The 72089-nt window shown below is 43.4% G+C and overlaps 1 protein-coding gene across 4 annotated transcripts; it reads right to left on the bottom strand.

Moving 5' to 3' along the window:
• Window positions 1-26830: 26830 nt before the first annotated feature.
• LOC127395176 (ubiquilin-1-like) lies at window positions 26831-71105 on the bottom strand. Of its 4 annotated transcripts, none has more exons than XM_051641720.1 (11): window positions 70810-71105; window positions 56696-56847; window positions 53062-53177; window positions 42163-42425; window positions 41183-41341; window positions 40291-40531; window positions 39642-39784; window positions 38490-38573; window positions 35767-35882; window positions 35249-35417; window positions 26831-28520 (listed from the first exon to the last, which is right to left on the bottom strand). In XM_051641720.1, the coding sequence occupies exons 1-11, from the start codon at window positions 70966-70968 to the stop codon at window positions 28449-28451; spliced, it is 1674 nt and encodes a 557-aa protein (XP_051497680.1). In that variant the 5' UTR covers window positions 70969-71105; the 3' UTR covers window positions 26831-28448. The 4 variants fall into 4 exon arrangements, with proteins under 4 accessions (XP_051497680.1, XP_051497677.1, XP_051497678.1 ...); XM_051641717.1 differs by lacking the exon at window positions 26831-28520 and adding an exon at window positions 29097-30504; XM_051641718.1 differs by lacking the exon at window positions 26831-28520 and adding an exon at window positions 29097-30501.
• Between the last annotated feature and the right edge of the window lie 984 nt (window positions 71106-72089).

Genomic DNA, 72089 nt, shown 5'->3' with positions numbered 1-72089 from the left:
TGTTTAAAATTCCAGCTCTGATGGGAGGAATCCCTCAGAGAGCTATGGGCAAAACTTCTGCTGAATATGTTGATAGGTTGAAAACTGAACAGACACTTTCTGCAATGTTTCTGCTGGACCTTTTTCCCAACATGCACTCATACATGTGGTATGCAGCCGGGATAATACTGCTCTGTGAAGCTGCTCTTGTTATTGTTTTATGGTTTATCAACAGGACTATAGCCAAAGCCATAATCTATCATGTGATAAGCTATGTAGTGATAACAGGTTTTGATACTGATCTATAGGGTGGCACTGTATATTAAGGAATTTTATGTGAACAGAAAGGTCTATGTTGGCAATGACAGGGTCAGTTTTGCCTCTCTGTTTTCTCTTGGGCTGTATCTCCCAGCTTTTGATCTAAATGACACTGTTTCAGTAGGGATGCTTCTGCTGAATGTTTATAATGTATTGTGGATGTGTAGAGTAACCACAATCTGCTTCCCCACAGGCAAGGTTGCTGCCACCATCGCTGCTGCTGCTAAGACAAAGGCCACTCCCACTCGATCCAAACAAACAAAAGTTAAAGTTAATCTTGTGACTAGGAGAAAAGCAAAGAAACAGCCATCCAAAACCACAAGAACATGTTTCACAGTAGAGGACTGTCCTGGTTTAAATATTAAAGCTGAATCCCAAAAACCAGAGAACAGAATTGCTCTCTATTACCCCCCCCCCCCATCCTCCCAAGGGAAGATAGAAGGGGAATAAGGAAGAGAGATTTAAACTTTGGAAATTGAAACTAGAGACAAATTTACTGTAGCACAAGGTATAAGGGTAAAACACGGGAAGAACAGATCAGAATTGATATACAAAACTGATCTCGATGATCGCAGGGATATGGGAAAAAGCTGGGCCACTCCAGGGGAGAGGTCCATGGCTTCCTCATTTCAGGGATTTCCATACATAGATAAGAGCCCCCCTGAACCTCATCTTCTCTAGGCTGAACAGTCCCATCTCTCTCAGCCTGTCCTCATGCCAAAACATCTTAGTGGCCCTTTGCTGGACTCCCTCCAGTATGTCCATGTCTCTCTTGTAATGGGTAGCCCAGAACTGGACACAAGACTCCAGGTGTGGCCTCACCAGTGCTCAGTGGAGTGAAAGGATCATCTCCCTTAACCTGCTGGCAATGCTTTGCTTAATGCAACCCAAGATACAATTAGCCTTCTTTGCTGCAAGGGCACATTGCTGGCTCATGCTCAACTTGGTGTCCACGTGGAACCCTAGGTCCTTTTCTGTCAGGCTGCTTTCCAGCTGGTTGGCCCCCAGTATATATTGGTGCCCAGGGTTGTTCCTCCTTGGGGGCAGGACCTGGCACTTCCCCTTGTTGAATTGTGTGAGGTTCCTGTTAGCCCATTTCTTCAGCCTGTCAAGGTCTCTCTGGATGGCAGCACAACCCTCAGGTGTATCAGCCACTCCCATTCATATTGCATAACAGCAAGCTGTCGCGGGCTGGTATCAGGAATGTTGTTGTCGGGCCTGAGTCAAATGGTAACACATATCATTGTATATTATGTTTGGGAATTGTTCCCTTGTTTGTTGTTATGGATTATTACATTTTATCTGTATTTTTATATTTACATTTGTTTTTACACCCAAGGAGGGGAAGGATCTAATGTGAGGAAAGGGTTTGGACAAGAGCCTGGTTCACACATATATACTAATGGACAGCAAGGACACCACATTATTGCTGCCTTAAAAGCCACGGGGTGAGATGTGGGGAACGGTCCATCTTCTCTCTCCCCACATAAGACTAAACAAAATGCCTTTCAAGCATTAGTTTGTGTTGACCCTTAATAAATCGATTAATTCGTAAACTAAATATTGGTCTCAGTAACAATTTGTGAGCATGGTGAGAGGGTATTCTAATCTACCCTCTAAGATACTGTCCCCCAGTGGCCGTTCCTCTGTGAGAGGCAAGCACCATGTGTGACCCTCAGTCTCATTCACAAACCTCTCCACACTGGGGAGGAAGTCACGGAAGCATCCTGACAGCCGGTAGCCCCCTGATAACGGCCCGCAACATTTTGGTGTCAGAAGTGGGATATTGAAGGTCTTTTGGAGCCCCCGTACCACGCTCTCAATTGCTAATTAACAGATAAGCTAAAAAAAAATATCTAGAAAAATAAAATAAAAAGTTACTACAATTGGTATCAAAATGAGCACTGAGAGTACCAATGCTGAGACTGCTTGTGCAGAAAATCCCACTCATGCAGAAAATCCCACTCCTGACACCAAAATGTATCTTAGAGGGTAGATTAGAATACCCTCTCACCAGGCTCACAAATTGTTACTGAAACCAATGTTTAGTTTACAAATTAATCGATTTATTAAGGATCAACACAAACTAAGGGATCAAGATTCAGGAGAGGTTGTCTAGGTGCATATCAGAAAAGGGATTCAAAGGTACCATGGTGTTATTAAATGCACACTCCGAGGGAGAGGTGTAGAATCAATGGAGTGAAAGGGTAGGAGTTGAGCCCGGTAGGAAAGTTAGTGTGTGTGTATGTGTGTGTGTGTGTGTGTGTGTTTACCCTCCTTCCGTAGCACGTGGTTCCCAGGACGCGGCTGACAGGCTTGGCAGGAGATCAGTGGGGGGGCTGGCTTCCCGGTAACCGGGGCGTCCACTCCCAGCAGCAGCAGATGCGGCAAATACGGCTCTAGTCCTGAGGCAGGTGGCAAGCACAGGCTGGGTAAGCTCCTACTTTTGGTCCGGTTTGGTTTAGGCTGGGCAGGCAGCAATCCCTCGGAAGCGGGCAGGACTCAGCGAGCAGGCTTGAATCCCCACGGAGCAGGCATGGTCCCCGGGGAGCAGGGATGATCCCCACTGAGCAGGCACAGGCGGCCCCCCCCCTTTCCACTTCTTCGGGCAGCGGTTGCGGGGCAGCCCCCCCTTCCCTCTCGGCTCCTACGGACAGCGAGGCTGGCGTTCCAGGCAGGTTCTGGTACTGCAGCAGGGTCTTGTCCTGGTTAGGCAGAGAGCACCGGCCTGCAGATCTTGCCCTCTTTTATAGATCAGAAATCACTGTTTGAGAAAGTACCATTGTTCAAATTAGCCAATTAGCACTGGCCAGGTACGTACTCTGTCAGAGGCAGTCTTTAACCTATTGTCCATTCTTCTGCCAGTTATCATAACCCTTACGCTGTTTTCTCGCTGTGGACTTATCTGGTAGAGCAAGAGGCCTGTTCCATTCTGTCCTTGGCTAAATCAGCAAAAAGGCGCCACTCTTGTTTTGCTAGCTTGAAAGGCATTTTGTTTAGTCTTATGTGGGGGGAGAGAAGATGAACCGTTCCCCACACAAGCCCATTCTTCTTTCCACTTCCATCTGCAAAAAGAGAAAGCACTTAATGGAAATAGGGAACATATGAAACTACTTGATCTTTATCCATCTCCTAGAAGAGGTGATATAGCATTACCTGCCTTTGTTCATCCCACCAAAAAAAAAAAATAATTAAAAAATCTTATTTTTCATTTTTCTTAGAAGTAAAATTATAAACTACCCAGAAAAAGCTTGAAAATGTGATTCATGCACATCAGAAGACTTAAAATCATCACATACACAAAAGGAGACAAAGTTTCTTAAGTTAATATTATATTTAGATAAATTCATTACTTTGGGGTATCCAACTCAAACTGCAAAAGCTTGTTATTGTCATGATGGCTTTTCAGATCTGCAGCTTCATTTGAAAACAAATATACAGTTATTTGGGGATGTTAGAAATTCCAAAAGTTCACTGTCTTTTCCTTCTTAAGCCAGTATATTGATGTCAATTGATCATTTCCTTAACAAAAAAACAAACACTTCATTAAATATCTGGCATTCCTAAAGAAACAATTGGTAGATTTCTTAAAACATCACAAGTGGTCAGAAATAAATTCACAAATTCCTCATGATGATGAAATAATATATATACGATATACCTTCTTCAAAAAGACTCTTAGCACTATATGTCAATAAAGAGTTATTTTTCTGTTCTCAAGGATTCCAACAAGAATACTGCTATAAACCTATTATCTTTGTCCAGTCTGTACACAGTCACTAGTATAGTTTACAGCTGTGATATAACAGTGCTGTGTCTTATAGTTACTAGATCAGAGTATAAGAAGGCCTGCAGTCTCAGTCTTGCAATAATATTTACATCATTAAAAAGTCCAACCCCAAAGAATGCAGAGTTGATCACAGCAGGCACGTGATATCTTAATGTTAGCTTGTAGTCAAGGATTACAGACATGCTGTGTGTCACACTGACTCCATGAAGCATCTCTTTATCAAAGGCATCAAAGAATGGTGTGGGAAACGGTTCTTCTTCTTTCCCACACAAGTATAATCAAAATGGTTTTTAAGTTAGCAAAGGCCTTCTGCTGATTATACCCATCTAATGGACCAAAACCAGGCCTGCTGCTCAAGGACAAATGAAAGTAAAACAACAGATGTGGTACAAGGCAGGAAGGATGGGCAACAAGTTGTGCATTGCCCCTACTAGTTACCACCCTAACCTGGGGCTCATGGATGCCAATTGGCTCTGAACATTAATATGTTCATGCATTGCAGAGGTGACACTGACTGGACAGGGGGTCACTGGGGTATAAAAGGTGACGGGTTTAGCAGGTAAAAGAGTGGCCTGCTCAGACGCTTCTTACGTGAGACACCCCCCTGCTGCTCATCAGACTTGCCCTGCTGCGGAGCCTGGCACCGGGACTCTGCCGGGCCAGCTAGCCTGCCTGCCTGCCTGCCCCGGGGATCGAGCCTGAGCCGTAACGGTGGGCTCGCTGGGGTTCTGACCCCTGGTCCACTGAGTTCTTCCCGCAGCCGTTGGGGCCAAGGCTGGAGCCGTCCCCCGTTTTGCTGTCGGTTGCTGGGGAAACCAAGCCGCTGCCGCTGAGAGGGAACAGTCGCTGCCGCTGCCGAGTAGCAAGGGGGCTTCCCCCCCCGAAACCACGGACTTCGGGACCCTGCCGCAGCTGCCTGCCACCGAGAGAAGCCGCCGCTGCCTGCTGAGAGGGGAGGCCACCCGCTGCCACCGCCGCCTCTGCTGCTAGGAAAGAAGCCGCCGGGGACTGCACAGGGGGCTACACACACCCCCCATCCCCAAACCAGCCATCAGAGGGGAACTGTCTCGCCACAGGAGGGTAATGACACCATACAACCCCTTCTCCCTATACTTGCACACACACCACGACTTCTTTTAAGGAGGAATCTCGTAGGGCTTGCCCTCCTCCCTCCCTCTCCTTTGATCCACAACCCTCTCTCAGAGAGAACGTCTTAAGGGCACAGTACTTTTGCATATATCCCTGGTAGCCATTTGCCATTTCCACATTTTTCCTAAACCTCATCCCTTAGTGTCGCCATTCTTTAATAAAATGGTTAATTCATAAACATTGACCTCGGTAACAATTTGTGGGCGTGGTGAGGGTGGTATTCTAATCTCTGCTCTAAAATACGGTCCCGCAGTGGCCGTTCCTCTGTGAGAGGTGAGCGCCACGTGTGCCCTTGGGTTCATTTAAAAACCCCTACAAATTGGGGAGGGGAAGTCGCAGAAGCATACTGACAGCCGGTAGCCTCTGTGACAGCATCAGCTCGTGACAAATGGTATTTCTCATCGACTCATTCTCTTCCTCTCTGAAATATTCAGCCTAACGATCAGAGATCACCAAATGAAAATATTCCAGAGAAAACAAAAGCTTGTCAGTTTTTCAGAATAATTTATGGATTACATAATCATAGAATCATAGAATAGTTTACGTTTGAAGAGACCTTTAAAGATCATTAGGTTTCACCCCCCTGCCATGAGCAGTGGACCAAAATTCCAAACCCCCTTGCTTTCTAACACTCCTCACCGCAGTGGGAGGCTAGGTGCGGCTGGGTAAGGATTCTGAGATGAAGACTCAATAACAACAAACAAGCTGTTATTGAGCAGGCATTCTTTATTGCAGCGCTGGGCAGCACTGAGGATACTCCACCATGAGTGCTCCAACGAGTCAGTGAAACACCCCGACTAATATACACCAAAAACATGCATATTCAGTTCCATGTCAATGAGTTCCCAGAATTCTTTTACATAGTAATTTTATTTCCTGGAATTGGCTATCTTTGTAATTATGCATGCTCCAGGGTTTCCTGTGGGGGTCTTTGTTGATTCTAGTCCTTTGTCGTCTTTGTCCTGGTCTCTCCTCCTGGTCCTGTCTCCAGTCTCCTGCTGGTAGATTGCCCAGGTGGGTCAGAGTTCACATGAGTGTTGTCTGTAGGCGCCACAGGGTCTTAGAAGACTTGATGTTATCACAACCTACAGGATGCTTGGCATAGTTGACTGATAGTTTCACAAAGCACCTTGTTTTAAAAGCAACCCTCTTAGTATAGCAAATTCATTATTTTAGTAAACTTTTATTAGGCTATATTTCTATTGAATTTACTAACGAATATCCTATGATGTATCAGCAGGAACATCTTCCACTAGATAAGGTTGCTCAAAGCCCCTATCCAGTCTCACTGAGAACACTTCCAATGATGAGCCATCCACAAATTCTCAGGTCAGCCTGTTCCAGTGTCTCACCACCCTTATTGTAAAGATTATCTTCCTTATGTCCAACCTAATTTTACCGTTTTTCAGTTTAAAACCATTGCCCCTTGTCCTGTCACTCCAGGCCCTTGTAAAATGTTTCTCTCCAGCTTTCTTATAAGCCCCTTTAACCCCACAACACACAACCTACAATCTCAGCCACTAGAGCATGCCCTGAAGTTCCTCATCTACATGTTTCTTGAATACATCCAAGGATGGTGACTCCACCACCTCCCTGGGCAGGCTGTTCCAGTGCCTGACCACTCTTTCAGTAAAGAAACTCTTCCTAATATCCAATCTAAACCTCCTCTGCCACAACTTCAGGCCATTTCCTCTGGTCCTATCATTATTTACTTGGGAGAAAAGGCCAACACTCACCTCACGACAACCTCCTTTCAGGTAGTTCACAGAAACACAGAATCACAGAATGTTAGGGGTTGGAAGGGACCTCCAAAGATCATCAAGTCCAACCCCCCTGCCAGAGCAGGACCAGTTGTAGAGGGCAATGAGTTCTCCCCTCAGCCTCCTTTTCTCCAGACTAAACAACCCCATCTCCCTCAGCCGCTCCTCAAAAGACTCGTTCTCTAGACCCCTCACCAGCTTGATTGCTCTCCTCTGGACATGCTCCAGCACCTCAATGTCCTTCTTATAGTGAGAGGCCCAGAACTGAACACAGTTCTCCAGATGCGGTCTCACCAGTGCTGAGTACAGGGGGACAAACACTTCCCTACTTCTGCTGGCCACACTATTTCTGATGCAGGCCAGGATGCCGTTGGCCTTTTCAGCCACCTGGGCACACTGCTGGCTCATGTTAAGCTGGCTGTCAACCAGCACCCCTAGGTCCTTTTCTGCTGGGCAGCTTTCCAGCCACTCTTCCCCAAGCCTGTAGCATTGCATGGGGTTGTTGTGACCTAAATGTAGGACCCTGCACTTGGCCTTATTGAACCTCATACAATTGGCCTTGGTCCATCAATCCAGGCTGTCCAGGTCCCTCTGTAGAGCCTTCCTACCCTCAAGCAGATCAACACTCCCACCCAGTTTGGTGTTGTCTTACTGAGGGTGCACTCAATCCCCTCATCCAGATCATTGATAAAGATGTTGAACAGAATTGGCCCCAAAACCGAGCCCTGAGGGACACCACTGGTGACCAGCCACAAACTAGATTTGACTCCTTTTACCAGAACTCTCTGGGCCCAGCCATCCAGCCAGTTTTTTACCCAGTGAAGAGTACACTTGTCTATGCCATGATTTGCCAGATTCTCTAGGAGAATGCTGTGGGAGATTGTGTCAAAGGCCTTACCAAAGTCCAGGCAGACAACGTCCACAGACTTCCCCTCATCCAACAGGTGGGTCACATGGAAAGAGATCAAGCTGGTCAAGCAAGACCTCCCTTTCATAAACCCTTGCTGGCTGGCCCTGATCCCCTAGCTGCCCTACACTTGCCATGTGAGCTCACTCAAGATAAGGCTCTCCATGATCTTTCCTTGTACCAAGGTGTCCTGGTTTGAGTCAGGATGAAGGTAATTTTCCTTTCACTGATTTTTTTTTCCTTCAGCAAGCTTTCTTTTAACTATTCACAGTGGTTCTAACTAAGGCTGATAAGACAGGAATGTTTTTGTAACTGTTGGGTCTTCAAGGTTGCATCTTTACTCTGCCGGCTCAGACACTACGGGGAGATCTCTGACCCCCCGTAGGAGGCTGAGTTAGACAGACAGCAAAATTAACCAGAGATATTCCATTCCATATATCTACGTAAGCTCAGAGGAAGGTCAGAGATCACAGAAGACAACTTCCTTCCTGCTTCTCCTTCCCTTCTCTTCTGTCCATGGCCGGCATCCGGGGAGGACTCTGTCCATCCATCACCATTGACCCCTAGGCTCGAGCTCTCCTGACCCTCATAACTCTCCACTTTCTCCAGCAGCAGTCCATGATTTTTCAGGACTGTTCACAACTAAGGAGAATGCTGTGGGAGTTGCTGGGGGTGGGGGGAGGTAAGAGGCTCTTGCACATATCCGAACACATTTGTATATAATTGTATATATTTTCTTTTATCATTAGTGTTTAATTAAAGCTGTGTAGCTTAGTTTTCAATCCAGCCAAGTCTCTTTCTTTTTCTCTCTCTCCTTCCCTACCTGGGTGGGAGGGGGAGGAGATCGAGAGCGTTGTCGAACCTGAGTCAAATGGTGACACAAGGTCAGGCTGACAGGCCTGTAGTTCTCTGGATCCTCCTTCTGGCCCTTCTTGTAGATGGGTGGCACATTAGCCAGCCACCAGTCATCTGGGACCTCCCCTGGAGAGAGGCTTAGTGAGCTACCCCAGTACTCTAGGGTGGATCCCATCAGGCCCCATAGACTTATGCATGTCTAGGTGCAGAAGCAGATCATTAACTACTACCTCCTGGATTATGGGGGGGTTGTTCTGCTCTCCATTCTTATCTTCCAGCTCAGGGGGCTGAACACCCTGGAGGTAGCTGGTCTGACTATTAAAGACCGAGGCAAAGAAGGCATTAAGTATCTCAGCCTTTTCCTCATCCTTGGTTGCAAGGTCCCCCCCTGCATCCAGTAAGGGATGGAGATTCTCCCAGGCTCTTTTTTTATTGTCGATGCATTTGTAAAAACTTTTTTTGTTTTCCGTTATGTTAGTGGCCAAGTTGAGCTCCAGCTGGGCTTTTGCCTTCCTAATTTTCTTTCTGTATGACCTAATGAGATCTCTGTACTCTTCTTGAGTTGCCTGTCCTTTCTTCTAAAGCCTTTTTTTCCCCAAGTCTCAGCAAAAGCTCCCTGTTCAGCCAGGTTGGTCATCTTCCCCGCCCTTTAATCTTGTGACACATGGGGACAGCCTGCTCCTGGGCCTTTAAGATGTTTTCTTAAAGAGTGTCCAGCCTTCCTGGACCCCTTTGCCCTTCAGGACTGTCTCCCAAGGGAGTCTCTCAACCAGTGTCCTGAACAGGCCAAAGTCAGCCCTCTGGAAGTCCAAGGTGGAGGTTTTTCTAACCCCCCTCCTTACATCATTAAGAATCGAAAACTTAACCATTTTGTGATCATTAAGCCCAAGACGGCCTCCAACCACCACATCTCCCGTTAGTGCTTCTCTTTGTGAACAGCAGGTCTAGTGAGGCACCTCCCCTGGTAGGCTCACTTACCAGTTGTTTCAGGAAGTTATCTTCCATACACTGGAGGAACTTCCTAGACTGTTTCTTCTCTGATGTATTTCCAGCAGATGTCTGGTAGGTTGAAGTCCACCACCAGAACAAGGGTGGCAATTGCAAGACTTCAGCTGGTCACTTATAGAATACTTCATCTGCCTCCTCTTCCTGGTTGGGTGTCTATAACAGACTCCCAGCACAATATCTGCCTTACTTGCCTTCCCCTTCATCCTTACCCATAAACACTCAACTTTTTGATCACTATAATCAAGCTCAATATTCCCTAACGTATAGAGCCACACCACCGGCTCTCCTTCCTTGCCTATCCCTTCTGAAGAGCTTATACAGTACAGGAGTAGTTTTCTCTGACTACATCCTCTAGACTGGGCACATAGCCATCCAGAGTATGCAAAAGGAAAAAGTTAAATCTGGTTTAATAATTTATATGGGTTTAGCAACTTTCCCTGAGGCTTGTGCATAGTATGAGACATGGTAGATCCACTCAATACCATGCTCTTTAGCCCAGTCAGTCACAAGACTGTTTTTGAAATGAGTCCCATTGTCTGACTCAATTCTCTCTGGAGTGCCATGTCTCCACAAAATCTGCTTCTCAAGGCCCAGGATAGTATTCCTGGCTGTGGCATGAGGCACAGGATATGTTTCCAAACATCCTGTACTTGTTTCCACCATTGTAAGCACATAGCGCTTACCCTGGCAGCTCTGAGGCAGTGTGATATAGTCAATTTGCCAGGCTTCCCCAAACCTGTACTGTGAGCACCTCCCCTCATACCACAAAGGTTTCAACCGTTTCACCTGCTTAATTGCAGCGCATGTCTCACAGTCATGGATCATCTGTGCAATAGTGTCCATGGTTAAGTCCACCCCTCGGTCACAAGCCCATCTGTATGTTGCATCTCTGCCCTGATGACCTGAAGTGTCATGGGCCCATTGAGCCAGAAAGAGCTCACCCTTATGTTCCCTGTCTAAGTCTATTTGGAACACTTGGGCAGCCTCATCTGCTCGTTGGTTGTGTTGATGTTCCTCAGTGGCTCGACTCAGAGGCACGTGTGCATCTACATTACGCACTTTCCCCAAAAGTTTCTCTATCCAAGCTGCAATGTCCTTCCACAGGTCAGCAACCCAAATAGGTTTATCCTTTCGCTGCCAGTTGTTCTGCTGCCACTGCTTTAGCCAACCCCACAAGGCATTTGCTGCCATCCACGAGTCAGTGTAGAGACAGAGTCTCGGCCACCCCTCTCGCTCAGCAATGTCCAAAGCCAGCTGGATGGCTTTGACCTCTGCAAACTGACTTGATTCAACTTCTCCTTCAGCTACTTGAGCAACCAGTCGTGTAGGACTCCACACGGCAGCTTTCCACTTCCAGTGGTTCCCTACAAGACGACAGGAGCCATCGGTGAAAAGAGCAAATTGTTTCTCAGTCTCTGGTAGATGATCATATGGTGGAGCTTCTTGAGCTCGTCTCACCACTTCTTGTGGTGGCATTCCAAAGTGTGTGCCTTCTGGCCAGTTTGTAATTGCTTCCACAATACCTGGACGATTAGGGTTCCCTATTCGAGCTTGCTGGGTGATTAAAGCAGTCCATTTACTCCAAGTCACATCAGTGGCATGATGGACAGGAGAGAGGTCACTCTACAGTCCAGTAAACTCAGTTGTCCATCTCCTCCTCCTGGCTGGAGGCAGAGCATCTCTAAGGTTGAGCATTAAAGCTCGATGCACCATCCTGGTTGTTGACTGGTGCAACCTTCTTCTTGGAAGAACCATCTCCTGCCTTTGTTCTGTTTAGTAGCTCTTGCACACGCAACTGGAGAATATCAGTGGGTTTCTTGTCCCAGACACTCATGTCCTCTTTAAAACAATTTTGCAAGAGAGGCCACAGGTGGCGTCTAAGTGTGTCCTGTCTCTCTTGCTGCTGTCTCATAGCAGGACGTCTCTTCTTAATGTCTGCAACATGTGACCAGTTGTCTCTAGGGAGATTCTGGAGTTTACTTCCCCATCTGTTTGGCATCTTATTCTTTCTGTCAGTCATTTTTTCAATGGCTGAGGTGTGGAACTGAAGGGAATCAGAGATTATGTCTCCATACTGTCATGCTTTAAAAGCCACCTCACGTACAGTTGGTCTTGCGTCATCATCAATGCATCCCATGAAGGAGAATATATGGGCATGTGCTGCTGGTACAGCCTGAGCAAACCTCCGGAACATTTGTGTGTCACAAAGAACATCATCAGGATCTGTGATTCCTTCTTCATTATAGATCACTTCTCACACAGCTATCTCTCTCAAGTAGGTGATGGCTTTCTCAAGAGTGGGTGTTCTGCTTCGGCGCCATTCGATGTCACCCTTGTGGGGGTATCTGTCTCTTACAGCTGAAAGAAGTCGGTCCCATAGGGTGGTAGTTCCCACCTTACTACTAAGTGCTCTGTCAATACCAGCATCTCTGGCCAGGGATCCCAACTGCTTGGCTTCTCTCTCATCCACGTTGTAGGTTTCAGCACCACTATCAAAGCATCGGAGCAACCATGGAAGAATTCCCTCACCATCAGTGCAGGTGAAGTCCTTTCTCATGAGGCGCAGTTCTTTCATAGAGAAAGGCTGGACAAGGTCATCGTCGTCATCTGATTGAGGAGGGCCTGCCGTGCCTTTATCTGTTTGAGAGTGGTCTGATTTTATATCTGTTTGAGAGGTACCTACTCCATCAACTCATTTAGAGTCCTCTCCTTCCTCAGTTTCAGCCTGTGTTGCTTTAAGGAACTCTGGATATCTCAGATGGGAGCAGTTAAAAAGGAGTGAGTGTTTTGACTTTGCCTTGCTTCTGGTCACAGGGTGAACTAGCCTGATTCGAAAGGGAGTGGACTTTATCTTTGTAGAAGCAGTTGTTTTTGTAGCAGCACTTGTAGAGGCAGCTGGTTTTGTAGCAGTATGAGTGGTGGTATCAGGAGCAGTGGAGTTGGCAGCAGCAGTGGCAGCAGCATTGCCTGTGGGGGAGTGGCAGTGAGTGGAACATCATCTCACCCTATGCATCCACAGTACATTATAAACATTCAGCAGAAGCATCCCCACTGCAACAATGCTATTCACATCAAGAGTTGGGAGATTCAGCTTGAAAGAGAATGGAGAGGTAAAGTTGAACCAGCTACTGCTGTTATCAACATGAACCGTTCCATTCACTTTAGGAGTTGCACCACTAGGACTTGTACTGTAACTGTACACATACAGTGCCCCCATAAAGAACAGTATCATAATCCCTAGGATCACTAGGCCGGTAATCATACGGTTGATTATGGCTACAGTTCTATCAATAAACCATAAAACAATCACAAGAGCAGCTACAAAGAGCAGAATGCTCTCAGCTGCACACTACATGTACCATTGCAGGTTTGGAAAAAGATCCAGTAGATTAATTGCAGAAGGTGTCTGTTCAGTTTTCAATCTGTCAGGAAATTCAGCAGAATTGTTACCCATTGCTATCTGAGTGATTCCTCCCATCAGAGATGGAATTTTGAACACTCCCAATTAATCAAAATGTGTAATCTGGGCTTAAAATCAAGCCCCACGTTCAGCGCCAATAAATTGTTGTCACCGTTTGACTCAGGTCTGACAACAATGCTCTCGATCCCCTCCCCCTCCCACCCAGGTAGGGAAGGAGAGAGAAAAAGAGAGAGACTTGGCTGGATTGAAAACTAAACTACACAGCTGTAATTAAACACTAGTGATATAAGAAAATATATACAATTATATACAGATACGTTCAGGTATGTGTAGGAGCCTCTTGCCTCCCCCCACCCCCAGCAACTCCCACCACACTCCCCTTGAGCTGGAACAGTTCCGAGAAAATCCCGGAGCTGCTGCTGGAAAAAGCAGAGAGTGATGAGGGTCAGGAGAGCTCCAGTCTAAGGGTCGACAGTGATGGATGGACGGAGTCCTCCCCGGACGCCGGCCATGGAAGGAAGAGACGGGAAGAAGAAGCAGGAAGGAAGTTGTCTTCTGTGATCTCTGACCTTCCTCTGAGCTTACGTAGATATATGGAATGGAATATCTCTGGACAATTTTGCTGTCTGTCTAACTCAGCCTCCTACGGGGGAGTCATAGATCTCCCCGTAGTGTCTGAGCCGGCAGAGTGAAGGTGCGACCTTGAAGCCCCAGCAGTTAGAAAAACATTCCAATGTCTTATCAGTCTAGCTAGAACAGAATGTTGCTCGTTAAAAGAAAGCTTACTGAAGGAAAAAAAATTAGTAAAAAGGAAAATCGCCTTCATCCTGTCTCAAACCAGGACACATATGTTTGTCCCACTTGAAATATCCCAAACTGGTTCCATTAAAGTACAAACTTGTTTTCCATAATTAAACAATCTTGGGGCAAGTCCATTTTATGTGAAGCAGAAAACCCCACAAAGGAATTTCTGCAGCAAATTTCAGAGGTGTTAGACTCTATATCACTGAGACAAAGGGGTATAAAACATTCAGATTATTCATTTCTAATTGGACTAAGAGCAGGACAATTTCTTGTTGTGTTACCGCAGTTTCCTGTCCTGGTTTGAGCCAGGATGAAGCCAATTCCAATAAATTGTTGTCACCGTTTGACTCAGGTTCGACAACAGTGCTCTCGATCCCCTCCCACCCAGGTAGGGAAGGAGAGAGAGAAAAAGAGAGAGACTTGGTTGGATTGAAAACTAAACTACACAGCTTTAATTAAACACTAATGATAAAAGAAAATATATACAATTCTATACAGATATGTTTAGATATGTGCAAAAGCCTCTCGCCTCCCCCCACTCCCAGCAACTCCCACAGCACTCCCCTGAGCTGGAACAGTCCCGAAGAATTCTGGACTGCTGCTATAGAAAACGGAGAGTGATGAGGGTTGGGAGAGCTTGAGCCTAAGGGTCGACAGTGATGGATGGATGGAGTCCTCCCCGGATGCCGGCCATGGACGGAAGAGAAGGGAAGAAGAAGCAGGAAGGAAGTTGTCTCCTGTGATCTCTGACCTTCCTCTGAGCTTACCTAGATATACGGAATGGAATATCTCTCGTTAATTTTGCTGTCTGACTCAGCCTCCTACGGGGGGTCAGAGATCTCCCCGTAGTGTCTGAGCCAGCCGAGTGAAGGTGCGACCTTGAAGACTCAGCAGTTAGAAAAACATTCCAATGTCTTATCAGTTTTAGTTGGAACACCCTGTGACTAGTTAAAAGAAAGCTTACTGAAGAAAAAAAAAAATCAGTAAAAGGAAAATTGACTTCATCCTGGCTCAAACCAGGACATTTCCATTTTTCAGTGTAGAAGCACATCTGTCTATTTCCCACAGCAGCATGAGCCATGGTATAAGACAGGTCACTAGCACCCTGAGTAATGCTCCCAGATATGTCTAAGTTGATAGCAACTAAAACAGATACTGGAATTAGTTTGGCGTTCAGGTGAAACATAGTATAAAGTTTCTTTTAACAAGGTTTATATTTGCAACCTTGTGGTGAGGGAAATAGAGAGTTTAGTTTTGCCCCTAAATTAACATGAGCAAAGAATGGATCCACAGAGAATTAATGGCTACCTATGCAATATTAGCAATTACTTCATTTCTGAAGTTAAAAAAGATGGTAGATTGAAAAATAAGTCTTTAAAAAACTCGGCAGATCTGTGATTACTTAATAGTTGTTAATAAGTTTATTTGACCACTGTAATCACATGAGAAAAAGTCATAAAATGACCCTAACTAGCAATCACTTCAAAACATTTGTCACAGTTTAACGCTGGGCCGGCGATTAAACAAATGACAGATTCTCTCTATTAAAGCATCTCCCTTCCTGGAAAGGGAAAGGAAAAAGAATAAGGGAGAGAGACTTACAGGTTGGAAACTAAACTAGACAAGTTTAATGAGACAGTAATGATACAAAATAAAATAATGAAATATATTGTCCTGGTTTGAGCCAGGATGAAGCCAGTTTTTCTTTTGCTGATTCCTTTTTTTCATTTCAGTGAGCTTTCTTCAACTAGCAACTGCGTGTTCTGCTAGGTTGATAAGACACGGGAATGTTTTTATAATTGCTGGGCCCTCAAGGTCGTGCCTTTGCTCTGCCGGCTCAGACACTGCAGGGGGATTTGTGGCCCCCCCGTGGGAGGCTGGGTTAGACGAACAGCAAAACTGGCCAGAGATATTCCATCCCATATATCTACGTAGGCTCAGGGGAAGGTCGGAGATGACAGAAGAAAACTTCCTTCCTTCCTGCTTCGCTCTCTCGCTGCTTCGCTTTGCCTCTCTGTCTGCCTTCCTTCTTCTCTCTCTTTCTCTTTTTTTTTGTTCGTGGCCGGCGTCTGGGAAAACACCATCTGCCCATCATTGTCGACCCGTCGACCTCAAGCCCTCCTGACCCTCGTAACTCTCTGCCTTTCTCCAGGAGCAGCTTCGGGATTCCTCGAAATTGTCTCCTCTGAGGGAAGTGCTGTGGGAGTTGCTGGGGGTGGGGGGAGGCGAGAGGCTTCTACCCACACCTTTGTATAATCACATATATATATACATATATACTCTCATATCACATATTAGTATTCTAATTAAAGCTGCATGGTTCAGTTTTCAATCTAGCCAAGTCTCTCTTTTTTTCTCTCTCTCCTTCCCTACCTGGGTGGGAGGGGGAGGGTATCGAGAGCATTGTTGTCAAACTGAGTCAAACGGTGACATATATAGAAATATATGCAAAACCACATTGTGTTCCCCTCTGTGAGAAATTAACCTTGTGTAGCCAAGATGTCTCAGCATTGTTGGAATGCAAGCTAGTGGTGTTAGAAATGAAAATAAACCTGAGGTTTGAGGAAGACTTGTGGGGAGGAAGTCACCTTGCGAGACCCCCCCCCGAAGACCACCTAGGAGACACATCACGCATGTGCACGGAAGAGAGGCTGAGGTCAAGAACTGTAATTAAAAAGCTGTGATGCTGTCAATACAGTGAAGTGCTTCCCCACCTGATGTCCCTTGGGAGGCTGCCTTGAAGGATATAGCAGGCCTGGAAGGTTGGACATACTTCAAGAAAGAAATCTTAAAGGCACAGGAGCAGGCTGGCCCAGTATGCTGGAAAACCAGTAAGCAGGGTAGGAGACCAGCCTCCCAAGGGACTTTGTCAATCAGTCTTCTGAACAGGTCAAAGTTTGCCCTCCGGAAGTCTAAGGTGGCAGTTTTACTAACCACTCTCCTTGTTTCTCCAAGGATCAAAAACTGTGTGGAGTCCTACATGACTAGAGCTGCACAAGCAGCTAAAGGACAAGATGAATCTAGTCAATTTGCAGAGGTAAAAGCCGTCCAGCTGGCTTTGGACATTGCCAAATGAGAAGGGTGGCCAAGATCTCTACACTGACTTGTGGATGGCAGCAAATGCCTTGTGGGGTTGGGTAAAGCAGTGGCAGCAGAGCAACTGGCAGCGAAAAGGTAAACCTATTTGGGTTGCTCAACTATGGAAAGACATTGCTGTCCTGTTAGACAAACTGGTTGTAAAAGTGCATAATGTAGATGCACATGTACCTCTGAGTGGAGCCACTGAGGAACATGGATGCCGGCGGCGAGGGAAGCAAGCAGTCCAGAATCAATGTGATTGATAAAGCAAGCTTCGATTTATTGAATACACAGTGTTACTTTTATACCCTTTTCCAAACCTACATGTAGTGAATTCATTGGATAGTAACCACGCATAGTGAATTCATTGGATAGTAACTACTTGTAGTGATTTCACTGGACGGCAACTACTTGCAGTGATTTTACTGGATAGTAACACACATCTGAGTTCCAGGGTTCTTCCTTGTTTTCTATCATTCTACTTCTCTACCTTGTCCTTGAGTTAGTTTAAGCTAACAGAGATTGTTTATACTTGTGTTAGGCTAAAAAAAGAGATTGCTTGTACAGCTGCTGTTTGTGCTACACTCTCAAGGCCTCTCGAGGAGATAGCAGGGGCCCATGGCCCTGCTGCTCAAGCCATTCTGCAACACATGGACACAACCAAGGAGCAGATGAGGCTGCCCAAGTGTTCCAAATAGACTTAGACTGGGAACACAAGGGTGAGCTCTTTCTGGCTCGATGGGCCCATGATGCTTCAGGTCATCAGGGCAGAGATGCAACATATAAATGGGCTCGTGATCGAGGGGTGGATTTAACCATGAATACTATTGCGCAGGTGATCCACGATTGTGAGACGTGTGCTGCAATTAAGCAGGCAAAACGGTTGAAACCTTTGTGGTATGAGGGGAGGTGCTCACAGTACAGCTATGGAGAGGCCTGGCAAATTGACTATATCACACTTCCTCAGAGCTGCCAGGGTAAGCGCTATGTGCTTACAATGGTGGAAACAAGTACAGGATGTTTGGAAACATATCCTGTGCCTCATGCCACAGCCAGGAATACTATCCTGGGCCTTAAGAAGCAGATTTTGTGGAGACATGGCACTCCAGAGAGAATTGAGTCAGACAATGGGACTCATTTCAAAAACAGTCTTGTGACTGACTGGGCTAAAGAGCATGGTATCAAGTGGATATACCATATCCCGTACTATGCACAAGCCTCAGGGAAAGTTGAATGGTACAGTCGTCTGTTGAAAGCTACCCTGAAGGCAATGGGTGGCGGAACTTTTAAGAATTGGAACATTTAGGAAAAGCCACCTGATTAGTCAACACCAGGGCATCCGTCCATAGAGCTGGTCCTGCTCAGTCAGACCTTCTACATACAGTAGATGGGGATAAAGTTCCTGTGGTATGTGAAAGCCATCTGTTGGAGAAAAGTGTTTGGGTTTTTCCTGCTTCAGGAAAAGGTAAACCTGTCCAGGGTGTTGCTTTTGCTCAGGGAACTGAACATACCTGGTGTGTGTTAATGGAGGATGGTGAAGTACAATGTGTACCTCAAGGAAACCTAACTAGGGGAAAATCCCTAATTTTGCCCAACCAGCTCAGTTGGTAGAGCATGTCATTTTCTTTGGTCCCAGGGTCATGTGTTCAAGCCCCACGTTTGTTAATTATTGCATAATACTCACAGTGTTCAATAAGTGCTTTTCAGGATAATGTCATGATGGTGAAACCGAAACTGTCTTCATCAAATGGCATCCAGTAACTTACTCAAATCTGACATTTGTCACCTGCAACCCATGGAAATGAACTATGACAACTTACATACTATCTTCCCTTGCCCTGAGAGACTGCTGATAGACAGACATCTGCAGTCATGGACTAAATGAACTCAATGAACTTTAGTATAGAAAGATGGACTGATAATCTGTATATATGCATATTTGAGGACAAAAACTAGTACTGTCCTGAGCATGATGCAGGTGGTATGGAATAAATGGTGAAATGTCCTGGTTTTATCCAGGACAGAACCAGTTTTATTTCTAGCAAGTTTACTTCTCAGTTAAGCCTCTTCTAAGTAACTGCACTTGCTGAAATTAGCAATACGTTTTTCATTCAGTGTCTGACTCTAGGACTGATAACGCTCAATATTTATAGTTACTGCTGGAAAATTATTTGCAGAACCAAGGCCACTGCTTGGTTCTGCTAAACATATACTCCAGAAACAAAAGGAAAGAAAGGTGTCACACCTGTGACCCTCCTGTGGGGAGAAGCAGATCAGACAGGTGACCAAAATTGACCAAACACAGTATTCCGTCTCATACTTGTCTGCCTTTGATCCTGATCCATGCATTCCTGAATCCAGCTTCCATCTGCTGCTGACTCCAGGAGTCAAGTCTAGGACTTTTCCAGGGCCTGCCCTGTAGCCTCGGTGGTGATGTGAAAGCTATAGGGGGGGGTGTCACGGTCCAATAATCGGAGACATGGAGATTCTCATGGGATCTTGCAGAGACAAAGTACGATATCAGGTGCTAAAAGACAAACAGTCACCAGGGCTGGTGTATGGCTTATGGAAGACTGGGCAGAACCCCCTTGCTTCGTAAGCTCCCTCACTCTTGTGTGAAGCCTAGGTACGGCCTTCCCTCCCCATTTATAAGAAGTCATACAGCAGGTACACCCCTTTGTCCTGAAGGACCCTGTCGAGAAGATCTAAAGGTGATCCCAAATGGTGAAATTAAGATGTAAACGAGGTCAGATGTCACATACACACCAAACTTTATTTGAGCTGCACAATAAAAATTAAAGATCCCTAGAGTGGATAGGACAGAAAGAAAAAGACCGGAAAGTGAGGAGGATCCAAGGATCAAAAACTCAATCATCTCATGATCACTGTGCCCTAGATGGCCTCCAACCTTTAGCAGACTCCCACAATGATATCAGCTTTATTGGCCCTTAACCTAATCCAAACACTCTCAACCTCGTCATGACTATACTTGATTTCCAAGCTCTCATAGCATTCTCTAATATACAGGGCCACTCCACCCCCTCACAGACGTGCCACACCCCTGTTTGCCTGCTCCTGTTTGCCATGCTCAAGGTCGCTCACGTCCCCCAGGGGCGTTTAAATCTCCCGCGTGGCTCCTGGCTGCGCTCCCTCCGTGCCTGATTGGCTGTCGTGGACTTCCTGGTTTCTGCTGGGGCTCGACCGGTGAGTGGGGTCCCTGAGCTCGGAAACCCCCCTGTACAGCAGGATTGAACCCCCACCTCGGGCTTACCTCAGTCGTCGCTGCTGCTGCTGCCTAACATACAGCTGTAATCAATTCATTGTGACTATGAAATGGCTGCCATGAGTGCCATAAATTAATGCTTCCCAGAAGCAGCTCTACAAGGCTGCTTCTTCCTCCTGGTTCAGAATATGAGAAGGCATTTGGCATCGACAGGTGCCATTCAAGGATTCAACACGAATGCAGAATTTGCCCTTAAGGCCAAAATGTTTCTGGCCTTTGCATTCGTGCCTGCTGCAGACTTGAGAGCATGTGTTACTTACTCTGGATGACTATCTGCCAGAAGAGCTTCAACCTCTTCTAAACTAGTTTGAGGACAGCTGCATCGGTTATCCGGGTAGGAGAGGACATGGTAGTCGAATTCCTGTTTCCACCATCTATGTGGAACCTGTTTGATAGAACACGGAATGCCGAAGATTGAACTAACAACTATTCTGAGGCTGCTCATCATTGGCTCTGAGCAGAATTGGGAATGTGTCACCTGACCATCTGGTAATTCATTGACGGCCTCTGAAAGGTGCAGAAGGGCAGAGATGTCTACTATGAACAGCTCCTTTCAGGCCACAGTCCTCCAGTCAAATTGAAAAAATTCAGGAGAGCAGATGAGCATCTTGTAAAGATTGTATCCAGTTACGGCAATAGAACCCCCATAGAATATTTGAGTACCACAGCACACAATTATCAAATAGTATAATAAAATGGGTTTTGCTGTTAAATATTGCTATTTTGTTAAAATTTAAAATGTTTTTTTTAATGTTTTTCTATTACTAATTTGTTAACATTTTCAAATTTCACCACACACAACCATAAACAGGTCTAGGACAGCTCAGCTCAGTGTGTTGGGTTGGCTGTAACAACTTGTACTAGACCCCCCAAAAAAAGACATTAAAAACTGAAAAAAAAAACAATTAAAAAAAAAAAAACAACTGAATAAAACCCCCAACCCATACCAAAATAAATACACACAAATATAAACCCCAAAACAAACAAAAAAGCAAACAAACAAATAAAACCCCAAGCTGAGTCTGGCAAAAGGGCAGGCTCTCCAGCCAGGCAGTGCTCAGGCTACCAGCTTCCCCCTCCAATGCCCGGAACTGCTCACCCTGCTGCCTCCCCCTGCCACTCACCCTCTCCTTCTCCCCCTAATGCCATATGTACTTCAGGAAGGGCAGGAATGGGCTCACTCGCAGTCCCGCCCTCCATCTCCCGTGACAGACCACTCGTTGTTGCTGCTCCGTGCTGGTCCCTGACTTTGTGAGCAAAACCCTCCCGTACTTCTCTCCACCACCTTCCGTCCCACCTGAGCATTAGCTGGCAATGCTTATGCTGGCAAAAGTTTGGGGCTTTTTTTATGTTTCAAACCAGCAAGGCTTGTCTGAGTAAACGGCAGGCTTTTGCTGTGCAAAGTTTTCATTCTTATGTTCCAAAACAGCAGAGCTTGTCTGGAAAACCGGCAGGTTTATGCTGGCCAAAGTTTTAATATTTGTTTCAAAACAGCAAGGCTCGTCTGAAATAGCAGGGTCTCTCGCCGGGCAGTGCTCAGGTGCCCGGCTTCCCTCCCAGCTCGCTGGCGGTCCCCCGTGGCCTCCCGTGACATACGGCTCCCAACGCAGCGCCCCCGTCGATGCCGATGCTGCACGGCGGGGGGAAACGGCAGCGAAGGGCCGGGCAGGGGCTCTTAACGAGCGCCATCTGCCGATGTGAGGATAGAATCGGCGGCTCTGAGGCTCTGAAGGTGCCGGTGGGAAGCTGGCGGTAGGATATTGTCCTAGACCCTTCACAAGAACGGAGTAGAGAGGGCAAATCACCTCCCTCAACCTGCTAGCCACACTTGCTTTGATGCTGCCCAGGATTCATACTGTGGTGCAAGAGGCCTGTAATTTTTTAGGTATTGATAAATTCTGGGATCTCGATTAGCTAATCTGCTGATGACACAAAACTGGGTGGAGTGGCTCATAGGCCAGAGGATCATGTTACCATCCAGAGGAACCTCAACAGACGAGAAATCAGCTGGTGGACACCAGGTTGAACATGAGCTAGCATGTGCCCGTGTAGCAAAGAAGGCTAAATGGGATCATCCTGGGCTGCATTAGGATGAGTGTTGCCAGCAGATCGAGGGAGGTGATCCTTCCCCTCTACTGAGCACTGGTGAGGCCAGACCTGGAGTCCTGTGTCCAGTTCTGGGCTACTCAGTACAAGAGAGACATAGACATACTGTAGGGAGTCCAATGAAGGGCCACAAAAATTATGAAAGGACTGGAGCATGTCTCATATGAGGAAAGGCTGAGACTTGGGACAGTTTAGCTTGGGGAAGGGAAGGCCTGGTGGGGGGGGATCTCATCAGTGTATATAAATACCTGAAGGGAGGATGCAAAGAAGATGGAGCCAGGCTCTTGTCAGCGGTGCCCAGTGGCAGGACCAGAGGCAACTGGCACAAATTGAAACACAGGAGGCTCTTGTCTGATCATAAGGAAAGACTTTTTTACTGTGAGGGTGGCTGAGCACTGGAGCAGGTTGCCCAGGGAGGCTGTGGAGTGTCCCTCCTTGGAAATGTTCAAAAGCTGTCTGGACATGGTCCCAGGCAACTGGCTCTAGGTGGCCCTGCTTGAGCAGGGGTGTTGAACCAGATGACCTCCAGAGGTTCCTTCCAACCTCAACCAGTCTCTGACTGTAATAAAACTTCATCCAGGTATCGTGGTTTAAGGCCAGCCAGTGACTAAGCACCACATGGCCCAGAGGGATGGGAAGGTCAAAATAGACTTGACTTGGGGAAAATTAATTCAAATTATTGCCAATTAAAAATAGAGTAGGACAGTGAGAAACAAAACCAAAACTAAACGCATCTTCCCCACCCTCTCTTCTTCCCAGGCTCATACATTCCCAAGTATTCTACCTCCCCATCCATGTGCAGTGCAGGGGGATGGGGAAGGGAGTTGCTGTTGGTTCATAACACTTCATCTCTGCCACTCCTTTCTCACACTCTTCCACCATTAGGTCCCTCCCACAGTATACAGTCCTTCACAAACTGCTCCAACATGGGTCCTTTCCACAGGCTGCAGTCCTTCAGGAACAGACTGCTCCAGCATGGATCCTCCATGCCATCACATGTCCTGAGAGAAAACTTGCTCCAGCATGGGCTCTCCACAGTGTCACAGCTTCCTTCAGGGCACATCCATCTGCTCTGGCATGGGCTCTCCACAGGCTGCAGGGGGACAACCTGCTTCCCCATTGGCTTCAGGGGAATCTCTGCTCTGGCACCTGGAGCACCTCCTTCCCATCCTTCTCTGACCTTGGTGTCTGCAGGGTGGTTTCTCTCAGATTTTCTTCCCTCTCACAGCTGCTACACAGTGTTTTCTTTTTAACCCTTTCTTAAATGTTATCACAGAGGCACTATCAACTTCACTGATGGGCTCAGCTTTGGCCAGCAGCAGGTCCATCTTGGAGTCAACTGAAACTGCCTCTGTCCAGTATGTTCTCTTCTCACAGAAGCCATCCCTGCAGCTACTACCAAAACTTAGCCCTGTAAACCAATCAGACCTAACTTTCTCTGCATCTCTTGCTCCCTCAAAGGTCTCCTTAATCTGTCTTCACACCATGGCTGCATGTGCATGTGGGCATCAGGTGATCATACCTTGGTGGACTGTGGGTCAATTTCCTGAGAAATTTAGATTGTTATGTTGAAACGTGATCCATCGCTTCTTGTGACATGCCTGCCCAAGGTCACTGCCCAGCTCCAGAAACTTTGCAAAAATCAATTATACATTAACAGTGCCTAATTACAAGGTTTAATTACTAGCACTGATAAGTAGCTGAGGTTGACATTGGCTCACCTAGATGATAACACTAATTATGATAAGTTCTCATTTCCTTGTGAACTAAAACGTGAGAAATGTGTAAAGATTTTGTAAAAGGTTTATGCCTAATTTTAATTTGACTATGGACACTTCAGTCACTAATTTAGGGTGACAACTAGTTCAGTATTTGCTTTTTGGTGTAAAACACACATCCACAGTTACTTTTATTTCTTTATTTTAGGAAACACTGCCAGTAAAAAGTTATATATATATATATATATACATATATATGCACAGGCCATTAGCTTTATGTCCTGGTTTGAGCCAGGATGAAGCAAATTTTCCTTTTACTGATTTTTTTTCCTTCAGTAAGCTTTCTTTTAACTAGCAAAGTGTTCCAGCTAGGAATGGTAACAGCTGGAATGTTTTTCTAATTGCTGGGTCTTCAAGGTCACATCTTTACTCTGCCAGCTCAGACGCTATGGGGAGATCTATGACCCCCCCCCCCCCTGCCCTGTAGGAGGCTGAGTTAGACAGACAGCAAAATTGGCCAGAGATATTCCATTCCATATATCTAGGTAAGCTCAGAGGAAGGTCAGAGATCACAGAAGACAACTTCCTTCCTGCTTCTTCTTCCCTTCTCTTCCATCCATGGCCAGCGTCCAGGGAGGACTCCGTCCATCCATCACCGTCAACCCGCAGGCTCGAGCTCTCCTGACCCTCATCACTCTCTGCTTTCTCCAGCAGCAGTCCAGAATTTTTCAGGACTGTTCGCAGCTCAGGAGAGTGCTGTGGGAGTTGCTGGGGGTGGGGGGAGGTGAGAGGCTTTTGCACATCCCTGAACATATCTGTATATAATTGTCTATATTTTCTTATATAATTGGTGTTTAATTAAAGCTGTGTAGTTTAGTTTTCAATCCAGAGCGTCTCTCTTCTAATTCTCTCCTTCCCTACCTGGGTGGGAGGGGGAGGGGATCGAGAGCATTGTTGTTAACCTGAGTCAAACAGTGACACTTTACTACATTTTACTATATCCAATCCCTTGCGTAACATGAAGCAAGCATATGTGCAGTACTGCCTTTGCACAGGGTTACATCAGACATAACAAACATGACATTTAACACTACAGTTAAATATGAAAACAGGTGTGTTCTGTTAATAATAGAACTCTACTGTTCAGCAGACATTCTCTAGGCAGATCAATATAATAATTTTATAGATGATGGATCAGTTTCTAAAGATATTCAGTTGCTGCTGTTCTTAGAAATTAAGGAAATGCTCATGGCACTTCCTTATGCTATATTAGAATTTAATTGGAGTGAAAGAATGGTGGCTAATATAGAAATGCTCTAAGATAGAGATTTTAGCAGGAGATGAGCTAGCTTGACTTCACTTTCAAATCACATCCTTAACTGCATTATAAATTTGATTTCAAAAGTCTCTCAAAAAAATATACTTTTTTTTTTCCTTCTGTCAGTCTAGAAAAATGTCTTAAGGAAATAATGCTTATTTTCTTGAGTTACTCAAAACAACTCATTTTCCCACAATATTTAAATTGATTACAATATTGAGATGGTTTATCACTCTTAATATTTCTATCATGACTGTAAAGGATACATAAGATGAAATTTTCAAATCCTATCACTATTGTTTAAACACTTCTCCCTATGAGGTTAAAATTGCTATTAGCATGGGTCAAAGGGCCCAGTAATCAGAGCGCAGTCTGCTTTTGAAAATCACATCAAGGGTCACACAGGAATTGAAATTCTTAGTTTTATTTTTTGTTCTGTCAAACATGGAGAGGGGCATAGTGATTAAATATTCTACAGCTTTGTAAGAAGCAGTGTATTTCTTTTTCTACAGGTATAAAAGGAGGGAACTTGAATGATGGAGTTCTCTTCCTGACACTACTGCTGGCTCACTGACAGATTTTGAACAAGTTGTAGCTTCTGTATTTGTGTCTGTTATGGTTTGAGGGGGCACAGGGTAATTTTATGGTATCAATACAAGGACCTAGAGAGAGGGTATTGTTTAGGACCCCAAGGGATCCAGGGAGCAGAACACAAAGGGGTCAGTATTACTTCCCATACTCTATAAAAAAACAGGAAGGTGGGAAAATCCATCCCTTCCTTCTCTCTTCTTCCTTCCTGCCTCCCTTCGCTCAGACGTCTCAGAGAGAGGCTGGTGCTCTTTGTCTTCAGCTCACCATATACTCTGCAGGACTCAACTCCAGCGGTTGCTGGGAAGAGCCCTGGCCCCGTTTTCCAAGTTGGCTCTGCCACAAGAGACTTTCAGACACTTATATCAGTAACCACTGAAATTGAGTTTTGTATACATTTGAATATTTTTCATTATTATCCCACATGTTACTATCCCTTCCCTGTTCTATTAAACCTGTTCCAGTTTTAACATCCAACCCTGAAGTCTCTTCCTTATTCCCCTTTTATCTCCCCCTGGGAGGGTGGAGGGGAGTAATAGAGAGCAGTTCTGTTCTCTGTGTTTTGGTTCACCCTGATCACTAAACCGAGACAGTGTCCTTGCCAACCTCACCAGGGTGTTAAGAATTTGTGAATTTCTACAAGTCAGACCTGAATATAATCATCCCCATATACAGTTGCACATGGATTATTATTTTAACATTGCCATGCAAATTTAGTCACTATGAAAATTAAAGAAATGGCACACTCTTGTGGTACCTTTGATTTTAATGAAATCTTCCTATTTTCCCAGTATACCATTTTACAAGCAAAGAGCTTTTCTAGTATACCCACTATTAAATGCAGATTTATGCTTACTTTTTTTCCAGACACAATAAAACTAAATAATTCAGGAAATTACAGTGATAGGAAATCAGCTGCATGACATATTACCAAGCAGCAATATTAAATTTCAAACCTGTATACCCAAAAAGAAATTGGACATTTTCAAAAGTGAGTACCTAAAAGGCTAGAGACAATGGCAAGAGAGTGTGTAAACAAAGATTCTATTATGCCATTAAACCAAGTGTGATGTATCTTTTATTATTAAAGACAATAAATTTTTACCCCTACTACAAACCTTGTTCTGCCTAATGCTGCTTTTAACAATTAAGGTCTTCTCCAAGAAAACCAAAATTCCTCCTACACTAAAGATGTCTCATTGTTTTACTGCTACTTGTTACTAATTGTTATTACTAGTTGACATTACTTGAATTAACAATTGTACGTCAAGTAGTAAATTAGCTCCATGGTTTATTGTAGTTTAGGTTAAATTCTACTTTTTCTTAAATTCTAATATAATTTTACTTCAAATATCACATCTCTGTTTTATTTACATAGGTGAACTGGATCTTGTCTCAAAAGAATATTCATGAAAGTCAAATTCAGAACTTTAGTATCTTAGTAAAGCTTGGCAAAAATCACTCCCTTCTCTACATCACCTTTGCCCTTTCCATTTGACACTGGCCTTTTTGCAAGTTATGGATTGTATTCTTAGAAGGATATACCTTCTGAATGACTGGAGATCTCTTTTTTGAGGCAAAATTAATTTAGGGCATACTATAAGGTCAAGTCAAATTAGTTACTTTGAAGATCCTAAGAGTAATTGTGAAATTAATTGGGAAAAAGTAGTGAATATTGTACAGAAACTACTTGCTATTGCTTCCTTATCACAGCCTCATACTCAGTGTAGTGAAAGCTACCTACCCAAACAGAAGGCAGTATGGAGGTCTGGTCCCTTTCAGCTTTACTATAATTGGCTAGGAAACAAAAGTAATAATAATTTCCTACCCAAACTTTAAGTATTTTTAAAGGCTTTGATCATATAAAACTCAAATCACCAGGAGATTCTATTTTAATTTATTTGTTTATGTCCTGGTTTGAGCCAGGATTAAGCCAATTTTTCTTTTCACTGATTTTTTTTTCCTTCAGTAAGCTTTCTTTTAACTAGCAACTGTGTGTTCTGCTAGGCTGATAAGACAGTGGAATGTTTTTCTAACTACTAAGGTTTCAAGGTTACACCTTCACTCCGCCGGCTCAGACACTATGGGGAGATCTCTGACCCCCCCCCCCGTGGGAGGCTGAGTTAGACAGCAAAATTGGCCAAAGATATTCCATTCCATATATCTACGTAAGCTCAGAGGAAGGTCAGAGATCATAGAAGACAGCTTCCTTCTTCTTCTCGCCTTTCTCTTCCATCCATGGCCGGCGTCCGGGGAGGACTCTGTTCATCCATCACCATCGACCCTTAGGCTCGAGCTCTCCTGACCCTCATAACTCTCTGCTTTCTCCAGCAGCAGCTCCGGGATTCCTCGGGACTCTTGCCAGTTCAGGGGAGTTCTGTGGGAGTTGCTGGGGGTGGGGGGAGGCGAGAGGCTTTTGCCCGTATCTGAATATATATCTGTATATAATTGTATATATTTTCTTGTATGATTCATTACTGTTTTAATTAAAGCTGTGTAGTTTAGTTTTCAATCCAGCCAAGTCTCTCTCTTTTTCTCTCTCTCCTTCCCTACCTGGGGGGGGGGGGGGAGGGGATCGAGAGCATTGTTGTCAGACCTGACTCAAACGGTGACAGTTTAATACTCTATGTTGCTGTATCTATGAGACTTTGATCCAGAGGCAAAGAGGCCGGCCAGCCAAGAGATTTTCTTGAACTTTACCCAGTACTGTGCATCAGCAGTATTTGATCTATTCACTTACTGCTGAAGTAAGAGACAAGATTACTGGATAGCAAAAACTTCTGAGAAAACACAACACAGTTACTCCCTGCAAAAGATGCATACCTGGCTTTGCCAAGAGTTTTATTAATTTAATTGTATGTAAAATAAAGTGTGTTCAACATCCTCCTCTATATCCCATTAAAAACTTGTTTCATTTAACTTATTGACAATTTTGAGTCAAGTCTGGCAAGTTTAACCCATTTGCAAGCCATGTTTTTAGAGCAAACTGACTTTATATTTGTACCAAAGAAAAATTATTCAGATGAAGTGTTTAATGCAATACAGGAATTAAATCAGAATGTTTACAATTACACTGACACCAAAGACCAATAAAAAGCAAATGCTATTCAGTAACACACATCAGAATGCTTTATTTCACTATTTGCACTTTATCTAAATAGTCTTCAGTATCATATGACCCTTACTCTCTGTTCTCTTCTTTATACTCCAAGTATTATTTGCTAATCTTAGCCTAAAGTCTGTAAATAGTCCCAGAGCTAACACTGAAAGGTCAGTCACCTTGAATACTGGATAATCACCAATTGCAAACACAATTAAACAAGATGCTTAAATACTTTTAAATTTCTTTATTACCTGTGCACAAGAGGTAAATACCAATAAAAACTCATATACAGTTTTTTTTTTACATGGTGGTTAAAAGTAATTAGAATATCACATGACAATGGCTGAAAGTAATGTTTCCAATTGCAAATCATAATGCATTTTATAATCTCAATGGAACAAGCCAAAATGCCTTAGAAACAGTTTCAGAGCACAAAGCAGTGCTCCTTAAATTTGCACAAAGGTAATTTACAGTTAATCTGTAACAATGTTGCAATGACACAATGTGACAGTGCAAGTTTCTTTATGGCTAGATATGAAGATATAACTAAAACAGCAAATCTATTATATTTTAAATGAACTTGTCTAAGCATTTTTTATCTTTTTTATCTTTTTTATTTACTTATAATTTAATTTATTGCAATGTGTACATTTCTAGAAATGAGCTATCTCCATTGTATATGTCATGTTTATACTTCATACAAATAAAAGCAAAAATGGTAGATGACTCAAGTGGCATAAATCTTACAGCATTTTGCTAGCAAAAAATACATGCCAAAATCACCATAAGCAGCATTGGTATCCACAAATTATAGCCTTCAAATTTTTCCTTTTTAATTTGTATCTTACATAAATTACTACTGAAGGCTAATGGTTTAGTAGTAAATAAATTGGACAGTTGTAAGTCAGACAAAGCCTGCTCAACCAATTGTGAAAGCTGATACTGTTTAAAAAAAATAAGAAATAATGAAGAACAGAAGTGATGCATGCAACAACTGAACAAAAATGCATCAATTCCCCGTTTGAAAAATACTGCACTTGACCTTAAAATGCATAATTGATTTTAGTTATAACAAGACAATTGTATGAGTCAGAATGAAATAAAGCAACTATTTTAAAGAGCTGTTATCAAAAATAAATTACATTTTTTTGAGTTAAACACTGCTACAAAGGCTGAGAGGCAAGCAGCCTTTCAATAGCTGCACTGATATCTCCTCCTGTTGCTATCAGAGCTTGTAAGTTTGCTTCATGGTTCAAAAAGCCCATTGCATTCAGCTGCTCCAGTTGTTGCTGAAATCTAACTTCCGGATTTTGTAACTGCTAAGAAGAAAAATCTCAAGCTATAAAAGCATAACACACATTAGGCAAAGTGCAGGATTTAAACATATTTGGTTCTGAACCACTTCTTTCCTTTACCCATTTCTGAATGCATCTTTTTCAAGTTCCCCAAACTAGAATATGACAAATTTTATTCACAATTATGGATTAAACAAGTCAGATTAGATGCAAATTTTAAGAGTATCTTCACTTACATGACATTTTTTAACTAGAAGAACTGCTTGTTTGATAAAAAAGAAACAGCTAAATCTGATAAACGTGTCCCAATAAGTTTCTTAAAGATGTGAATGCAGACGTCTCCAGGCTGAACATCCCCAACTCTCTCAGACTGTCTTCCTAGGAGAGGTGCTCCATCCCTCGGATCATTTTTGTGGCCCTCCTCTGGACTCACTCCAAGAGCTCTATGTCCTTCCTGTGTTGAGGGCTCCAGAACTGGACACAGTAATCCAGGTGGGGTCTCACAAGTGAGGAGTACAGGGGCAGAATCACCTCCCTCGACCTGCTGGCCATGCTTCTTTTGATGCAGCCCAGGATGCAGTTGGCTTTCTGGGCTGCAAACGCACATTGCTGACTCACATAAAGCTTCTCATCGACCAGCACCCCCAGGTCCTTCTCCTCAAGGCTATTCTTAATGCATTCTCCGCCCAACCTGTATTTGTGCTTGAGATTACCCTGACCCAGGTGCAGGACCTTGCACTTGGCCTTCTTGAACTTCATGAAATTGGCATGGGCCCACCTCTCAAGCCTGTCAAGGTCCCTCTGGATGGCATCCCTTCCCTCTAGCATGTCAACCACATCACACAGCTTGGTGTCGTCAGCAAACTTGCTGAGGGTGCACTCGATCCCACTGTCCATGTCACTGACAAAGATGTTAAACAGCACTGGGCCCAGTACCAACTCCTGAGGAATGTCACTTGTCACTGGTCTCCATTTGGACATCGAGCCATTGATCACTACTCTCTGAATGCGACTGTCCAGCCAGTTCCTTATCCACCGAGTGGTCCACCCATCAAATCCACATCCTTCGAATCTTTAGACCAGGATGTCATGCAGGACGGTGTTGAACACTTCACACAAGTCCAGGTAGATTACATCAGTTGCTCTTCCCTTGCCCACTGACACCAAATTTCTCAGGCATGATTTGCCCTTGGTGAAGCCATACTGGTTGCCACCAACCACCTCTACGTTTTCCATGTGCCTTAGCAAAGCCTTCAGGAGGATCTGCTCCATGATCTTGCTGGTCACAGAGGTGAGACTGACTGACCTGTAATTCCCTGGGTCTTCTTTCCTTCCCTTTCTGAAAATGAGGGTAATGTTTCCCCTTATCCAGTCAGTGGGAACTCCACCAGATTGCCATGACTTTTCAAATATGATGGAAAGTGGCATTGCAACTTCATCTGCCAGCTCCCCTAGGAGCCACGGATTGATTTTGTCAGGTCCCATGGACTTGTGCACTTTCAGATTCTTTAGATGGTCTCGAACCTGCTCTTCTCCTACAGTGGGCAGATCCTACTTATTTCCAGTCTCTGCCTTTGCCTTCTGTGACTTGGACAGTGTGGCCAGAGCCCTTACCGGTGAAGACTGAGGCAAATAAGTCATTCAGTACCTCAGCCTTCTCAATATCCTGCATAATGAGGTCTCCTGTTTCCTTCTGGAGAGGGCCCAGATTTTCTCTGTTCTGCCTCTTATCATTGATGTACCTGTAGAAACCCTTCTTATTACCCTTGATGTCCCAGGCCAGGTTTAACTCTATCTGGGCTTTAGCTTTCCTAACCTGATCCCTGGCTTCTCAGACAACTTCTTTGTATTTCTACCAGGCTACCTGTCCCTGCTTCCACCCTCTGTAGACTTTCATTTTTCGTCTAAGAGTGTCCAGGAGCTCTTTGTTCATCCATGCAGGTCTCCGGGCATTCTTGCCTGCCTTCCTCTTTCTTGGGATGCATTGCTCCTGGGCTTGGAGGAGGTGATCCTTGAATATTGAGCAGCTTTCTTGGGCTCCTTTCCCCTCCAGGACTTTATCCTCTGGTACCCTACCAAGCAGATCCCTGAAGAGGGTGAAATCTGCTCTCCTGAAGTCCAGGGTAGCAAGCTTGCTGCAGACCCTCCTTGTTGCCCTACGGATCCTGAATTCCACCATCTCATGGTCACTGCAGCCAAGGCTGCCTTTAAGATTCACATTGTCCACCAGGCCATCCTCATTGGCGAGAACAAGTGCAGCATAGCACCTTTTATAGTTGGCTCTTCTACCACTTGGAAAAGGATGTTGTCATCAATGCATTCCAGGAACCTCCTGGATTGCTGGTGCCTTGCTGTGTTGTCCCTCCAGCAGATGTCAGGGTGGTTGAAATCCCCCATGAGGATCATGGCCTGTGAATGGGAAGCTGCACCTATCAGCCTGTAGAGGGCCTCATCCTGGTCAGGTGGCCTATAGCAGACTCCCACTGTAGTATCACCAAGCCCTGTCTTCCCTTTAACCCTGACCCATAAGCTCTCTGTCAGCTCCTCATCCATTCCCAGGTGGAGCTCCATGGACTCCAGCTGGTCGTTGATGTAGACGGCAACACGCCCTCCTCTTCTCTCCTGCCTGTCCCTCCTAAAGAGCTTATATCCATCCATTCCCACGCTCCAGTCATAGGAGTTGTCCCACCATGTCTCAGTGATGCCAATAATATCATAGCCCTGCAGGCCTGCACACATTTGCAGCTCCTCCTGCTTATTTCCCATGCTGTGTACATTTACATAGAGGCATTTAAGTTGGGCCCCCATTGAAGCTGCCTCATTGCCTGGGATTCCATTATCCTTCATTTCAGGTATTATCCTGCTGTCCTGTGATCCTTCTTCAGGGCATCTCTTACTCAAATTGGCCTCAAAGGGGTGGCAGTGGGATGGATGGAGGATCTCCTTCACCGGCAACTCTAGCTTAAAGCCCTCCTTACCAGATTGGCAAGCCTATTGCCAAAGATACTCCCCCCTTCCCTGAAAGATGAACCCCATCAGCCCATAGGAGACCAGATTTCTCAAAGCGAGTCCCATGGTCTAGGAAGCCAAAGCCCTGGCTGTGGCACCACTCCCGTAACCATTTACTGATTTTCCCAATGTGATTTGCCCTTTCAAGCCCATTCTCTTTGACCAGGAGGATCGATGAAAAGACTATCTGTGCTTCAGAGTCTTTCACTGCCACTCCCAGGACTCTGTAATCCTTCATGGTCTTCAGATTGCTCCTTGTTATATTACTGGAACCCACATGAAACGGCAGGAGTGCATAGTAGTCAGTGGGACATACAAGTTCAGGTAGTCTTTCAGCAACATCCCTTATGCAAGCCCCTGGCAAGCAACAGACCTCTCTAGAGAGTGGGTCTGGTCAGCAAATGGGTGCCTCTGTGCCTCTCAGATGAGAGTCTCCCACCACTATCACTCATCGCTTCCTCTTGTTTGTGCTTCTCAATATACAGTGAGCCGGTTGGGCTGCCTTGTTCAGCTCCAGCAGCTTACCTGATGCAGCCTGTTTTTTTTCCTCTCCAGCCTGCAGAACTTTTAGATGGTTTTGCAGGGGCACCTCATATTTTGTGGGAAGCCTCTTCTTCTTGCTGTTTTTTATCTTTGGAATCTTCCATTCTTATTCTTTCTTGGCCTCTTTCTTTTCTCTGTGTGCTGGTGGGGCATTTATTGGTTGTGTGACCACAGGCTGTGGTTTCACTGCAGCCTGGGCCTGGATCCAGCTATCTATCTCCTTTTCTACCTCCCTAATGTTACACAGCCTTTTCACAGTTTCCTTCAGCTCATCCACCTGCTGCAGGAGGTCCTCTACCTGGGCACACCTGATGCATGATGGTTTCCCACTTAACCCTGCCCCATACAAGAGGTCCAGGTACTTCCCACAGCCTGCAGTCTGTACAATATCCTCTCTCTTCAACAGCTCTGAGTCAAGGCATCAATCACCACCGGGATGGATGGTGTCGAACCCCCAGCCAGAGCTGCAGCCTTTGCTCTCTGCCGAGTGCTCTGACTTTGCCTCGTTAGTTGAGTACCCTTGACTCTTGCAGACTACGTTGGAGCTGAGCCCTTCAAAGGAGCGCCCTCCAAGTTTGCCCTGTCTGCGCAAACTGCCTTTCTGATGTGCCACACCCTGTTCACCGGGTTCCTGGGTCTCTCATGCCTCCCCCCCAGGGAGTGGGAGAGTGGGGGTGAGCTCCACCCATGCCTCCTCTGCAGCCCTCTGACAAGCTGCCCGGGCTTGTTCCCAGTTCTAGAAAGCTCGGAAAAAGCCCCCTTATTCACTGATATTCTACCCTGATGCAGACGTGCCTGCACCAGAGCTGTTCACCTCTGCGAGTGATTGCAAATATAATGATGTTCAGTAAGCTTAAATTATTTTCTTGTCTGAGCCCACATTTCATTTGCCAGGGAACCAGTCTTCCCTTTAACACCTTAATCTGCTTCTTTCCAGGCATTTCAGAAACTCAAGAGCATGAAGACAGATGTACAACAATAAACCATGCAGAGGATGCTTTTACTCAAATGTGATGTTTTTTCCAGCATTTATTTGCACAGCTAGAACATCACTTGTAAGCTTCCTCTGCTTTCCTTTGACCATAAGCATTCTGTTGATTTACACTGGGGGAGAATATTTTAAAAACTCAACCAACCAAAAAAAAAAAACAAAAACACCCACCCAAACCAAACAACCACCCCCGCCCCCCCACTAGAATACAGTGATCTACTTTACCTGAGCATTTGCACCAGCAAGTGCCTGCAACATTTGTTGGACAAACTGCTGGTGATCAGGTTCAGCAGCCCCTGATGTTGGACTCGTATTTTCACTGGAAACAGAACTAGGCACAGCAGACCCTGTAGGCGCTCCAATACCTCCCAATCCACTTAAACCAGGATTGAATCTGCACAAATGACAAAGACAGATACATCACTAACATAGAAAATTGCTTAGTTGCAATGTCTCTTTCCATTATATGTAATTACTAAGTAAAAATTCTGTCAAGAAATGGATGACAACTTAAGTAAAGCACCAAAACAAAGACTATAGCCATCATTGCTTAAAAGTGTATTGCAGACAAAAGTGTGACAGATTCTAAAACAAGTTTAGTGAAACTAAAAAATGTAAGAGGAACAGTCTGTAAAAACTGGATAAACCTCTACATGTTAAAAAGAAAGACAAAAAGCTTAAAAAAACCACAAACCAAACACAGGAGAAAAGTTCTTGTACAAATTTATATGACCAATTCTTACCCTGGTATAAGTCCTGGTGCTTCTGTTGCTAGTGTCTGCAAGCCCTGCTGAATCTGTAGCAAAGCCTGCATTGCTCTAGGGTTTGACATAGCTGATAACGTGTCAGGGTTCTGCATCTAAAAACAAGAAAGAAACTCACAATTGAATGATATACAGGCATTCAAAGTTGATCTTTATCACTAGATGTTTTATAGAATCTGATATCCTATCAGAACTTGCTGTTTCTCAACTTTGTATTTGAATTTTTACATTAAATCCTTCAGATTTATTTTTTTTATAAACTTTCACAGGAGGTGATCAACAAGCTCTCTAAATTCCCTTTAAATAAGGAGAACATAAGGAAAAGTACTTATTACTTATTTTAGTAGACTTAATCATCTTCCAAAGCCATAAAAATATATTAGTTCAACATAATTCTAAATAAGTCTCCTATATCATACTACTGATAAACAACAGGGCTGAATACAGTGAAACATGACTAGTAGGTATCTAATACAGAAAGTTATAAAACAATGTTTTCTAGCTAAATCCAGACCACAGCTATTTGATCATGATAATTTGTGCACGTGTTCATATCTGTAGTGCCATCAACACCGATAGACATACAAATACTCTGCAAGACATACTAGCAAATGTGTAATATTCAAGGACCCTCACTCTACTGCAAATTCAACTAAAAACTGACTTTTGCATTGTAAGAAAAAGACATACTTTTGATTTCTGAAATTAAATGCCTAAAAAGTGGACTTTTTTAGATACAAACCAAAAACTAATGGCTTATGCTCATGTCTGTTTATTGATGCCACACGTAAGCAACAAGATATTTGTTTCAATTAGAAGCCTTGGTAGACAGACTTGCTTCAACTAGCAGAGAGGCTGATCTATCTCAGCAGTCTCTACTTGGTAACTAGACCAAATTCCTTGTACTGCAAAAACATTTTTTTATTCAAAGAACTGCGCAAATTAAGGTTAAGCTTCCTCTGGTGCAAAACAGAAGAGCACAATAGGGCACAAAGATCAAATGTTGATTCTGCCCTGAAATATGGGTATGTAATGAGATTGAGCACAGCAAGTTTTTAAACACTCTCCGTTTGTCTCAGATTCGTATCTTCATGATAGCTTTAAGTCAGAGGAGAATGACTGAATGTATAGCTGGTAAAGTTAATCCAAATCTTTAAAGGAGGAAAGCATTTTAGATGCACGAAGTTGCTGTGATTAAGAAAATAACCTTTAAGCTATGACTTACTGTCTGATATTTAGAGTTGATTTTACATAAAACTGACCCAATGACCCTCTGAGCACTTAGATGACTTAGATCTCTATTAATGTTTTGAATTCCAGCTACAGAGTAGCAGCAATTCTGGGTAAAACTTATATAAAAGAAATAGAAAGGGTAGCTCACAAATGTGTTTTCTTAGTTGTGCTGAGCAACTGGCCATTTATTTCAAGTGCTTTCTTGATAATACAGAGGAACATTTCATAGTTTCCATCACTCAATCCCATAATAAAATAGCAAGAGATGAGCTAGGAAGTATGGGCTGTGACACTATCAACATTCTGAGAACACCCAGGTATTTCTCCAGTTTACTTCACCTGTTAACGTTGATCACCTGACCTAACATGGAAAAGACAGCAGAGAACTAGCTGTGCAGATAAACTCCCTGGTTTATGGAAAGAGATACAAAAGCAATAAGAGCATCTGGGTGAGGATTAGGGGGATGGAAAACACAGAAGATGTCATAGTGGGTGTCTACTATTGATTGCCCAACCAGGATGTAAGTACTGATTAATTATTCTATAGGCAATTAGGAGAAATCTCTGGATCGGTAGCCCTTGTCCTTGTGGGAGATTTCAAGGCCAAATGCACCTGGGTCAGGGCAATCCCAAGCACAAATACAGGCTGGGTGAAGAATGGATTGAGAACAGCCCCATATCCCGGGCTGCATCAAAAGAAGCATAGCTAGGAGGTTGAGGGAGGTGATTCTCCCCCTCTACTCCACTCTCGTGAGATCCCACCTGAAATACTCTGTCCAGTCCTGAAGCCCCCAACACAGGAAGGACATGGAGCTCTTGAAGCAAGTCCAGAGAATGGCCACAAAAATGATCAGAAGGCTGGAGCACCTCTCCTATGAAGACAGGCTGAGAGAGTTGGGGTTGTTCAGCCTGGAGAAGAGAAGGCTCCAGGAAGACCTTATAGCAGCCTTCCAGTGCCCGAAGGGGACCTACAGCAAAGCTTGAGAGGGTCCTTTTACAAGGACATGTAGTGATAGGACAAGGGGCAACAGTTTTAAGTTGAAATAGGGTGGATTGAGGTTAGACATTAGGAAGAAATTCTTCAGTGTGAGGGTGGTGAGACACTGGAACAGGTTGCCCAGAGAAGTTGTGGAAGCCCCCTCCCTGGGAATGTTCAAGGGCAGGTTGGATGGGGCTTGGAACAACCTGGTCCAGTGGGAGGTGTCCCTGCCCATGGCAGGGGGGTTGAAACTAGAGGATCTTCAAGGTCCCTTCCAACCCAACCATTCTACGATTGTGTGATTTCTTCTAAGTAAAGACACAACAGCAAATCAAAGCAGTTGTGCTAGTCACTGAGTAAAACATCCACTAAAAGCCAGATTTAACTTTTGGAAGGGATGGAGAGATAAATCAAGCATTTAATTACCAAGAGACAACACAACTAACTGAATTTCAGACATTTATTAACAACACTTAGTATCTTATCTTACTTGTTGAAGGAAAGTTGGAAGCTGTTGTCTCATTTGCTCCTGAAGTTGAGGATTTCCAGCAAATAAAGGATTATTCAACATCATCTATGGAACAAAAATATTTAATATCATAGATTGAGCAGTAGATAAAAAAGTAAATACTAGAGTGGATTTTAAGACAACTATTTACCTCATATTAATTAGAGAACTAGAAAATAGTTTATTAAAACCTCAGAATAATTATCTCCCACTTCTCCTTTGGCCAGAACTTGTTCTGAAACAATGAACTACCAGTTTGAGAATTGACTGAACTAATTGGTGGCATGGAGCTGTTTTGGTTTTTTGTTTTGTTTGGTATTTTTTGGTGTCTTTTTTGTTGTGGGTTGGGTTTTCTTTGTGGCATTGGGGGGGTGGGTATTAAACTTTTGATATGAATCCTTGTCAGATCCTTGCCAAAGCAACCTCATTTATGTAACCAGAAAGCCTTTTCTGGTCAGCCTCCACAACAGAAGTGATGGTTTCCCTGTAAACAATGTCTGTAAAAAGCCTGGGATATTTTCCAATTAAGTGCTTAATATACTAAAGATAATATTATCCAAATTCAAATACTGAACTGATACATTACTGCTGTAAGTAAAATTGGAAAGTACTTCAACAATACCATTCATAAAACAGCAGTAAGTATTAGCATTTTTATTGTGAGCAAGGATCACAGATGAAAAATGAAAACTGAAATAACAGCTAGTTATGGCACCAACTTATTCCCCTCCACTTCTGTCCTCCCAAGCTTGGGTGGGTATTCCTTTACTAGCAGATCTACCTTAATTTATCATAAAAGCATTTGTTTTTTTTTACCAGTTCTTATGCTAGGCCACAAAAGTTTAGGGCTGTATGAAACATATACAAACTTACATGTTGTTACAAGAGAATGCCTAACACGATTGCCAACTACAAATTGAAGAAGTTTACTGCAATGGATTGCTAAAGGTAACTAGGTAATAACTTAAATAAGTCAGGCATTAACATACTTTAAAAACTGGACCATTCACAACAGACAAGTTATTGTTGAGAAGTTGGTACAATTACTCTGTAGTGAAAATATAACTGTATCATAAAATCAATTCCTTTTTTCACTTCAGTGCACACACACATTGCTACACCAAAAGCATTTACCTGTACTGCAAGATCAGGATTCTGGCTCAATGACTGCATCATGCTTCTCATATAGGGTGCAGACAACATATTTTGCATAAGTTGTGGATTTTCTGTTATCTGTTGTAACAAGCTCTGCATTCCTGGTGTGTTGAACATACCAACTTTAAAAAAGGAAAAGGTCGCTATAGTAAAAATCTTTATTATAATCAAATTTATTAGACTGCCTAGAATTGGGATACAACTGCGTGTTTCTGTGGAGTTTTTTTAAATGAGCTTTAGCCCCTTAAATACATCTCAGTGTGGTTCTGTTTACACAGATGCATCTGCCCTAGAAACAAGTTAAGCCAGAGGTCATATCCAACAAGCAGTCCCACTAAGCATCTACATTATTAGCTGTTTTCCTGTTTGTCTCCAAACAGAAAAAAAAAAAAAAATCATCTACAGATTCCCTACTTTTGTTATTTTAAGGCAGTACACAAGTATTGTTAGTACTCTTGGTTTACTTGTCATGTTTGTTTTCTACAGAGGACTTTGATACTAGTAAAATGTTCTATGGAAATAAACAGCAATACAAACTGTAAATGAAAACATCTCTTTCTAATAACAGAATCAATTCAGCAAACTCCTGAATATTTGTAAATATATACAACTGCAGTAACAGACACACCTCCTAGTCCAAGTCCCAAATTTTGTATAGTCGAGCTCTGTCCCATACTGGCAGAGGTGCTATTTCCGACATTACTACTGCCACTCCTCTCACCACTGGTGCTGGTACTTGTAGAACTCTGAGAGCTGGACTGGGAAGCCCAGGGATTTGGTAAAGGATCTCTATTTTCTGTACGAGATGGCTGAGTGTCCCCTCCTGATGATGCATTGCTTACTAAGGAAGCAAATGGGTTACCTCCAAACTACAGAAGGAGAAACAAACACTTATCATCTATTAGTCAAGTATTTTTAAGTCTGCTAGAAATGGTTACCTTTCCAAAATTACACATGAAGATAAACGTCAATGGCTCTTAATCACTTATAATCACCATCCTAAAATAAGCTATTGCAAATATTCTGAAAAGATACCAACTTTGAAAGAGATGTTATCTACAACAACAAAAAATTATAAGTAAATCACACCTTGTTTTAAACACAGTGTTTGCTACTAGTACTAGTACTTCAATCACAGTAAGATTATATCTTGCATAGTGGTTTCCAACTTTGAAAAATTTCAAAGCCTTTTTTCTTCCCACCTTAGGTTCCAAATTACTAAACACACTCAATTTTTCCTGGACCTCTGGAATTTTATAAGTCCAAGAAATATAAATAAATACATTTAGAATATATATAACAAAAACTTCTTAACATTAAAATAACTTATCAAACTCATAAAACAATCTTTATTCTTTCAAGTTTAAAGAGCATAGGAACAAGCCACACATTGACTTCAAGCTTCAAGAAATTAAGTTTTGTCGAGTATATATTTGAGAAGTTACATTATTTATTTGGGGGAGTTAGGGGAAGCAAACAAAACCCATTTACTTTCAGTGGTCCCTACAATCATTTCTCACCTGTTCCTGTGCTGCATTCAACATTGGTTCCTGAATATCTGTGTACATACGTCGCAAGGCGTTGTAGCCACCTGGTATACTTTCAAGATTGCTCAAGGCTCGGTCTTGGTTTCGCATCATTTCCTGCATCATTGCAGGGTTTCTAGCAAGTTCTAGTGTCTAATCAAGTAGAACATTTAATTTGTATTAATAAAAATAATCCGTTCTAAAGTGAAAATGTCAGCATTTAACAGTATCTCAGTTACTAATGTCTAACTCCATTTGAAATTAGGATTAAAGCCAAATCAAGATGTCATCTTGGTGGGAAGGGAGTCGACAGAATTTGATATTTAGCCAACATTCTGCCACAACTGTCAGTATGCTGGCTGAGTCAGAAAGCATGGACTAAACAGAAGAAAAAACCCTTAAATCCTATTATTTCTCGTCTCTTCTCAACACAATAAATTCCTACAATTTCCAACATCAGTACAGCATGCAGCTTATAACATAAACTTGAAAAATACATAACTTAATTTTCCAAAGTCTCCATTTGTTTCTTGATGCCCTCTGCCATATAAGGCATACCTTACATAACACACAACTTTGGAAGCAATGAGAAGTACCTACAGTTACATAAACTGGAAATAAGCAGTATTTTTTACAATTATTACTTTATAGTAAACTCACTGTTGACTAGACAACAGAAGATTTCAAGCAGCATCCAACTCTAAACTCAGAAGATATGACTATACAGTCTTCAGCCTCTTTAAAAACTATGCTGCCTTTTTTTTTTTTTTTTTAATTATCTATCAGCTTATGTCAAGTACTGGCAGCTAGAAATAAAAGCATCCATTTCCTATAGTGACCTTCTACAGATTATCTAACAAGCCTCAATTCCTCAACAATATTTTGGCACTCATATAAGAATGTCCAGTTCTTGCTTTTTTGTTCACAGTTACAGTATAATCAAAGGTCATGAACTTCGAGACCTTTCTACATACCTGCCTCATTATATCTGGATTATTCAGCATGTGATTGATCTCTGGATTTCTCTGTATCAGTTGCTGCATTTGAGGGTTAGCCATAATTAACTGCCTCATCAGGTCAGGATTTGAAAGCATGCTCTGAACAAATGGATTTTCCATTATCTGAACCATCATTTCTGGGTTGGATATAAGTTGTCGTTGCATCTGACTTTGTAGCTCTGAAAAGTTTGATGCATTTAAGCCCAGGCTACCTAGGCCTGCCAAACCTCCAAGGCCACCTTTAAGATGAAAGAAAAAAAATAAATTAAATTTTCAGTTTCTAGTATATTTCTAAACACATCCAAGTTCTTTCTAGGTACAAAATACATAAAGACAATCCACACTTCAAAATAATTAAACTCAAGCTTTCTTCATAACAGCTTTTCTTCTACTTTATTATAGCTGAGATACAAGGGATGTGTGGGAAACTGTTCTTTTCTTCCCCACATAAGTCTAAACAAAATGTCTTTTAAGCCAGCGAAGGCCTCTCCTGATTATCCCCAGCGAACAAACTAAAACAGACTTGCTTCTCAAGGACAACTGAACCCAAAACAACAGCTGTGGTCCGGGACAGAAAGGATGGGCGACAAGCCATCCTGTGCCCCTGGCAGTCACCGCCTTAAAGTGGGGCTCATGGACGCTCATTGGCTCTGGGCAGTGACACTGACTGGACCGGTGGGTCAGGGGGTATAAAAGGTGGCGAGGGCAGCAGGTGGGCCCTTCCCACCTCCCTGAGGCCCGTTCGGACGCTTTCTGCGTGGGACACCCCCCTGCTGCGGACACTGGTGCTGGGACCCTGCCTGCCTGCCTGCCCCGGGTCCAGCCTGAGCCTCAGCGCCGAGCGTGCCGGGGTCCCGAGCCCTGGGGTCGGGGCCGGAGACCCCTCCCCGTGTTGCTGCCGCCGGAGAGGAAACCAACGGGCGCTGCACCCGCTGTTGAGAGGCTGCCCCTCCGACACCACGGACCTGCCGTCCTGCCTTCCGGCCACCGACCGACGCTGGACAAGTCGCCGGAGGGTAACATCACCTCACACACACACACACACACATATTCCTTTCCTCATACTTGCACACACAGCGCGACCTCTTAAGGAGGACCGGCGTCGGGTTTCCTTCCCTCCTCCCTCCTCCCTTTGGTCCTTAATCCTCTCCCTTAAAAGCACCTTTGCATTGCCTCCCTAAAGGACACTTTCTCACCACATACATATTGATATCCCTGGTAGCCATTCACACCTGCATTGTCCCTAAACATCATCCCTCGGTTTGTGTTAACCCTTAATAAACCTATTAGCTTGTGGAGTAAATCTTGGCTTTAGAGGCAATTTCTGAGCGTGGTGGGGTGGGGGGGCTTTCTAGCTACCACCCGGAAATACGGTCCCGCGGCGGCCGTTGCTCCGTGAGAGGCAGCGCCGCGTGTGACCCTCGGGCTCATTCACAAACCCCTTCCACATTGAGAGGGGGGAGTCGCAAAAGTATCCTGACAGCCGGTAGCCCCCCGGTACCGGCTTGTGACAGGATGTTTGAATTTTGGGGCTTCAGGTTAATTCCCAACACTGTCCAATACATTTGTAATAATCATTTATAGACCACCATTATGATGAATCTCTTAATATGATGCATACTCCCTATTCTAAACAAAAAGTAGTTATTCTTTTTGCTGGTGCAACAAGAACTAATAATGCTTTAAATTCTCCTCTTTTGCAGAGTTCAGCAAACAAAAGTTTCACATTTTTAGAAGGTACTAGTCAGTCTGGAGAACTGCTTAGAGCTAAAAAAAGCAATTGCTTAACATATTTTTATTGGGTGGGGTTGTTTTGTTTTTTAAAAAGAAAGCAAACCATGAAAGAGCATGAATAATAAAACACGGTAACTATGGAAAGAGATAATATTTTTAAATCAATAGACTTCTGTCTCTATTTCTGAAAGAGAAGACTGATAATGCTAAGAAATACTGGTTTGTAGAATAGGAGTAACTTTGTTACTTCCGTTCCAAGTCTTAACTTTATGTTATGGGTCCAACTTCAATACTCTCTTCAGGCCAATTAAAATGCACTGTTAAGGAGGAGGAGACAGAAATGTTATAGGTGAATCATAAAATTAATTTGCTGATCAAGTGTGAATGTATGTAATTGAGTGTTAAGCTGCAATGTTTGTTAAATGTTTGTAGTTATGTTCTGTTATATAATGGTTAATGTTGGAAGTTATGCCTTGTTATGTAATGCTAAATGCTGACAGCCATATCAGGTATATAGAACTATAAGTTATATAACCTTGGTGTATAGAACCATAAGTTATAGAACATTTTGATTGACTGCACAAGTCCCAGAGTAGCGGCAACAACACAGAGGATGGAATTTTCCGAGAGAGGGGTGGACCCCCCGAAACGGCGGGAAAAGGATGGAATTTTCCGAGAGAGGGGTGGACCCCCCGAAACGGCGGAAAAAGGATGGAATTTTCTGAGAAAGGGGTGGACCTCCGGAACGGCGGGAAAAAGAACTGTATAAAAAGGACTCCGCGTGGAACCGCTTGCGCGCCGTTGGCAGAGCACAGACTCCCCGGCCGCCCAGCGCTGTTTATCTCGGCCGCCCAGCGCTGTTTGCTCATTTATCTCAAATTAATTAATTTCTAAATTATTTTTCTGGCTGATTATTGCCAATTACAATTTGGTGCCATGACTCGGATACAGGCACTTTGGCTGGAGTTCCTGCCCCCGGGAGTGCACCCCCATCTTCGGATGGTCTCGGGGTCTGGAGCGGTCGAGCCAAATCCTGTATTCCGAACTGTGAGATAGGTGAGCAAAGAATTAAAGGATCAGTATACTGCAATGTCCCCATAAATTTTGTGCACAAAGATCTGGACAAAGGTTCAGGGAAGAGTGGTAAGTGAATTCCGTTTGGTTGGGGAGACGTTCCCGGAAGTGCGAATGAGTGAGACGTCCTATTAGGACGAAGCGAGTGCGGACCTTCTAGTAGTGCGGTTCTCATAGCCCGCGAGGGCGTGAGCCACGAACGAGGGGAAACGATTGGTGTGTGAAAGAAGGCACTTTCCAAAGATCAGTCCTAGAAAGACTGATAAGAAGATACCCGATAGAAAGATCAGTCGGAGGATGGGACAGAAGTCAAGTAGAACTGATAGGAAGATCAGTTTCAAGGGAGGGTTGCCAGCTATCCCTCCAGATAGCCCTTTAGGGCTAATGATAAAACACTGGGAAGATTGGCCCTCTAGGAAAGGAAGGAGTAGAGAGAAAATGGTGCATTTTTGTATGGTAGTGTGGGGTGGAAGGCAGATTAGAAAAGATCATCTGTATTGGCCAGTATTTGGATCCTTTGAGGATTGGATATGCCAGGCTTTGAATATTTATGTTAACAGCAAGGAACCTCATAGCCTGGAGGAAAGTGAGTATGCAAGTTTGTGGATTCGATCGGATACTAGAACTTTTTTGTATACCCTGCGGGGGGGAAAGGGTACAAAGAAAAGGAATAAGGAATTGGAGGAATCACTACTAATGTCACCCCCTCCTTACCTTCCTCCCCCTCCTGTACCGATCCTCAGTTGTCCTGTCTCAAAGGCTTCAGAAGTCACCCCCTCTTCTCCTCAGGAGCACGACTCTTTACCCTCATTACCTCCCATTCACCCTCTTAGTGGAGAAAATAGGAGAGTTACTAGGAGCCAAACCAGGGAGCAGGAAAGATCAGGAAATCACCTCTTTCCTTTGAGAGAAATTGCAATGGGAGGTCCGCAGCCAGGGGTAGGATTTGTGTCAATACCTCTAAATTCAGGGGATGTAAGAGAGTTTAAAAAGGAAATGGGAAACTTATTAGAAGACCCTCTGGGAGTGTCTGAGAGAGTAGATCAATTCCTTGGCCCCAATACGTATACTTGGGATGAAATACATGCAATTTTGAGAATATTGTTTACAGCTGAGGAAAGGGAGATGATTAGGAGGGCAGGAATGAGAAATTGGGATCAAAGACATCAACAGGGACCTGGTGCAGATAATAAATGGCCTTCACAATGGCCCAATTGGGACAATCAAAATCCAGCACATTGAACTAACATGGAAGATTTAAGAGATATGATTATCCAGGGAATCCAGGAATCAGTTCCAAGAGGTCAGAATGTCAATAAAGCTTTCAGTGAACATCAGAAGAAAGATGAAACTCCCACAGAGTGGCTAGAAAGGCTAAGAAAAAGTTTGCAGCTTTACTCAGGATTAGATCCTGATACACCTGTGGGACAGGCTCTATTAAAAACACAATTTGTAGCCAAGTCTTGGGCAGACATTCGAAAGAAATTGGAAAGAACTGAGGATTGGCAAGAAAAGGGTTTGGATGAGTTATTGCGAGAAGCTCAGAAAGTGTATGTGAGGCGGGAGGAAGAAAGTCAAAGGAAACAGGCAAGAATATTGGTAACAGCAGTAAGAGAAGGGCATAAGGAAGGAAGGGAACATGAAAGGCAAAAGAATTCACAGGGAGTGGGAGAAAGATATCAAGAGACTCAACATGGACCTGAAATGTTGAGACATGTATTAAAGAATGTGGAATGCTTCTATTGCCATAGGAAGGGACATATGAAAAAGTATTGTAGGAAACGTTTGCAGGATGAGCAAGTGTTTAAAGAGGATTAGCGGGGTCAGGGGCTCTATTTGCTGGGGACCTCGCGAAGTTCAGAGCCCTTGATAAAATTAAAATTGGGCCCCCAGCAACAGGAATTTGAGTTCTTAGTGGACTCTGGAGCAGAGAAATCAACAGTACAACAAATACCATGGGGATGTTCTTCATCCCCAGAAACTACACAAGTTATTGGAGCTAAAGGAGAACCCTTTAAAGTGCCCATCATAAAAGGAGTAGAGATAGAAACACCTACAAAATTTGCAGTAGGGACCTTCCTGCTAGTCCCTGAGGCAGAGTATAATTTATTGGGAAGGGATTTAATGGTAGATTTAGGAGTCAATTTGGAAATTAAGGAACAGAAGTTGCAAGTAAGACTATGTGTTCTTACTGTTGAGGATGAAGCAAAAATAAACCCTGAAGTATGGGATACTCCTGATTCTGTAGGAAAATTAGATATAAAACCTCTTGAGGTTTCAATAAGAGACCCTGAAGACCCAGTAAGGGTGAAACAATATCCCATCTCTCATGAGGGTCGAAGGGGATTACAGCCTGTAATTAGGCGATTATTAGCACAAGGCATATTGGAACCATGTATGTCCCCAGATAATACCCCAATACTACCAGTAAAGAAATCAGATGGCTCGTATCGGCTATTGCAGGACCTACGGGAATTGAACAGAAGAACGGTTACTTGATTCCCGGTCGTAGCAAATCCATACACTCTCTTGAACAAGCTCTCTCCTGACTATAAATGGTATAGTGTAATAGATTTAAAGGATGCCTTTTGGGCTTGTCCATTAAAAGAAAATTGTAGGGATTATTTTGCTTTTGAGTGGGAAGATCCGGAAACCAACCGTAAACAACAATTAAGGTGGACTATCCTACCTCAGGGATTTACTGAGTCCCCTAACTTGTTTGGACAAGCTTTAGAACAGTTGCTGGAGTCATTTGAAGTAGGGAAAAATGTAGTACTAATACAATACGTAGATGATTTGTTAATAGCAGGGGAAAAACAGGAAGAGGTCAGGCAAGAGAGTATCAGACTACTTAACTTTCTAAGTCTAAAGGGTTTGAAGGTGTCAAAATCAAAATTACAATTCACTGAAGAGGAGGTAAAATATTTAGGACACTGGCTAAGCCAAGGATGTAAAAAACTGGACCCTGAATGGGTTAATGGCATATTGTCCCTCCAAGCTCCCCAAACAAAAAGACAGGTGAGGCAACTTTAAGGATTATTAGGATACTGCCGACAATGGATTGAGAATTATAGCAGTAAAGTAAAATTCCTATATGAAAAATTAACTAGGGAAGGGTTATTAAAATGGGATAATGAAGATGAAAAACATTTGGAGGAATTAAAAATTGATTTAGTAAATGCTCCTGTACTAAGTTTACCAGACACCCGAAAACCATTTTACCTTTTTGTGAATACAGATAATGGTACAGCTTATGGGGTATTAACACAAGAATGGGCAGGACAGAAGAAACCCGTGGGATATTATTCAAAATTGCTAGACCCTGTGAGTCGGGGATGGCCTACATGTCTACAGGCAATAGTGGCCACAGCCTTATTAGTGGAAGAGGCTGGGAAAGTAACCTTTGGGGGAGAATTAAAGGTGTATACCCCTCATAATATATGGGGCATCCTACAACAAAAGGCAGATAAATGGTTGACTGATAGCTGATTACTAAAATACGAAGGAATATTAGTTCACTCACCTAAATTAGAATTGGAAATTACAAATCTGCAGAATCCAGCACAGTTCTTGTATGGAGAACCTGCTCAGGAATTAGTACACAACTGCATCCAAGTGATAGAGTCCCAGATCAAAGTTAGGGAAGACTTAGAGGAGGAAGAGATACAGGAAGGAGAGAAGTTATATATAGATGGTTCATCCCGAGTAGTAAATGGGCAACGTAAATCAGGATATGCTATAATAGATGGGAAGACCTTTCAAGTTAAGGAGTCAGGGCCCTTAGAGAAAACTTGGTCGGCTCAGGCTTGTGAACTATATGCCCTATTGAGAGCCCTACAAGTGTTAAAGGATAAGATAGGAACAATTTACACTGACTCTAAGTATGCCTTTGGAGTAGTTCATACCTTTGGAAAAATCTGGGAGGAACGGGGATTAATCAATACTCAGGGGAAAGGATTAGTCCACGAAACACTGATTAAAGAGACATTGAAGGCATTACGAGGGCCACAAAAGATAGCTGTTGTACATGTAAAAGGACATCAAAAAGGCTTTAAACCCCCTACTCGGGGAAACAGCTGATGAGGAAGCCAAAAGGGCAGCACTGTTAGTATTAGGGCAAGTGGATAATGAAAATGAATCATTCCATATGGTTAAAAGTTTTACAGATAGGGAGAAGGAAAAATTACAACAAACAGGAGCCAAGGAACAGGGTGACAAGTGGACGTTACCGGATGGTAGAGAGGTCCTTCCAAAGGGATTGGCTCAGAAAATAATGGGGAAACTACATCAACAAACTCACTGGGGAAGTCAAGCTTTAGTGGATCAATTTGAGACTAAATATGTTTGTGTAGGGGCTTATGGAATGGCTAAGAAGATATTGGAAGGGTGCTTAACCTGCCAAAAGGTAAACAAGAGACAACTAAGAGAGAGAATTCAAGGTGGTAGGGAAATAGCCAAGAGACCATTTGAAAAGATACAGGCAGATCTTACTGAATTACCTAAAGTGGGGAGGTATCGTTACTTATTGGTGCTGGTGGACCATCTTACCTATTTTGTAGAGGCTTTTCCTGTAGCCAGAGCCACAGCTAAAACAGTGATCAGAATCTTATTAGAAGAAATTATCCCCAGGTATGGAGTTATAGCTGTGGTCGATTCGGATAGGGGCCCGCACTTTACCTCAAAAATTATTAAAGAGACAGCAGAGCTTTTTGGGACCAAATGGGAATATCATACCCCATGGCATCCACAGAGCTCGGGGAAGGTAGAGAGAATGAATGGAGAAATAAAGAAACATATGACTAAATTAATGATAGAAACAAAAATGAACTGGGTAAAATGTCTACCACTAGCTCTATTATATATTAGAACCCAACCTCGTACCGATACAGGAATCTCCCCTTTTGAAATTATGTATGGGATGCCATATGACTTTGGAGTTCCGATAGAGCATCCCAGGATTGAGGATAAAATTGCACAGGAATACATAGTCGAATTGATGAGGAGAAGGCAGGAGTTGAGAAAAAAGGGGTTGGTGGTCCAGAGACCTCCTTTAGACATTACAATACGTAAGATTCAACCTGGTGATCAAGTGCTAATCAAATCCTGGAAAGAATCCTCTTTGACACTTCATTGGGAGGGACCCTTTGTTGTTTTACTTACCACAGAAACAGCTGTTCAAACAGCTGAAAGAGGATGGACTCATGCCAATAGAGTCAAGGGACCCATCCAACCGACTGAGTGGACAGTGACTCAAGGACCAGACCTTATGAAACTAAAAATTACCCGAAAGGTGTAAAACTCATGCAAACTCAGGAAGAGTGGGAAGCTCGACAGCAATCCAGGTGGACTAAGCTGTTGAGACCATTAGTTGAGGAGCTCTTTGGATCAATTTCGGCCTCTGAGGCAGTCTCCCTATCTCAGGAGCTAGTGATTTCAAGAGGAAGACATCTTCTATGTTCAGCAACTATAGACTTAGCTTTAAAGACTCTCATTGTGGGGATAGAAGCTGTGAATTTTGGGTAAAAATTTTATGTGGAAGTTGTAAAGGGGTCCTATGGGTAAATAGGGTAGTCTTGCAATGCTCATACCTTTGCCAACAGTGTGATCAAAAATTTAGAAATTACACAATATTTCAGTCTTGGCAATGAATATTAGACAAACAGTGGACAAAATCCAATGGTCAGCCTGATGAGAACCATGGGGGACAGGGGCAATATGTGTTAGAAAATAGAGACCATTTTGAGTTGGCTCCCTTGAGGTACTTTCTAATCACTCTAGTTCATCATATTAAAGGAGTAAAATCTACCAGAATTATTAAGCAGTTTTGTGGAAAGCAAGTAATATTTGCAAACTTTCGGGACATTACTGAGGAGGAGTGGAACAGGGAAATTGGGAGAGGCCTGGAGTATCAGGAATCGCAATAAATTTAAGGGAACCTCTTAAATGCCACCATAAGGAGCCGAGCAGGGAAAGAAATCATAACAACAAGGCGCCAGGAACTCCTGAAGAATACCACTGCTGCCGAGAAGAAAGTATACCTCGTTGCTCCCTGCAAAGGAGTAGACGAAGGAGGCAGAGGGGTAGAAGTGTGGAGGGTAATAATGCTGGGCCTGATGAGAAGAGCTGTGTTTGCTCCCATGGTGATAAGAAGTAAAACAAAATTTGAATGTGAAACGAGAGCTTGGCTTATTTTTATCTGGATAATTGGCATACAGGGAAGTAATCCTCATCAACCTTATGAATGGATCCTTGCGAGGTGGGAGGATTCTTACATAATTAGACGAAATATCACAGCGGGCCCTCCCAGCTTTGTTGCCTCACTTTGTGACTTAGTACCCATACAACCATGCTTGCACCAGATCCCCTATTATCTATGTCCAGCTTCATATCCAGGAAAGGGGTATTGTAATAGTCCCAATCAATATTATTGTTCATACTGGGAATGTGTTACCATTGCCTCTTCCTGGACTCCTCCACACAGAGATAAGTTTTTAAAAACTGAATGGGCACAAAAGGATTGTACCCCACCCCGATCTGAAGGTGACAAAAGGCAAAGGGGTAAGCGGAGTGTGAGGTGGGGATCAGGAAGGGTGAAAATAAGAATTAGTAACTGTCATAACATAACCGTCAGTATCATGCAGCCAGAAGATCCAGGGTGGCTATTAGGGAAAACTTGGGGAATTAGATATTGGGAACCTGGGACAGATAGGGGAGGCTTAATTTTTATCCAGAAGAAGGTAATTATAGATCAGCAACCTATAGGTCCCAATAAAATTCTAAAAGAGGGTAAAAAGAGAGAATGAAAGAAACAGCTAAAGACCTTAAAGGATAAGGTAACTACTACACCAACTGCTTTAGGCCGTATAGAAACCACCATGAGGGTTACTACTGTAGAAGATGAGGATAGCGATTTGCTGTGGAAATTGGTTCAAGCAGCATATCAAGCCCTCAACCACACAAACCCCAATGTTACCTTCTCTTGTTGGTTATGTTATAAGACCCCCCTTTTATGAAGCTATAGGACTTAACAGCACCTATAATCTGACTAATGAAGCTCATAGCCTTCATTGGGAGCCGAATAGAGACTGTGACAAACTAACTGAAGCAGAGAATGCTTCCTTTTTGGAGCCGCCAAGGAAGCCGTCTCAAGATTTGACAAGCAAATTAAAGAGTATAAAAAGAAAAGGGGGGAGTTTGTTATAGGTGAATCATAAAATTAATTTGCTGATCAAGTGTGAATGTATGTAATTGAGTGTTAAGCTGCAATGTTTGTTAAATGTTTGTAGTTATGTTCTGTTATATAATGGTTAATGTTGGAAGTTATGCCTTGTTATGTAATGCTAAATGCTGACAGCCATATCAGGTATATAGAACTATAAGTTATATAACCTTGGTGTATAGAACCATAAGTTACATAACATTTTGATTGACTGCGCAAGTCCCAGAGAGTAGCGGCAACAACGCAGAGGATGGAATTTTCCGAGAGAGGGGTGGACCCCCCGAAACGGCGGGAAAAAGGATGGAATTTTCCGAGAGGGGGTGGACCCCCCGAAACGGCGGGAAAAGGATGGAATTTTCCGAGAAAGGGGTGGACCTCTGGAACAGCAGGAAAAAGAACTGTATAAAAAGGACTCCGCGCGGAGCCGCTTGCACGCCGTTGGCAGAGCACAGACTCCCCGGCCGCCCAGTGCTGTTTATCTCGGCCGCCCAGCGCTGTTTGCTCATTTATCTCAAATAAATTAATTAATTTCTAAATTATTTTTCTGGCTGATTATTGCAGATTACAGAAAGGAGTTTAAATACCTATAATGCCAGAACACAAGTGGCACCTTAGTTCTGAAGATGAAACAGCACAAGCCTGAAGTTATGTACATAAAAATTAAGGAAACAACTTACCTCTGATAATTCATTGATCAGAAATTTATTACAACCAACACCACATATTTTTGTAATAAATAATTTTATAAATTTTTAAGGGCTGTTTACATTAGAATAAAGCTCCAGGGATACTTACCTGAAACCAAGATACCTAAGATAATCACCGTGTTACCTAAAAAATATTCTTACCCAAGCCAAAAGTGCTGCTATTTGTTAAAGTTGGTGTTGAGGTATTACTGCTTGATATTGATGTAGTAGCAATACTGCCAGTGGTGTGCATTTGTTGACCTGGATGCTCTTGTGATCTATAAAAAAACAAGTTAAAAAAATTCAAATTGAACAAGATGTGGCAGGTTGATCCCAGCCACTTAAATTCCCACCCAGTCACAAGCTCATTTTCCCCCCAACCCAGGCAGGACAGTGGAGAGAATTGGAAGGGCAAAAGTGAGAAAAATTTATGGGTTGAGATAAAGACAGTGTTCTGGTTTGGTGGGGTTTTTGGTAGCAGGGGAAAGGCCACAGGAGTGGCTCAGGTGAGAAGCTCCTCCAGCTCCAAAACCAGCCAAAGAGCCATTAGAGGGACAATAGATGCACCTCAGCGATTAACATACGAAAGAATAAACATAACACTTGAGCAGAGAAGCACTTAGGGGAGAAGAGTTGTGCAGGAGGAGGAGAGTGGTGCTGGTGGTCGGTGAGGAGGAAGGGGAAGAAGGTGCCCTAGCAGAAGTTTCCCTGCAACCCATGGCGAGATGGCAGGCTGTCCCCCTGCACTCATGGAGGAACATGGTGGAACATTCACTGAAGGCGCCAGGAGGGGTGAACTTGGCCAGTGGACTTGGATTTTGTGGCCAGTGGATTTGCTGCCTGTGGACTCTGACTGTGCAGCTTTGGAAGACCCCAGTGCCAGGGGAGTTGGCTGTTCCCAAAGCAGCCCGTGACTCTGTGAGAAGTCCACGCTGGAGCAGCTTGCTCCGGACCTCATGGGAAGGACTCATGAAGAACAAGTTCGTGGAGGACTCTCTCCCATGGGAGGGACCCCGTGGGGAAGCTGGGAAGGACTGTAAGGAATCTTCCTGAGGAGGATGGTGCGGCAAGAACCACCAGCCTGTGAACTGACTCTAAACCCCATCCCCCTGTGCCGCTGGGGGGAAGGAGAGAGAGAAACTGGGAACAAATTTGGGCCTGGGAAGAAGGGAGGGGTGGGGTAACATATGTAAGCACTGCTCTTTGTGTCTGTGTCCTGTGTGTGTTTGATCAGTGTGTAATTAAATTATTTTTGCCCAAGACCTTAATTGGTAAAGAACCCTCCTTGTCCTTTGTCTCGACCCATGAGCTTTTCTCCTCATCCCAGTGGGGGGGGGGGGGGAGGGAGTTGAGTGAGTGGCCATGGTGCTGTTCCTTTTGTTGTCGTGTTGTCCCAAACCACGACGTTAATGGCGAGCCAGCCAGGAGAGAGACCAGGAACCACGACAGACAGTTTAATAAGAGAAGGGGGGGAAAAAAAATCCCCCCCCCAAAACAAACAAACAAACAAAAAACAGAAAAGTGATGCGAAGACAATCGCTCACCACCTCCCACCAGCAGATCTATGTCCAGCCAGTCTCTGAGCAAGTTACTTTGGAAAAGATCCTCCCCAGTTGTATTGCTCAGCTTTGTCCCCATCCCAACTCTAGCCCATTCCAGATGAGGAAGGGAGTGATAGAGGGGCTTTGGTGGGCACCCAGCCAGGGTCAACCCACCACATTCCCAGAAGATCCTCATAAACAAACAGTTGATGTATATGGCTCAAACCAGGACAATGGGCTGGATAAACAGATGGTGAAGTGGATTGACAGTGGCATGAAGTCTAGTTGGAGGCCAGGAGCTAGTGGTGCACCCCACAGTTTAATACTGGGTCAAATCCTCTTTAAGATCTTCATTAACGATCTGGATGATGGGGGGGTGAGTGTACTCTCTGCAAGCTTGCTGATGACTCAGAACTCGGAGGAGTAGCCAATATGCCAAATGGTTGTGCTGCCATCCAGAGGGAACTACACAGGCTGCAGAAATGGACTGACAGAAACCTCATGAAGTTCAAGGGGAAGTGGTGAAAAGTCCCGCACCTGGGAAGGAACAACCCCAGGCACCAATATAGGATGGGGACCACCCAGCTGGAAAGCAGCTTGGGCAAAAAAAGGACCCGGGGGTCCTGGTGGACACCAGGTTGAACATGAGCTAGCATGTGCCCGTGTAGCAAAGAAGGCTAAATGGGATCATCCTGGGCTGCATTAGGATGAGTGTTGCCAGCAGATCGAGGGAGGTGATCCTTTCCCTCTACTGAGCACTGGTGAGGCCAGACCTGGAGTCCTGTGTCCAGTTCTGGGCTACTCAGTACAAGAGAGACATAGACATACTGTAGGGAGTCCAATGAAGGGCCACAAAAATTATGAAAGGACTGGAGCATGTCTCATATGAGGAAAGGCTGAGACTTGGGACAGTTTAGCTTGGGGAAGGGAAGGCCTGGTGGGGGGGGATCTCATCAGTGTATATAAATACCTGAAGGGAGGATGCAAAGAAGATGGAGCCAGGCTCTCGTCAGCGGTGCCCAGTGGCAGGACCAGAGGCAACTGACACAAATTGAAACACAGGAGGCTCTTGTCTGATCATAAGGAAAGACTTTTTTACTGTGAGGGTGAGTGAGCACTGGAGCAGGTTGCCCAGGGAGGCTGTGGAGTCTCCCTCCTTGGAAATGTTCAAAAGCTGTCTGGACATGGTCCCAGGCAACTGGCTCTAGGTGGCCCTGCTTGAGCAGGGGTGTTGAACCAGATGACCTCCAGAGGTTCCTTCCAACCTCAACCAGTCTCTGACTGTGATAAAACTTCATCCAGGTATCGTGGTTTAAGACCAGCCAGCGACTAAGCACCACATGGCCCAGAGGGATGGGAAGGAGAAAAATAAAAGCTTAATGTAAAATTAAGTTAAAGTCTTATTTAATCACAAGACTAATATCAGAATATCAATATTCTTTAATACTGTAAGAGCATGGTAACAATTACAAACATTTACAAAAATTTAATGCATTTAATAAACTAGCACATGTGCTAAAAGCTGCTTGTCCAATTCACATGCTCACCACACCTGTCTACTGCAGGGGCATAAGCATGGGCGCTACCATGCAGTGAATGAAACAGATCAAGGATTGTTCAGATTGTCTTCAGACTGTTATTCTGCACCAACTGTAACTAAGGAGTCGATTCAAGTGATTTAATAGTAACAGAATCACAGAATTTTTCTGGTTGGAAAAGACCTTTAAGATGATCAAGTCCAACCATAACCTAACTCTACCAACCATTAACCTAACTCCAGAGCTTAAACCATGTTCCTAAGCAACACATCTATATGTATACACCTCCAGGGATGGTGATTCAACAGCCTCCCTGGGCAGCCTATTCCAGTGTTTTATTACCCTTTCAGTAAAGAAGTATCTTCTAATATCTAATCTAAACCTCCCCTGGTGCAACTCTAACCTATTTCCTCTTATCCTATCAGTTATTACTTGGGAGAAGAGACAAACCTCCAGCTCACTACAACCTCCTTTCAGGTTGTAACAGCTTTGTTTAGAAGATAATATTAGCTTTCAAAATGCGTATGTATAATATCTAGGGACACAACATTACATAATTTGGGTTGTTTCTCTTGTTCAATAGCAGGAGTATTTGTACTGCTTTTGAATGCATTTTAGTCAAACATAGGTTTGCTTAACAGAAAGCTATGACACTAGGAATTAAGAATATTTTTACTACTTAGAGATAAAAATACAATTGCTCATCAGTCAGGTTACCTGTTCTGCGTTTTGATGACCAGGTGAACAGTGAGCCCATCGTGAATCCCATGTTGAATCAAAGTATCTTGATCTTTTAATATTTTTCCAGCAAATATCAAAACAAGCTGATCAGCGTGGGACTTGAAATGCTTAGAGATTTCTTCCTTGAACTAAACAGAAGTTAATATTATATAGTTATGTAATTGAATACTGAACTGTTAATTTGTTTATAAGTTAAGGAAGAATAATTTTGCTCACATTTATTATATTAATCCACTTGCACAATATGTTTTGCTTTATACAATGTAGGAACACTTCACTAAGTTATCTCAACTTTCTTTTTATCCAAAGGAAGATGGGCAATTGTCCTGGTTGCTCAAACAGCAATCAAGTCATTATTTTTCTGTACAATTGAATTAAAGAGTTTCATATCTAGAACACTAACTATATAGCTGGCAATAACAAAAATTGGCTTCCATTTAAAGACTATATCGTCATTTCAGTCAGGCATGTACCCATGATGCAATAAATACACATCATTGAAACCACCCACTACTGACGTGTTGAGGATGCAACAACATGTTATGTTGAGTCCACATTTGTCCAGGCACTGAAAGGAACAATATCCTTTCTTCTTGGACTTATTACTGCTACCTTTTACATGTCAAAACTAGTAATCCTTTCCATACAATCAAAAATTACTTCTTAGGTGGCTCTGCTCTCTTATCCAACTCATGACAGTTACATGAAATGTGCTTCCAGCCCAGGACATGGTGAATAGCCACATATTTTAGCCGACTGTGAAATCATAACTTCATTAAAACAACTGAACCTGTGTCCTGGTTTGAGCCAAGATGAAGCCACTTTTCCTTTTACTGATTTTTTTTTCCTTCAGTAAGCTTTATTTTAACTAGTAGCAGAGTGTTCCAGCTTGGGCTGATAACAGCTGGAATGTTTTTGTAACTGCTGGGACTCCAAGGTCACGTCTTTGCCCTGTCGGCTCAGACACTATGGGGAGATCTATGACTCCTCCCCCGTCGGAGGCTGAATTAGACAGATAGCAAAATTGGCCAGAGATATTCCATTCCATGTATCTATGTAAGCTCAGAGGAAGGTCAGAGATCACAGGAGACAACTTCCTTCCTGCTTCTCCTTCCCTTCTCTTCCATCCACGGCCAGCATCCATGAGGGTCAGGAACACACGAGCCTAGGGATCAACAGTGATGGATAGACAGAGTCCTCCGTGAATGACAGCCATGAACAGAAGAGAAGGGGAGAAGAAAAAGGAAGGGGCTTGGCTTCCGTGATCCCCGACTTTATACTGAGTCTTATGTGCATATATACATATATATATATATATGGAATATTTCTGACCAAATTTGCCGTCTGTCTAGTCCACTCCTCCCTATGGGAGGGTTGCAGATACGACTCTTCTGCTCCTTTAGCATCTGAGGCTGCAGAGCAAAGGGTCCTTGATGTCTCGGCCATAACATAAACATTCCAGCATTATCAGTCCACTAGCCAGAAAACTTGCTACTAGTTAAGAGAACTCACTGAAGAAAAAAAAAAAAGAAAAAAAAAATCAGTAAAAAGAAAATTGGCTTCATCCTGGCTCAAACCAGGACAAATGTAAAAAGGCAAATATAAGAAAACCAAATCAATGTATTTAACATGACTATTCAGTAGACTAAATGTTTCTGAATGGATCTTAGGCAGTTAGGAAGCCCTCCAGAAGTTCACAATATTTAACATTTTTCAAGTAATATGGTCAACTTGATTTTTAAAATAATCCTATTTCAAACATCTTAGCGAACTCTCATACATGAACCCCAAATATTAATCTTACAATGACATATTATTAAATAATTACATTTTATAAGAGGTAGGGCTAAAAAATGAAACCCCCACTGTATTATACTCTGAAGGAGAGTCCCTAATTGAAAAGGTTTCTAGCATAGGAAAAGATAAAACAGATGCCCAAAAAATAAGCTTGATACACTACAGAGGTATGAAATCTCTGTGCCTGGGTAGCAGGTACCATTTGGTCAGTTAGAAGTCTGCTCACACAGAATTAGTTCCAGTTCTCAGAGAAACAACCTTTATACTCAATATTTAGACTTGCAAGCATTCTAGGAAGCCATTTAATCCATTCCTGCCTGAAGTGGATTACTTACCTATATTATTCAGACACTGTGGTGGCTTGACCTTGGCTAGCCACCAGGTACCCACCAAGCCGCTTTATCAATCACCCTCATCAATTGGACAGGAAAAAAAGGAAAATATGACAAAGGGCTCACAGGTCAAGATAAGGACATGGAAATCACTCAACAATTACAATCACAGGCAAAACATTCAATTTGGGCTATTTAATTTATTGCCAATCAAATCAGAGTAGGATAATGAGAAACAAGAACAAATATTAAACCACCACCACCCCACCACCCCTCCCTTCATCCTGGGCTCAACCTCACTCCTGAATTCACTACCTCCTCCCCCTGAGTGGCACAGGGGGAGAAGGAATGTTGGTTGCAGTCAGTTCATCACATGTTGTCTGCTGCTCCTTCCTCTTCACACTCTTCTGCTCCAGCGTGGGGTCCCTCCCATAGGAGACAGCCCTCCATGAACTTTTCCAACACAGGTCCTTCCCATGGGTTGTAGTTCTTCACAAACTGCTCCAGAACGGGTCCAATCCATGGGGTGCAGTCCTTCAGGAACAGATTGCTCCAATATGGATCCCCTGCAGGGCCACAGGTCCTGCCAGAAAACCTGCTCCAACTCAGGCTCTCCGTGGGGTCACAGCTTCCTTCAGGTCACATCCACCTGTTCTGACATGGGGTCCTCCATGGGCCACAGGGCAGATAACTGCTCCACCATTAACCTCCATGGGCTGCAGGGGGACAATCTGCTTCACCATGGTCTTCCTCACAGGCTGCAGGGGAATCTCTGCTCCGGCACCTGGAACACCTCGGTGTCTGCAGAGTTGTTTCTCTCACGTATTCTCACTCCTCTCTTTCAGTTGCTGTTGCACAGCAGTTTTTCCCCCTTCTTAAATGTTATCACAGAAGCACTACAACCATCAACTTTAGCCAGTGGTGGGTTTGTCTTGCAGCCAGCTGGCATTGGCTCTATCAGACATAGGGGAAGCTTCTGGCATCTTCTCACAGAAGCCACTCCTGCAACCCCCCCTCTCCCTGCTACTAAAACCTTACCATGCAAACCCAGTACAGGCATTGTTTATCCATCCTGTTCTCAGAAGTCCCCAGTGATAGAGACTCCATAGATTTTTTTCTTATAAATCTATTTCAGTGCTTCACTATCCTGTTCTTCATTGTCCTGTCCACCATGGACAGATTACTATTCTCCTCAGAATAAAGGGTTGCGGTACAGCTAATCTTTCCTTGAGGATTGTGTTTTCTAATCTAACCATTCCCACCACTCTCTGGATTTTCAAATCCAACCATATCTTTCTGTAAGCATGTGGCTCAAAACTGGCCACAATATTCCATATGAATACCCATATGCTGCAAGCCGGTACTGGGGGGCTTATGAGGGGAAGAAAAGAACAGTTTCCCACACCATACTTAGAACAAAAGGATATATTCCACATCTTGCAAGCTATATTCCAATTTACAAGTTGGAAAATATCAGTTTAACAGTGTTGTCTCATTTAACAGCTATAACCTCTAGACTCTTCTGCAGAGGAATTGTGTAGGCAGTTGCTTCCCACTCTGCATTTTTCTGGTTAATTATTCTTAATACTTTCATAGCTTAACCCTAGCCAGCAGCTAAACCCCACACAGACACTCGCTCACTCCCCCCTGGTGGGATGGGGAAGAAGGGTAAAAGTGAGAAAACTCATGGGTTGATGTCCTGGTTTGAGTCAGGATGAAGCCACATTTCCTTTTACTATTTTTTTTTTCTTCAGTAAGCTTTCTTTTAACTAGTAGCAAAGTATTCCAGCTTGGAATGATAACAAATGGTGGAATGTTTTTCTAACTCCTGGGACTCCAAGGTCACATCTTTACTCTGCCGGTTCAGACACTACAGGGAAAGCTATGACCTCCCCGCAGGAGGCTGAATTAGACAGATAGCGAAATTGGCCAGAGATATTCCATTCCATATATCTGCGTAAGCTCAGAGAAGGTCAGAGATCACAGAACACAACTTCCTTCCTTCTTCTTCCCTTCTCTTCCGTCCATGGCCAGCGTCCGGGGAGGACTCCATCCATCCATCACTGTCGACCCTTAGGCTCAAGCTCTCCCAACCCTCATCACTCTCCGCTTTCTATAGCAGCAGTCCAGAATTCTTCGGGACTGTTTGCAGCTAAGGAGAGTGCTGTGGGAGTTGCTGGGCGTGGGGGAAGGTGAGAGGCTTTTGCACATACCTGAACACCTTTGTATATAATTGTATATATTTTCTTTTATCATTAGTATTTCATTAAATCTGTGTAGTTTAGTTTTCAATCCAGCAAAGTCTCTCTCTCATTCTCTCTCTCCTAACGGAAAAAAACAGGCCTACTACTCAAGGACAATTCAAAGCAAAACAAAGGATGTGATACAAGGCAGGAAGAATGGGCAACAAGTTATGAATTGCCCCTAATGGTTATCGCCCTAACTTGGGACTCATGGATGCTAATTGGCTCTGAACATTAGTACATTCATAAAGAGAATGTAAAAGCATGCATTGCGGCAGTGACACTGACTGGATAGAGGGTCACTGGGGTATAAAAAGCGACGGGTTTTGCAGGTGAGAGTGGCCTGCTCGGGCTCTTCTTGCATGGGACACCCCCCTGCTGCGGAGTCTGGCACCGGGACTCTGCCGTGCCTGCTAGCCTGCCTCAGGAATCAAACCCAAGTCATAGCGGTGAGCACACCGGGTTCTGATCCCAGACCACCGGGACCTTCCCGCAGCCGTCGAGGTTGGGCCGAAGCCCACCCCCTTTTGCTGCCGGTTGCAGGGAAAACCAAGCCACTGCCGCTGAGGGGGAACAGCTGCTGCTGCCGAGCCTTTGGTCAGTTGGGGACAGCTATCCCAGCCGTGTCCCCTCCCAACTTCTTGTGAAGTGTGAGAAGCAGAAAAGGCTTTGATTCTGTGTAAGCACTGTTCAGCAATATCTAAAACATCCCTGTACTATCAACACTTTTTTCAGCACAAATCTAAAACATAGTCACATAGAAGCTACTATGAAGAAATTAAACTCTATCCCAGCCCAAACCAGTACAAATACACATTCCATTGCAACACAAAACCAGCAGAAAACTTCATAATTTGGTACAAAGTAAGTGCATAAGAATAAAGAACTAGCACATTGTGCCAGAACAGAGAGTCATGACATTTACCCAAGCTCATTTACTATCGTATTTCCACATTTTAGTTGTCTTCAGAATGCTAATGCAGTAGTATAATTAACATTGTCTACTTTATCCTAAACCTTGTTACACATTTTTAGAAGCAGTTATTTATCCATATGGTTAAGGAAACAAGACACAGAGCTTAACCACAAAGTATCTAATATTGCCAGTATGCAGGTATCAAAGCATATACACTTCCCTTTCTCTACTAACATGTAGTAATGGTAATTAATTAGATTATCTGTACAAACAGCACTTCGGTAAGAAATTAAACCAACAGCCTGTGTATCAGGACCACAAAAGAACACCTACAATAATGAATGTGGATGATCCATATGTGCAAGAGATCTCTTTCCAGTCAGCATAAGATGACTTATGAATATTGAGCCACATTTTTGTCTAACAGAAGCATATCTACATTAAAAGCTCAACAGAGCTGCAAAAAAAGTCTTATGTCTCTTCATCAGCATCTCTTACATTCACTAAATCTCAAAACTTCTGAACCACAGAAGGGTTTGGGTTGGAAGGGACCTTAAAGATCATCTAGTTCCACCCCCCTGCATAGGCAGGGACACCTCCTACTAGACCAGGTTGTTCAAAGTCCCATCCAACCAGGCCTTGAACACTTCCACAGAACCAGCCATTCTGTTTGATGGCTCATCCACAACAGAAGACCATACAAAACTTAGGTTACCATCTAAGATATTTTGCAAATGAGTCTCCTGATTACTGCTAACAAAGTGTCACGGTTTGACTCAGGTCCGACAACAATGCTCTCGATCCCCCCCCCCTCCCACCCAGGTAGGGAAGGAGAGAGAGAAAAAGAGAGAGACTTGCCTGGATTGAAAACTAAACTACACAGCTTTAATTAAACACTAATGATATAAGAAAAAATATACAATTATATACAGATATGTTCAGGTATGTGCAAGAGCCTCTCGCCTACCCCCACCCCCAGCAACTCCCACCACACTCCCCTTGAGCTGGAACAGTTCCGAGAAATCCCGGAGCTGCTGCTGGAGAAAGCGGAGAGTGATGTGGGTCAGGAAAGCTCGAGCCTAAGGGTCGACAGTGCTGAATGGACAGAGTCCTCCCCGGACGCCGGCCATGGACGGGAGAGAAGGGAAGAAGCGGGAAGGAAGTTGTCTTTTGTGATCTCTGACCTTCCTCTGAGCTTACGTAGATGTATGAAATTGAATATCTCTGGCCAGTTTTGCTGTCTGTCTAACTCAGCCTCCTATGGGGGTGTCATAGATCTCCCCGTAGTGTCTGAGCCAGCAGAGTGAAGGTGCGACCTTGAAGACCCAGCAGTTAGAAAGACATTCCAACGTCTTATCAGGCTTAGCTAGAACAGCGTGTTGCTAGTTAAAAGAAAGCTTACTGAAGGAAAAAAAATCAGTAAAAAGGAAAATTGGCTTCATCTTGGCTCAAAACAGGACACAAAGATACCATCAATAACAGATTAGCACATTGTCACCATTTGACTCAGGATTAGCAACTAAACCAGTGACAATAATGCTCTCGATCCCCTCTGCCCTCCCACCCAGGTAGGTAAGGAGACAGGTAATAAAGGAGAGAGACTTCCCAGATTGAAAAGCTAAGCTAGACACCTTTAATTAAACACTAATGGTAAAAGAAAATATGTACAATTATATACAAGTGTGTTCAGGAATGTGCAAAACCCAGAGCCAATGCCAGCTGGTTGCAAGACAGACCCACCATTGGCCAAAGCTGAGCCAGTCAGTGTTGGTGGTAGTTCTTCTGTGATAACATACTTAAGAAGAGAAGGGAGGGAACCCAAACTGTGCAACTGCAGCTGGAGAGAGGAATGAGAATATATGAAACAACACTGCAAACACCAAGGTCAGTGAAGGAGGGGGAGGAGGTGCTCCAGATGCTGGAGCAGGGATTTCCCTGCAGCCCATGGGGAAGACCATGGTGAAGTAGATTGTCCCCCTGCAACCCATGGAGGTCCGCAGTGAAGCAAATATCCACCTGCAGCCTGTGGAGGACTCTATGCTGGAGTAGATGGAAGCCCTAACCCTGTGGAGAGCCTGAGTTGGAGCAGGCTCCTGGCAGGACCTTTGACCTCACAGGGGACCCATGCTGGAACAGTCCATTCCTGAAGGACTGCACACCATGGAAAGGGCCCATGCTGGAGCAGTTCATGAAGAACTGCAACCCATGGGAAGGACCCACACTGGAAAAGTTCATGGAGGACCATCTCCCATGGGTGGGACCTCACACTGGAGCAGGGGAAGAGTATGAGGAGGATGGGCAGAGACAAAGCGTGATGAACTGACCGAAACCCCCATTCCCCATCCCCTGTGCCACTTGGGGGGAGGAGGTATAAAATTCAGGAGTGAAGTTGAGCCCAGGATGAAGGAAGGGGTGGGGGGAAGGTGGTTTAAAATTTGGTTTTATTTCTCATTTTACTCCAATTTGATTGGTAATAAATAATTTCCCCAAGTAGAGTCTTTTTGCCTGTGATGATAATTGGTGAGTGATCTCTCCCTGTCCTTATCTTGACCCACAGGCCCTTTGTTATATTTTCTCTCCACTGTCCAGCTTAGGAGGGACAGTGATAGAGCAGTTTGGTGGGCACCTGGCCACCAGCCAGGATCAACCCACTACACCTACCCTTACATCCAAACATGAAAATGAAACTCACTCTGGATAAAAGTATCTGCAAACAAAGGACTTTAGAGAGTATTATTTAAATAGGTATTCATATTTTCTTGTACCTGTCAGTCAGAAAACATTTGCCAAGTACCTTGGTTAGATAGATGCATCTTGAAAAATATCAATTAATTCAACTGTCAGGGAAGTCAATATACTTTCTTCTAAAGGTTTCTATGCTATCAAACAGCAAGTTACCATTGTTCTATATCACTTTTAATATTGTTTCCAAACTCTGAGAAAAATAAAATTACTTAAGTGCTGAATAGTTAAACAGGGTTTCTTTATTTCAAAGAAATTTGAATAATTGGAGCACATTGTTGCAGAATGGCTTGAGCAGCAGGGCCATGGGTCCCTGCTATCTCCTCGAGAGGCCTTGAGAGTGTAGCACAAATAGCAGCTGTACAAGCAATCTCTTTTTTTAGCCTAACACAAGTATAAACAATCTCTGTTAGCTTAAACTAACTCAAGGACAAGGTAGAGAAGTAGAATGATAGAAAACAAGGAAGAACCCTGGAACTCAGATGTGTGTTACTATCCAGTAAAATCACTGCAAGTAGTTGCCGTCCAGTGAAATCACTACATGTGGTTACTAGCCAATGAATTCACTACATGTGGTTACTAGCCAATGAATTCACTACATGTGGTTACTAGCCAATGAATTCACTACATGTGGTTACTAGCCAATGAATTCACTACATGTGGTTACTAGCCAATGAATTCACTACATGTGGTTACTAGCCAATGAATTCACTACATGTGGTTACTAGCCAATGAATTCACTACATGTGGTTACTAGCCAATGAATTCACTACATGTGGTTACTAGCCAATGAATTCACTACATGTAGGTTTGGAAAAGGGTATAAAAGTAACACTGTGTGTTCAATAAATCGAAGCTTGCTTTATCAATCACATTGATTCTGGACTGCTTGCTTCCCTCGCCACCGGCAGCACATTACAAGGCTGACTCCATAAACAGACACAGATGTATCAATGATGTGCTTCAGTGCACTGAGACATAAGATGGTGAAAAAAACAATGCTTTAACTTTGGTGCTAAACAATTAATGCACTCAAGTTCCTTTAGTGCTGACAGAAAGCTAGATTGCAATATTGAAAAATAACAACAGATTGGAGTATATTAATTTAAACCTCTTTTGGTCATACCATTAAGTAATCCCTGGACTACAGGGAAGGCAGAACTGGTTATGTTAAAAGAACTGAAATTAAGTCGTCTTTATGAAATAAAGCATTATAAGAAATATTAAAAGCATACACAAGTTAAGAAAGATGTTCCACTATCAAATCACTCAATGCTCCCTTTAACATGTACACGTGACCTTTATATGCCAAACATGGCAAATTTGTGATTGTGAAAACTAGGCACAAATCTGAAACATCGGATTTATAAATAAAATTTGAATAAGTATTTTAAAATAATAAAAGAGAATACAACTCTAACGAGATCCCCATTTGTCAATGAAGAGAGTTCCAACACAATGCATATTTACACATACAGTTCAGTAGGTAAGTTTATTTACAATTCAGTGTAGTACAGAAAGCACAGTTTTCATGCATATAATTAGTTTTAAAATATACTACATGCTGATAATAATAATCTATTACTACTGAAAACTATATTCCTCACTGAAGAAAGATTGAAGATAAATCAAAATTGAGATAAAATAATTTAACCTGTTTTATATGGTTATATGAACTTAATTTGATTTCACTAACTTTTCCAAACAGACATTACAGACTGGAAAAAAAGGAGAAACATAACTTCCATTTTCAAAAAGGGAAGGAAAGAAGACCCAGGGAACTACAGGCCAGTCAGTCTCACCTCTGTGCCCAGCAAGGTCATGGAGCAGATCCTCCTGAAGGCTCTGCTAAGGCACATAGAAAACAAAGGGTGATTTGTGACAGCCAACATGGCTTCACCAAGGGCAAATCCTGCCTAATTTGGTGGCCTTATACAATGGGGTCATGGCATCAGTGGACAAAGGAAGAGCAACCAACGTCATCTACCTGGACCCGTGCAAAGCCTTCGACACCGTCCCACACGACATCCTGGTATCAAAAATGGAAGAGTATGGATTTGATGGATGGACCACTCGTTGTGTGGCTGGATGGTCACACTCAAAGAGTGGTGATCAATGGCTCAATGTCCAAATGGAGACCAGTGACAAGTGGTGCTCCCCAAGGGTTGTTACTGGGACCGGTGCTGTTTAATATCTTTGTCAGTGACATGGACAGTGGGATCGAGTGCACCCTCAGCAAGTTTGCTGACAGCAAGCTCTGTGGTGTGGTTGACATACTGGAAGGAAGGAATGCCATCCAGTGGTACGTTGACAGGCTTGAGAGGTGGGCCCATACCAACCTCATGAAGTTCAACAAAGCCAAGTGCAAGGTCCTGCACCTGGGTGTGGGCAATCCCAAGCACAAATACAGGTTGGGCGGAGAATAGATTGAGAACAGCCTTGAGGAGAAGGACCTGGGGGTGTTGTTTGATGAAAAGCTCAAACATGAGCCGGCAATGTGCGCTTGCAGCCCAGAAAGCCAACCGTATCCTGGGCTGCATCAAAAGAAGCATGGCCAGCAGGTCGAGGAAGGTGATTCTCCCCATGTACTCTGCTCTTGTGAGACCCCACCTGGATTACTGTATCCAGTTCTGGAGCCCCCAACAGGAAGGACATGGAGCTCCTGGAGCAAGTCCAGAGGAGGGCCACAAAGCTGATCCAAGGGCTAGAGCGCCTCTGCTATGAAGACAGTCTGAGAGAGTTGGTGTTGTTCAGCCTGGAGAAGAGAAGGCTCCAGGGAGTCTTTATAGCAGCCTTCCAGTACCTGAAGGGACTACAGGGAAGCTCGAGAGGGACTTTTTACAAGGGCATGTAGTGATTGGACAAGGGGTAATGGTTTTAAGTTGAAATAGGGTAGATTTTTATTAGACATTAGGAAGAAATTCTTTAGTGTGAGGGTGGTGAGACACTGGAACAGGTTGCCCAGAGAAGTTGTGGAAGCCCCCTCCCTGGGAATGTTCAAGTGCAGGTTGGACAGGGCTTTGAGAAACCTGGTCTAGTGGAAGGTGTCCCTGCCGATGCAGGGGGGTTGAAATTAGATGATCCCTAAGGTCCCTTCTAATCCTAACCATTCTATGATTATTCTGAAATTTTCAGATAATCATAGTATTGACAATAATTCTCTGCAAGAACTGCAGACTATTAAAATTAATAGCACGCATTTGCTATATCCAAACTCTGTTATCCTAATAATAAAAAATGTAAAGCAATCTATGTTATTCTCTAAGAGTTATAGTGTTCACAAAATTCATACCTTGATGTCTTTAAGTCTGCATACATGCTGATGGACAGTTAACTCTGAATCAATTACAATAACATCTTGAATGTTGCCAATGTTGTTATGTTGGCATTCTAAGAATGCCTACAGGGTAGAGTAAATGAAGAAAGTAAAATCACTCAAAGAATTCAAGTTATTCACTAAGAAGACACAGTAACGAACAAGTAGTCTGTAATGTGACTTCTCACTCTCCCTTCGTATATTAGTTTCACCAAAACACACTATTAAGTCAAGCCCATAGAACCCACAAAATAAACCAAAGGAAAACAATGAAAGACAAACAGAGCTAACTGAGCTAAAGTCTCCTGTGTATTTGGATTTCAAATCATCAGGCTTATAGGTATTCATCTTTACCTACCATATGAATAGAAGTCTTTGTGCAGAGCAGCGTGTAGGCCTCCAAGTTCAGTATCATGCCAAGTCAATAAAGCAAATATTTGGTCCTTGAACTAATACTGAGCTAAGCTGTGCTCAGCATAATCAAATAAGTTGAGTGGAAAACAAAGACAGATGGGTGACACAATCAACTGACCTCCCAGAGTAGTTTGGTACTTGAGGGTTATTTTCTATTCTAACCTATGTACTCCCTGTTCTAGAGGCACAACATAGGATCAGCAATAACGAACCCTATGTTACTGAAGACTTCTATCATAGGAAAAATCTTCCTCAACTTTGAACGGATGCAAACCTGACTTACATCAATGGAGCAACATAAAATAAACTTTATTATTTAGCCCAAATAACCCAAAATATTTATCTAAAAGTCTTAGGGTTTTGGCTGTATTCTGAAGTTATTGTAAACAAAAACAAGTCACTAAGTCACAATATTAGCTACAGGAACACACAGCACAATAAAAGCTTTCAGTTCAGTTGTACCACTTTAGGCCTTCTTCCCCCCCTCAGTGGGACAGACATTCCCCACTTGCTGATCCCAGATGCATTTGAACAGATGCTCAATTTGTTTATTTGAGGCTAACCTATTTTCAGGGCTGTCGCTAGAAATATCACATCTATTGTTATTATGCTATATAATGCTTATTATTAACAATAACTTATTTTAACAGTTTAAGAAAAACAGCCATTTTTTGTGTGTGTGTGTGTGCTAGCTGTAACTTTGTCCAGGAATCAAAGCAAATGGCTGACCCATAGGGGCAGCAGCAGTTTTACTTCACAGGAAGATTAAACTGCAAATCTAATCTGTTAATATCAGCTCAAAGGGATACCAAGACAATATTTAAAGTTTAAGATATCTACAAAAGATTAAAACATTTTAAAGAAATATAATCTATTAATCGCTTAAATTTTTATTATTGTTTTCAGTAAAAAAATATGGGTTTATTAGCTTGTAAAACTATTTAAGTTTTTTAAGACAACCGTCTGCAAGAAAAACCCAATATCCTCACTGGGACTCACATTTGAAATGTTATTAAAGTTCGATATATTACAAATTCACATCTTAAATTAGTCGGGTTTTTTTTATAATTCCTAAAGTCCCTAATATTATTGCAATCCAAATGCTTTTCAGGACAAATGTAATCCTTAAACTAGAATCAGCATATTTTATGGAAAACAAAACGCCATTATAAAGAATTTTGCCACTAGGTGGCGCAACAGCATCTAAAATCCATAGAGCCAGCACCCTGGCTAGAAAATCACTCGGAGCTTTTTAACTTACGTTTTGCAATTCCCCTCTGACTCATCAGCAACTAATGATTCAAAGCTCCATTTCTGTACATCAGTTGCACTCTTTCATATTTAACCGTTTTTTTGGTGAGGTTTGCAGTTACCAACTGCACCAAAAAATAACATGATGTCAAGTTGTATACATGGAATTTCAGATAAATTTTATAGAAAATCAAGCGAGATCTGAATCTCCCTCAGGCAACTTCACCTTTTAAAGTATTGTAGCATAGCAATATCTACATCCTTCACAAGTAGGAGAGACCGGCTTTACAGATAACTGCCTTATGCTTTGACCACACCTTTCCTATAATTTGTAGTTTCCTATTCTAAATAAATTAAGTCCTGGTAAATACTCACATAGAAGGCCACAAAAACCTGAAGTCCTGCAGGAAACAGTGTCAATGATTCAGTAGGTGCCACTGTTTCTCTTGAACCAAAGACCCAATGAGATACTAACTTTTGTAAAAACTTAGAACAAAGGCCTTAACAGTTCAGAGTTATCAGACATTAGTACACTGAAGCACAGCAGAAGCTGTACTTTATTTGAAGTGGAAGTTTTATATAGTCTAAAGACATGGCTTTTCTAAAATTAAGAGATCTTTACCATAGCCTACTCACTGTTTCTAAAACAAATTTTAGATCAAGATAATTATTGGCCCTACAGCACTGCCACATAGGTGATTGCATATGTTTTCTGCAGTTGTACTAATTAGCCAGCAAGCCTCCTACTGCCAAACTGAGTCAACTCAGCAGGGCAACTCAGAATTACGAAACGAGCTACGTCCACCTTCCGGGCTGGCTCTCAGCATCGCAACAGGGAGAAGCCGTAAAGGAAACAACGCAGATTGCTTTACCACTCCCGGTAGCCTCAGTTAGCAGCGACCTACCACAAGACCGGGCCAACCCCGATACTCGCCCAACAGCGCTGAGAACAGCTCGAATAAGCAGAAGCTGCTTTGTCATCGCGAAGGGCCCTCACCCTCCAGCGTGGGAGACAGAAACCCCAGGCCAGGGCTCTTCCCCCTGGCTACGCTCCCCACCCACGGCCTCAAACCCCTCACCTCCTGGATGCTGCTGGTCTCAGGCACAGCGAACTCTTCTTTCTCCTTGGGAGTCTTCACCGTGATTTTGATGATCCGCGGCTCGGCAGCAGCGAAGCCCCGAGTGGAGGACTCAGAGGAGCCCTGAGCCCCCGCGGAGCTCTCGGCGCTCTCCGACATGGCGGGCGGAGCCTGACTCGCTCCAACCACACGGTTTCAGACGAGTCCTCCGCGCCACAGCCTCACGCCCAAAGCGGCGAACAGAAACAACCCAGCTCACCCGTGGCGCTCACTGATGACGCCCCGAACCGGGGAAGTTACTAGAAAGGGGGAGCTGTCTGCCCGGGTATGGGTTCGCCTTCAGCACGCTTGCGCGCTAGGGGCGGTAGTTTGGAGATTTCAAATCTTAAAAAGAGACAGTGCCAAATAGTTCCCTAAACTGACATAAGGAAGTTTAAAATTTATTTTCAGACATAGTCAAGTGGCTTCAGTGCTCTGAAGTACCAAGTAATTTATTAGTTTTACAATATTGAAGTGTTTATGTCCTACACATAATTACACTCTTACATATAATATAATGCACGATGATATTGTATGAAGTAACAAAGCTGTACCATGACCTGTATGACTTTCATGTTAAAAAGAGAGGGAGAAAAAGTATATACAGCTTTTGAACCTATGTAAAGAGAGATCATAAAAATACCTTTTGCTTCCAGGTTACTTGTTTAGCATCAACCTAAGGATAAAACCTAAGATCTCAAATAAGAACCTTTTACTACTTTAAAAATAGAATTACTGTGGAAGCATTCCATATCTGGGAATCAGATTTTCCTCGAACTTAGACAAAAAAAAAGGACACCAAAAAAAACCCCCATACTACCCCCCCACCGCCCCTTTAATCTGTACTTAAATTTAATATCACCAAATTAGATCCTTTCCCCAAACATTAGTTATTTTCCTATCCATCAGATAGGAAATTCCAGATTCCTATCCCTATTTTAGTATCAAATATATGGATGGCTTCGAATTCTAGAGTCAAATGTACTTTCTCCCTTGTCCTTAAGTTATCCTGGGATTACTTTTTCCTACAATAGTCTGATTCATCAAGTGATTTGTTGGCTTGGTCTGCTATTGGAATAGTTTCTCAGAAACTATTTAAATTGGTGCAGTAAATTTCTTCTAAACCAATTAAAAACCTGTTAAAATGTTTTAAAACTGGAATAGCAAAAAATGGCTAAAACCTATCCCAAGTTTTGTCTGTCCTAGAGCTTCAATTTGTTACAGTAAAAATTATTTCAGGC

Source organism: Apus apus, chromosome W, assembly GCF_020740795.1.
Source record: "Apus apus isolate bApuApu2 chromosome W, bApuApu2.pri.cur, whole genome shotgun sequence".
Taxonomy (NCBI): domain Eukaryota; kingdom Metazoa; phylum Chordata; class Aves; order Apodiformes; family Apodidae; genus Apus; species Apus apus.
The sequence above is the reverse complement of the archived record's forward strand: the minus strand, read 5'-3'. Positions and strand labels throughout refer to the sequence as shown.

Coding starts and splice junctions, on each gene's coding strand:
- LOC127395176 (XM_051641717.1), bottom strand. CDS start 70,968: ATGTCGGAGAGCGCCGAGAGCTCCGCGGGGGCTCAGGGCTCCTCTGAG. Junction 56,848..70,809: donor AGACCAGCAGCATCCAGGAG/GTGAGGGGTTTG, acceptor ACTTCTGTTTAG/TTCAAGGAAGAAATCTCTAA. Junction 30,505..35,248: donor TTGCTGGTGCAAATGCTCAG/GTAAAGTAGATC, acceptor TTTTCTTCTTAG/CAGTTACAAAATCCGGAAGT.